Genomic DNA, 60,701 nt, shown 5'->3' on the forward strand with positions numbered 1-60,701 from the left:
GGCCCCACAGGGGAGCCTCCCACAATGTGCTTACTTTCCCCTTATTTGCCCAGATTGAGATTTTTTTAACACCATTGAAGGAAGGGAGAGGCTCTTGGTCTACCATAGGCTCTACTGGAAGGTCTCAATGCAGCCACAAATGGACCCCAAATTTGGCCATAGTGTATGATATTAGACAGTAAAAGATTTTTAGAGAGGGTCATAGAAGCATTTCAATAATATACATCCATGTACCCTAAATTATTAGAAGCCAAGACAGCAATCACTCTAGCTTTTACCAGAAGACCATAAGAGATGCCAAAAACAAATAGCCTGAGAAAAAGAAGGCAAGGAGGCCCTAAAGATCAAAAGCGCCCCCTCCGTAAGCCCAGGGTAAACTTAAAGTCAAAGGAAAAGCCACTAGCTTTTTGTTGATAATTAATAAGTTTCAACATTTTGTCTTCTAAAGGCTGAAGATAAAGTTTCTTCATCTGTATAAATGACTTTCTTGTGACAACAGAAGTAATCAAAAATCCAGGACCTCTTAGAGACCTTGACAAGTTTGGACTATTAATCCTCCACTAAAATGGATTTACCCTGTCAGCTACAGGTTAGCTCCCTAGAACTGGGGATACATATTCAAAATTCGGGCCCTCTATTAGCCAATGGCTAATGTGTCACCAACTGGCAGAAGCTGGAACCTGCCCTGTTTATACATCAGTACAGAAACAACCTCCTGGTTAATGAAGATGCCAGAATGACTCCTTACCAGCCTCTTTTCTTGAGCGCCCCAGGATAACTTTTCAGCTAGCCTATTGCCTGATCCTTACCACAGTGGTTGGGCCTCTGCATGACTGCTCAGATGGATGCAGTGATGGCATTGTTCACCAATGGCAACAGCCTCATTCAAGATAAACAGAGGTATGCTGGAACAGCAGTTGTCTCAGACACCAAGATCATATGGAAAGAGCCATTCCTGGCAGGAATTTCAGCCCAGAAGTTTGAACTAGCAACTCTGACCAATGCTTTAGAGTTGAGAAAAGACAAGAGACCCAGACGGCCAGGGTGCCTTTGCTACTGCTCATTTCTGTAGGCCTATTTATAAGAAAGAGGCCTACTCACCAACCCAGGAAGGATTATCAAAAATATAGAGGATATCCTCTTCATACTAAGGCTTCTATAGGAGCCTAAAAAGCTGGCCATCATTCACTGTCAATGACTAGATTCCAACCAGTGGGAAAGAAGTCAGCCCAGTGGATGGCCCTAGAATTTGGACTTCTCATGTCCTTGATTTCACTAGACCCAGGAGATCCCACACACTCTGACCAGTCAGAAGATGTGATCTAGGCCAAAACTGGCCCATGTCTCAGTGTCATAATTAATGATAGAGGATGCCAATTTGAAACCAGTTGACATTGTTAAGAACTATGAGGCCTGTCAATTAACTAATGTGGTTGACAATGAGAAAGACCCTGATACTCAATATCATATCACCAAGCCAAGAGTCTATCAGGGAATGGACTCTACAGAAATAAAACCAAATAAATCTGGGTACAAACATTTGCTGATATTTATAGATATCTTACCAGGATAGATTGAGACTTTCCCAATTAACATGAAACTATACAGATGGTAACAAAGAAATTCTTCCAAGATATATATTTTTTAAGTTTATAGGGTCAGATAATGGACCTACATTTGTGTCCTAGGTAAGTTAGAGATTAGCTAATATTCTGGGGATTGACTGGAAATTTCATGTGCTTATAGACACCAGAAATCAGGCCAGGTAGAGAAGATAAATAGAACCCCAAAGGAGACACTAACTAAATTAACCTTAAAGACTGATGGTGACTGGGTGACAATTCTCCCCTTCATCCTTATAGAGTATAGAACTTCCTGTACCTGATAGGGCTTCCCCCTTTTGAAGTTATGTTTAGTTCACTTACTGACAGAAATTATTACAAAAACAGATGATTGCTAATTGTAACACAATTTAAAGTGTGTCCAATGGGTACATAAATGTGTTTGGCTTAACCTTTATGCTTCCCATAAAACATGACCACCTCTAGAGTTCCACCAACTTTACCCAGAGATTGTACCTTGGTCAAGAGACACTGCCAGAGCTTCCCTAAAAGGGTCCCTGTGCTACAGAGTTGGAGCACGGATTCACCAAGCATCTGTTTGCACTTGAAGAAGACCCTGGCCAGCAGGAGGAGAATTCAGCCTCAAAACTCTTTCCTATCTCCCACAGATGGGCCCCTACCCATGCCCCAGGGACACCAAAAAAGACATAACCCTATTACTGATTTCATGAAGCTTCAGAAAGTTCCATGATTGAGATTTCTAGTCACAAGAGAAAGGGGGATGAGAGGCCAAATATTTTAAGTTCAGACTCCATTTTAGAGAACCTGACCTAAGTTTGAACTCAGGTAAACTTATGTTACCTGGCTAGTTTCCAAGTTGCCCTCAACAAAACCTGAGTCTAGCTTCCATCTCTAGGCTAATTCCCAACAAGAACAGAGTTTTCAGGTTACACCCTCAACAAGGCCAGTGTCTCCAGTTCATTCCCCCCAAAATCCTGAACCCCAGGTTATAAGCCCACACTTTGCCTAACAACCACTACTGCAGAGTGAAACAGAAGGTTTATGTGTGATATGACTCCAAGTACCAGCCAATTATGTTAAAGGCCACAGTAGCTTTTCAATTAGATGCTTGCACATGTACTCCCTGTTTACTGCTTACTATTACAGTCTTGCCTCAATAGACATTAGGCCCTCAACCACCACTAAAACAGTTCTGCATGATGGAAGTTAGTTGGGGGTGAAGGAGGGGCCAAACTAGATTGAATAGAATAATGGCCCAGCTGTGAGTTTTATCAGATCAGCTCCTGTGTGTACATTGGGGGACCACTAACATTTCCCTGGCAAAACAGTACAAGCACTGAATATCAGAGCTGTGACACTCAGGATTGTGGGAGAGCAAGAACCCATGACAGGGCCTGTCACTCATTAAAGCCAGCCAGAGCTTTCTGCTATCCTACAGGGTTCTCAAGCACAAAATCCACAACAATCTGTGCCGAGATATTTCACCAATCAAGATTTAGGGTTAAAGGATTCCTAAAAGAACATGTCTTTGTTATACAGCTGTCCTGCTCCATGGGTTGGAGTATTGAACTGTAGCATGGGACTCCAGAATGGGACTTTCTAACCTTCATATCTTAACTTGCCAACCAGGATGTCAGTTACCCACATACATGTACGTGTGTCCATCTGCCAAGTAAGATGTTAGTTGCCAGGAAGGTCCTGGGAACTTACACTAAACTGAGCCACTACTCAAAATGGAAATCTTATCCCAAATATTTTTTATATCAGTATGAGTGCTTCTCTTATGTTGGGGTCCATCCCAGGGCAAGCTTACAAAGGAAAGTACTATAAATTTTATACATAAGTGCATGAAGTGCTGTTGGGTGGTTGGTTTGGGTTCTAGTTTATTGTGGGTAACTATACAAAACAGATCTACTGACTTCTATCATGATCCATTTCTATTGGCACAGTACATAACAGAATATGTAATTGATTTTGGGATTAGAAATTTTACTAGTGGGAGCAGGAACATATGAGAAAGTTTCCTTATACTTGGCAGACAGGAAACAGTTACCTAGGCCTTAAATTCCATCTAGGCCTTCATATTTTACCTGGGTGTGAGGAATGTGTTGGTGTGTTGGCAGAGGACTTTACATGTAGACTTGGGAGCACTAGAACTTGTAGTGCTTTCTCTCCTTACACCTGTGGTCCCATTGTTGCATTCAGGCTTGGTAGGAAGTACCATTGATCACTGAGCCATCTCACAGCCTACTAAGATCTCTTAAAGTTTTTGGTTTTTTTTTTTTTAGAAAACATTTAATTTTCATTTTTTGTTTTTACACTTTTGAGACAGGCATTCTGTTTAACAGGACTGGCTGTCCCAGATCTCACTTGGTAGACCAGGCTAGCTCAAACTCAGAGGTCCACCTACCTCTGCCTCGCAAATGCTGGAATTAAAGGCCTGTAGTAGCACCTCCCAGCTAAATTAGATTTTTGTGTTGTTTGTTTTGGTTTGGTTTTTGAGAGTGTATTTCTCTATTTTAGAGTTCCCCCGTCTCACATTTCCTTCTGTAGATCGGTCTGGGCTCTTAAAGGTCCACCTACTTCTGTCTGTAGGGAGCTGGGATTAGAATTATGTGCCAGCCCAGCCAGCTCTAGTTAAATTCTAAAACAGATGCTTACTCCATAGGCTTCACTAGTTAATAAATATCTACTTACATAAGGCTAGTCTCAAACTCATCGAACCCAGGCTACCTTTGCCTCCAGATTTGAGAGATTAAAGGGGTTTGCCACTGTTCTACTTACAGATTTATTTTATTAATGACTTGTTCTCTTTGTTTTGGTGTTTTCCCTGAATATATGAATGTGCACCACATGTATGCCAAGAAAGTGCCCAAGAAGGTCAGAAGTAGGCTTCAGATTTCAAAAAACTGGAGTCACATCATCAAGTAGGTGCTGGGAATAGAAGATTAACAGGTGCTCATTATTGGGCAGCTAACTCCACAGCACCGATCCCACACCTGATTTCATCTTGAGCAAGCGTGCTGGCCTGATCCTTCCTGGCACATTATCTGTTTTCTGTCTGCTAAGGGTAGCATCTCTCTCAGACCTACCGTTTTCTGACTGTGTTTGGCTCTGTTAAGAAGTGGGCCCAATTATAAGGCTCAGACTATCCTTCTCTTAACAATATGGCTGAGGATGGCCTTGAATTGATCCTCTTGCTTCCAACTTTTGAATTGTGATGTTCTAGGCATGGCCATATTGTTTGCTGCATGCGGTGCTGGAGAGAGGACTTCCTGTATGCTGGATAACTCTTTACAAACTGAATACACACCCAGAATCCTGGGACAATGTTAATGGAATCAAGCCTTGCCCCGTCCTCTAACTTTTGTGCAGGTATTACTGAAGTTTACTGCAAAAGCATCTAATTCAGTCCTTGAGCTCCAGAACATATTCCTGACTATTAGAAAATTGTTTTTCTCAAATCAAGTGACAGTAATATCTATGAATTATTTTATGTCTATTATCAGCAACAGACTAAACTCTGTTCTGAGGCAAATCAGACTGATTTAATCATATGAACAACATTCACCTAGGTACAGTGATTCAAAACAGTAATACTAGCAGGAAAAAGGATGCTGAGGCAGGAGGATTGCTAGAACTTAGATTTATAAAATCATAGCTTCAGAGCAAGACACAGACCTGTCATATCAAACTCAAAACTACATAATAATTAAGCAAATGAAGGAAAAATATCACAAATTAAGTGATGTGATGTTAATTAATAAGTGAAATGTTTGAGGGGCGGGGCAACATGGAGATATACTCACAATGAACTCTGAATCAATCCGTGTAATGGATGTTATGAATACAATTTAAAGGGTGAAGTTTAAAGATCTAATTCAATTCCAGTTTGTGTTTGGAGGCATGGCTGCAACAGGGAGGAGTAGGCAGAGAGTTTTATAAAGGCTTCAGTGGAGACATAGATAATATTCAGAGACCTGGAGCCTGGATAGCTGCCTGGTTCGTCTGAGACTCAGAGACCGATCTGCAGTGCTTACAATAGGCATGTCATGATTTTCCCTTCAGTCATGCAGTTTGAAGTAGAGAAATTTAGACTCCAGGATAGGATTCCAAATTTTAATTTCCATCTCTTTAGAAGAACACATTGAAGATGTTGGCTTTCATTCCAAATAAAGTTTTAGCCTCATCACCAATATATTTCTATGATAGCATGTATATTTCATTGGTGTTCTCCATATAATTTTTTGAGACAAGTATGCTCTATGTTGTTAACCATGTGAGTCTTGGTAAGGTAGAAATCAGATCATTATGACTAACATGTGCCCTCCTGTTTCCTTTCACTGAAGTAATTGTCTTTATTTGTTTTTGTGAGACCCTTACTCACATTGTAGACCATGCATCTTTGATCTCCTTCCATTCCCAATAGCTAGAATGAAACTTGCGTGTTACTCATGTGTCTTACCTTTGTCTTTGCATCATTTAAACAAAGTTTTCTTTTTTGGATATGATATGCTTTTGCGACCCAGGAATGCCTGAAAATTGTAGAAACCCATTGTCATCAACCTGCTTATGGGAATTCAATACTGATACTCAACACAGGATGTATTTGTTTGTTTTATTGTATGTTAGCTTGTTTGGTTTGGTTTTATTGATTTTGTTGGTTGGTTGCTTTGTTTTTTTCTTATTTTACGTTTTTTCTTTTTCTTTATTAATAAATTTAATATTCCTTAAATTCTTTATTTACAGTACAGTCCTTATCCCAATGCTGGTCTGAACTCTTATTGTTCCTCATCCCATAATTCCTCGCCATTTTTTTCCTTTTTTTATTGAATATTATATTAATTTCTCATTTTCGGGGATGTTTTCTTTAGTTACATTTCAAATTTTATCCATCCCCTTTCCCAGTTTTCCTCCCTCCAGGAAACACCCTATCATATCCTCCCTCCCCCTGCTTCTATGAGGGTGTTCCTCTACCCAGCCACCCACTCCCACCTCCTTGCCATTGATTCCCCAGAGGCCATCCTCTGCTACATATGCAGCTGGAGTTTTCTCACTTCCAGTTTTCACCTTCAAACCCCCTTCCATTCTCTTCCCCTTTACCTCTAAGAGGGTGTACCCTACCCACTCACTCCAGTCTCATCCCCACTAGCATCCCCCTTAACTGGGGAAACAAGCCTCCAAAGGACAAAGGGCTCCTCTCACATTGATGCAAGATAAAGCAATCCTTTGTTACATATGTATCATGAACCATAGACCAATTCATGTATACTCTTTGGCTGGTGACTTAGTCCCTGGGAAATCTGAGGAGTCCAGTCAGTTGATGTTGTTTGCTTCCTATGGGGTTACAATCCCTTTCAGCTCCTTTAGTCCTTCCAGATCTACTTCATTAGGGTCCCCAAGGTCAATCCATTAGCTGGATGTGAGTGTCTGCAATTGTCTTAGACAGATGCTGACATAGCCCCTCAGAGGACAGCCATATCTTGGCATCAGCAACAGTGTTGGGGTTTCCTGTCGGCTATTTGAATGGATCCCAAGATCCCAGTCTCTGGATGGCCTTTCTTTCAATCTATGCTCCATTTTTTTGTAACTATTTTTCATTTATACAGGAACAATTCAGGGTTAAATTTTTATGTTTAAATTTTTATGTTGTTTTTCGAGAGAGGGTTTTTTTTCCATTTTTTTAAATTAGGTATTTACTTCATTTACATTTCAAATACTATCCTAAAAGTCCTCTATACCCTCCCTCCACCCCTGTTCCCCTACCCACACACTCCCACTGCTTGGAACTGGTGTTTCCCCTGTACTGGGGCATATAAAGTTTTCAAGACCAAGAGGCCTCTCTTCCCAATGATGGCCAACTAGGCCATCTTCTGATACATATGCAGCTAGAGACAAAAGTTCTGGGGGCACTGGTTAGTTCATATTGTTGTTCCACCTATAGGATTGCAGACACCTTCAGCTCCTTGGATACTTCCTCTAGCTCCTCCATTGGTGGCCCTATGTTCCATCCAATAGCTGACTATGAGAATCCAATTCTGTGTTAGTCAGGCACTGGAATAGCCTCACAAGAGACAGCTATATCATGGTCCTTTCAGCAAAATCTTGCTGGCGTATGCAATAGTGTCTGCGTTTGGTGTCTGATTATGGGATGGACCCCCAGATGGGGCAGTAACTGGATGGTCCATCCTTTCATCTCAGCTCCATAACTCCTTCCATGGGTGTTTTGTTCCCAATTCTAAGAAGGGGCAAAGTATCCACACTTTGGTCGTTGTTCTTCTTGAGTTTCATGTGTTTCACAAATTGTGTCTTGGGTATTCTAAGTTTCTGGGCTAATATCCACTTACCACTGAGTACATATCACGTGAGTTATTTGTGATTGGGTTACCTCACTCAGGATGATGCCCTCCAGATCCATCCATTTGACTAGGAATTTCATAAATTTATTGTTTTTAATAGCTGAGAAGTACTCCGTTCTGTAAATATACTACATATTCTGTATCCATTCTTCTATTGAGGGACATCTGGGTTCTTTCCAGCTTCTGGCTATTATAAATAAAGCTGCTATGAACATAGTGGAGCATGTGTTCTTATTGCTAGTTGGAACATCTTCTGGATATATGCCCAGGAGGGGTATTACTGGATCCTCCGATAGTACTATGTCCAATTTTCTGAGGAACCACCAGACTGATTTCCAGAGTGATTGTACAAGTTTACAATCCCACCAACAATGGAGGAGTGTTCCTCTTTCTCCACATCCTTTCCAGCATCTACTGTCACATGAATTTTTTACCTTAGCCATTCTGACTGTTGTGACGTGGCATCTCAGGTTTGTTTTGATTTGCTATTCCCTGATGATTAAGGATGCTGAGCATTTTTTCAAGAGATGGGGTTTCTCTGTATAGCCCTGGCTGTCCTGGTACTCACTTTGTAGACTAGGCTGGCTTCGAACTCAGAAACCCACCTGCCTCTGCCTCTCAAGTGCTGGGATTAAAGGTGTGTGCCACCACTGCCCAGCTCAGGGTTAAAATTTCGAGATGGTTGACTGGCTGCTTCGCTCAACTGAGAGCCATGCCTATGCACTGTGGGTAGTCTCTTAAGGTTCTATCTCTCCTTTGTTCCTTATTTCAGCTAGGGACATGTTGGGATCAAAAAAATGGGGGGGGGGCGCAGGGGAAGGCCCTGGGAGGAGGGGGAAGGGAAAGGGGCCCATATCTGGCCAGAGTTCCTGTGCTCTGGGCAGGACGCAGGCACTGGAGGGCTGCTGGACACTTTCCACTTGGCCCTGGGTGAGCATAGCTTCTGTCCCAGTTAGCAGGGGATAGAGAAGGGGCAGCCCCTGATCTGAGAACCCCAAGGCCACACCCTGTAGCCCCAGGGTTAGGAGAGCGAGGAATAAGGGAAGAGGTTCCCAACACTGACCAAAGTGCACAGTGGATCTTGATGGAGCAGAGACTCTCTCTGGTTTAAGAGCTTTATTATAGAAATGCAGAGAGAAAGAGAGAAAGAGAGAGAGGGAGAGAGAGAGAGAGCAAGCAAGAGAGAGAGAGAGAGGAGAGAAAGAGGGAGAGAGAAGAGGAGAGAAGACAAAGAGAGGAGAGAGAGAGGGTGAGAATGAAGGGTAAGAAGTAATTTTCTTCCTTTTTCTCTAGAGCTTTTAGGTGTGTTATCAAGCTGCCATTGTTTGCTCTCTCTAGTTTCATTTCGGAGGCACTCAGAGCTATGAGTTTTCATCTCAGAAATGATTTTATTCTGTCCCATAATATGGGGTATGTAGTGGCTTCATTTTCATTAAACTCTAAAAATTCTTTAATTTCTTTCTTTATTCCTTCCTTGACAAATGTATCATTGAGAAGAGTGTTGTTCAGTTTCCATGTGAATGTTGGCTTTCTATTAATTATGTTGTTATTGAAGATCAGCCTTAGTCCATGGTGATCTGACAGGATGCATGGGACAATTTCAATGTTTTTGTATCTTTTGAGGCCTGTTTTGTGACCAATTATATGATCAATTTTGGAGAAGGTACCATGAGGTGCTGAGAAGAAAGTATATCCTTTTGTTTTAGGAAAAAAATGTGCTGTAGATATCTGTTAAATCCATTTGTTTCACCACTTCTGTTAGTTTCACTGTGTCCCTGTTTAGTTTCTGTTTCCACAATCTTTCCATTGATGAAAGTGGTGTGTTGAAGTCTCCCACTATTATTGATTGAGGTGCGATGTGTGCTTTGAGCTTTACTAAAGTGTGTTTAATGAATGTGGCTGCCCTTGCATTTGGAGCATAGATATTCAGAATTGAGAGTTCTCCTTGGAAGACTTTACATTTGATGAGTATGAAGTGTCCCTTCTTGTCTTTTTTGATAACTTTGGGTTGGAAATTGATTTTATTAAATATTAGAATGCCTATTCCAGATTGTTTCTTCAGACCATTTGCTTGGAAAATTGTTTTCTAGCCTTTTATTCTGAGGTAGTTTTTGTCTTTTTCCCTCAGATGGGTTTCCTGTAAGCAGCAAAATATTGGGTCCTTTTTGTGTAGCCAGTCTGTTAGTCTATGGTTTTTTTATTGGGGAATTGATTTCATTGATATTAAGATGTATTGAGGTAAAGTAATTGATGCTTCCTATTATTTTTGTTGTTAGAGTTGGAATTCTGTTCTTGTGTCTGTCTTTTTTAGGTTTGTTGAAGAATTACTTTCTTGCTTTATGTAGAGCGTGGTTTCTGTCCTTGTATTTTTTTTTTCTGTTATTATTTTTGAAGGGCTGGATTCGTGGAGAGATAATGTATGAATTTGGTTTTTTTCCTGGAATACTTTGATTTCTCCATCTATGATAATTGAGTGTTTGGCTGGGTATAGTAGCCTGGGCTGGCATTTGTGTTCTCTTAGTGTCTGTATAACATCTGTCCAGCATCTTCTGGCTTTCATAGTCTCTGGTGAAAAGTCTGGTGTAATTTTGTTAGGCCTGCCTTTATATGTTACTTGACCTTTTTCCCTTACTGCTTTTAATATTCTATGTTTATTTAGTGCATTTGTTGTTCTGATTATTATGTGTGGGGAGGAATTTCTTTTCTGGTCCAGTCTATTTGGAGGTCTGTAGACTTCTTTTATGTTCATGAGTGTGTCCTTTTTAGATTTGGGAAATTTTCTCCTATTATTTTCTTGAAGATATTTGCTGGCCCTTTAAGTTGAAAATCTTCATTCTCATCTACTCCTATTATCCGTAGGTTTGGTGTTCTCATTGTGTCCTGGATTTTCTGGATATTTCGATTTAGGATTCTTTTGCATTTTGCATTTTCTTTGGTTGTTGTGCCGATGTTCTCTATGGAATCTTCTGCACATAACATTCTCTCTTCCATCTCTTGTGTTCTGTTGCTGATGCTTGCATCCATCATTCCTGATTTCTTACATAGGGTTTCTATCTCCAGTGTTGCCTCATTTTGTGTTTTCTTTATTGTGTCTACTTCCCTTTTTAGGTCTAGTATGGTTTTGTTCATTTCCATCACCTGTTTGGATGTGTTTTCCTGCTTTTCTTCAAGGACTTCTACCAGTTTGGTTGTGTTTTCCTGTTTTTCTTTAAGGACTTGTAACTCTTTACCATATTCTCCTGTAGTACTTTAACTGAGCTATTAAAGTTCTTCTTGGTGTCCTCTACCATCATCATGAGATATGCTTTTAAATCCAGGTCTAGCTTTTAAGGTGTGTTGGGGTGCCCAGGGCTGGGCAAGTTTGGAGTGCTGCGTTCTGATGTTGGTGATTGGTCTTGGTTTCTGTTAGTAAGATTCTTAAGTTTGCCTTTCGTCATCTGGTATTCTCTGGACTTATTTGTTATAGTTGTCTCTCGTTAGAGCTTGTTGATCTCGTGATTCTGTTAGCCCTCATCAGCAGACCTGGGAGACTAGCTCTCTCCTGAGTTTCAGTAGTCAGAGCACTCTCTGCAGGCAATCTCTCCTTTTATAGGGAAGGTGCCCAGATATCTGGCGTTAGAACCTGCCTACTGGCAGAAGTTGTGTTCTACTCACCAGAGGTCCTAAGATCAAGTAGAGAGTCCTCTAGTGACCTTGGGGGTGTCCGCTGACTTCATGCCTAAGGTGACCAGGTCCTGGCGCCAAAAGGAAGGAACTTGTGACCCTGGTCAGGCTGCATTTTCTGTTTCCCTAATTAATGCTGTCTCAGGTCCAGCGTGATTAGATTGGAACAGAACTTGTGTTCCATTCACCAGGGGTCCGAAGATACTGTAGAGAGTCCTCTGGGGACCTTGGCGTTGTCTGCCAACTCTGCGCCCCCTTGAATATTTTTTATGCAGAGCACATCACTGAATTGGAGTTGAATTGGACCCTGTTAGAGTTGGCATATTTTGTTCACTACTTTGGGCAGCTGTGAAATCTTTGAAAAGTCTTCCTGGTATCCCTTCCTGGTATCACCTTTCCTATTTTCAATAGAACAAGAGTCAGAGAAGCCAAGTGTATCAATAAGTTTACTTCTCAGTTCTTCTCATTCAACTGTCTCCAGCAACTTTTCATGTTCTGCGTCCATTTTCTCATATCCCAGATGAATCAGGTCCTAGGGTAGGCCATAATGGAGAGCTGGTTCAGCTATCAGAGCAAGTCTGTCTGTCTTATCATAAGGATTAGTGGTACATGATGCCAGCCAGCCACTAGGAACAAACATTTAGAGACCCATAAGAATCAGAAAGTTATGTCTTGTTTCTATGTACACTGAGATAAACAAGGGAAATTTTACAAGGTAAATCAGTGTCTCAGATGAGAACTCCTGATGGAGAGAAGCGATTGGGTGTAAATAGTAGGTTAAAGCTAGTAAAAATTAGTTGTAATTGAAATCATTCCCACAGAATCATATGGAAAGGGAAGAGAAAGGGGACACGGTAGTGAGTAGTAAGGGAACTCATTGGCACATTGTGAACATGGGTTTTATGATCTGAACTATGAGAGTAGCCTTCTATATTTACCCAGTTTCCATGAGTGAAATATTTTGAGCCCAAGTAGCACTGAATGCATGGGATAGGAGGTAGAGCTTGGGCTGTAAATGAGAGCAAGCACGACTGCAGTGGGAATGAAAGTATGCAGATTCAGTGAACACACAGCAAATATTGGGATCCTGTCAAAAATTTCATGGGATGGAAATTTCTTCTGAGTGCTTTCTGGGCTTAAGGAATGAATTGATTTTTAGCTTGAGAGTGAGGACAGGAGATGAATTGTGGGGTTGAATGGACTGAACAGGTTCCAATAGAAAGTATCATAAATGATGTCCTTAATCATTTAGTCAAACTGAACTTGGGGCACCTGGTTCTTTCTACCACTCAGTATATCCATGCCAAACCTCTACAAGACCATTTGACTGAACTAACTCTCTGTGTCCTTTAACCCTAGGTTCCTTGTGACACCCTTGAAGACCCTCTCCATTAGTTACTCCCTAATTTCACAGAGAGACCTGGATTCCTGCTCCTGCTGTCAGATCCTCTTTCAGCTAAAACATCTGGGATTGAGAGGTGTGGTTTTACTGGATTTTGATCTTATGGCTCTGAGATGTCTCCTCATGAAAGTGGTAAGCACTCTTGAGACTCTGGATTTGCAAGGATGTAGGGTGAATGACTCCCAGGTCAATGCCCTCCTACCTGGATTCAAACAATGCACTCAGATCTCCAATGTCAACTTCTACAACAGTGATTTCTCCATGCCCATCCTGAAGGACCTTTCGCATCAACAGCCAACTGGACCAAGATGAATGTGAAACAATACACTGCCCCTCTGGAGTGCTATGATCTATGATGGGCTCAGGAGCTCATAGATACACTCAGGGCAAAAAGGCAGCCCAAGAACACTTCATTTGTTACAGATATATGCCATACATGTGGTGAGTGCTGTGTCTAACACCAGGTGTCCAGACGTTGTTGTTGTTGTTGTTGGCAGCAAATTGGGAAATATGAGTTCTGGATTTGAATAAACAATAGGCTTGATATACATCTTTCATCTGGGGACCTAGGAGCCCATGGCTTCTGACACTGCTCAGATGGTTGGAAACATAAGGATGTACAGTGACTGGTGTCTTGGAGACTGAGCTTGACATGGAGGAACAGTTGGAAGGGTGGAGGGAACAGGGGCCAATTGGAGTCAGAAACACAGTTTGGCATTGATACCTGGCTTCTCCCCGGACAAACTAACTAGATGCTTAGTTCTATACTTATAAACCTGGATGTTCTCTCTGTGTGGTCTTTGACTGTTACCAACCTCACTATCTGGTTCAGGGTCAGAAAGGTTAGATGGGCCCAGGAATGGAAAACACTGGTATTTCATGGGAAGAAAAAGTCTGTTTGAAATTGGAAATGTAGTGACAGACAAGTAGACCAATGGAACAGAATTGAAGACCCAGAGATGAATCCACACACCTATGGTCACTTGATCTTTGTCAAGGGAGCTAAAACCATCCAGTGGAAAAAAGACAGCCTTTTCAACAAATGGTACTGGCACAACTGGCAGTTATCACGTAGAAGAATGCGAATTGATCCATTTCTATCTCCTTGTACTAACGTCAAATATAAGTGGATTAAGGAACTCCACATAAAACCAGACACACTGAAACTTATAGAGGAGAGAGTAGGGAAAAGCCTCGAAGATATGGGTACAGGGGAAAAATTCCTGAATAGAACAACAATGGCTTGTGCTGTAAGATCAAGAATCGATAAATGGGACCTCATAAAATTGCAAAGCTTCTGCAAAGCAAAAGACACCGTCAATAAGACAAAAAGGCCACCAACAGATTGGGAAAGGATCTTTACCTATCCCAAATCGGATAGGGGACTAATATCCAATATATATAAAGAACTCAAGAAGGTGGACTCCAGAAAGTCAAATAACCCCATTAAAAATGGGGCTCAGAGCTGAACAAAGAATTCTCACCTGAGGAATATCGAATGGCAGAGAAGCACCTGAAAAAATGTTCAACATCCTTAATCATCAGGGAAATGCAAATCAAAACAACACTGAGATTCCACTTCACTCCAGTCAGAATGGCTAAGATCAAAAACTCAGGTGACAGCAGATGCTGGCGAGGATGTGGAGAAAGGGGAACACTCCTCCATTGTTGGTGGGATTGCAAGCTTGTACAACCACTCTGGAAATCAGTCTGGCAGTTCCTCAGAAAATTGGCCATAGTACTACAGGAGAATCACACAATAAGTCTCCTGGGCCTATATCCAGAAAATGTCCCAACCGGTAAGAAGAACACATGCTCCACTATGTTCATAGCAGCCTTATTTATAATAGCCAGAAGCTGGAAAGAAACCAGATGCCCCTCAACAGAGGAATGGATACAGAAAATGTGGTATATTTACACAATGGAATACTACTCAGCTATTAAAAAGAATGAATTTATGAAATTCCTAGGCAAATGGCTGGACCTGGAGGGTATCATCCTGAGTGAAGTAACCCAATCACAAAGGAACTCGCACAATATGTACTCACTGATAAGTGGATATTAGCCCAGAAACTTAGGATACCCAAGATATAAGATACAACTTGGCAAACACATGAAATTCAAGAAGAACAAAGACCAAAGTGTGGACCCTTTACCCTTTCTTAGAAATGGGAACAAAACACCCATGGAAGGAGTTACAGAGACAAAATTTGGAGCTGTGAGGAAAGGATGGACCTTCTAGTGATTGCCATATGCAGGGATCCATCCCATAATCAGCTTCCAAATGCTGACACCATTGCATACACTATCAAGATTTTGCTAAAAGGACCCAGATATAGCTCTCTTGTGAGACTATGCCGGGGCCTAGCAAACACAGTAGTGGATGATCACAGTCAGCTATTGGATGGGTCACACGGCCTCCAATGGAGGAGCTAGAGAAATTACCCAAGGAGCTAAAGGGAACTGCAACCCTATAGTTGGAACAACAATATGAACTAACCAGTACCCGGGAGCTCTTGTCTTTAGCTGCATATGTATCAAAAGATGGCCTAGTCTGCAAAGAGAGGCCCATTGGACTTTCAAACTTTATATGCCCCAGTACAAGGGAACGCCAGGTCCAAAAAGGGGGAGTGGGTGGGTAGGGGATTGGGGATGTGGGTATGGGGGACCTTTGGGATAGCATTGAAAATGTAAACGAGGAAAATACCTAATTTAAAAAAAAAGAGTATTGGTGTGGAAAGAACACACACACACACACACAAAAGAAATTGGAAATGTATAAAATGAAACTTTTCTTGACACTTATTTCCCTTGTACTTTGCCTGGGTTACGTGTACAACCCTCCTGGGTGGCTGATCAGTTATGTGCACAAAATATTTAAACAATTTGAGCAACATAGTCACACCTCCTATGAAGGAAGATTAAAAGGATCACAATTAATATCTAGTACATTCAGATTTCAAGGAACCTTGGACTCAACCGAGATGCCTAAAGGAAAGAAGACAACATAGGGCAAAGTAAACAGGATTTCCAGTCTGGCTTTGTAATCTTGATCTTTTTATCATGCTTTAATGAAGTGACTACTGGAACCTCTATATCCATCCATTATGCCACATGTCTCTAAAGCCTTATTCCAGTGGACTCCAAAACTCTATGACACACCCATATTTTATATAAAGGTATCCCATAATATGCAGGTCTCTCCACTACATAAAGCATGTACTTTACAAAACAAATGTACTTTAATTCTTCAGTTGTAATAAAAAAAAGAACAAAAGAAAAAAGACTCCCTCTGCCAAGTCATTATACCCATTTTCTGTATAGTAAACCCTCTGGAGTGAAGTTAAAATGTACACATTGATGCCAGGCCTTTCACAATCTTTGGAAGATGGATAAAGTTATCAGCTAAGGTGGGACCCATATGGACATTTAGGCTGGCCTAAGGTAAAGAGGAAGAAAAACCAAACAACAAATCTCTCTTACACTCCTTCTTTCTGTCTTCCCTTGCAACCTGTCTTCCTAGCTCAACAGTTCCCTGACCTTGTTCCTTAGGACTCACCTGAAATTTCCCCACAATTAACATGCATTTGTATTCTTAAAATAAACAATGCATAGATGGAGAGAGACTCTTCATAGGTGGAGAGCACAGGCTGCTTTTGCAGAGGAACAAAGTTCTGTTTCAGAGCTAATAATCAGGTATCTGTCCAATGGAACTCAGGCTTCAGGTGATAGGACCCTCTTTTCTGGCCTCTGTGAATGCCCCTTTCACATACACAAACCCACATAATATACATGTAGCTATACACCTAGTCAAAGAAGTTCTTAAATAAAAAAGGACTCAGTTTCACAAAGTAATAAAGAAAATGGCCCAATTAATTAAAACTTGGATGGTGATCATCAACAGTTGTGTGTCTCTGTGAAGAGAGCATGTGAACTTTCAGGTGTGTCCATTGAGCTCAGCTGGAGAGCAATAGGGTAGGGTGCTTTGGGCTCCAGAGTTTGAGCTCCTAAACTATGGATGAGTAGAGGAAATTAGGAATTTGTCAATGTACAACATTTATTTCTGTATGCATTTTATGTTTATTCCTGTTCTATTACTATGTAAGCTGGCATGACAGAAAAAGGCATCAGAACCCTGTATAGATGGTTATCAGCTACCAGGTAATTGTCTAGAATTGAACTCAGGTTGTCTGAAAGAGCAACCAAGACTCTTACTTACTGAGCCATCATCTCTCCAGGCCTATGTTTGACAAGGGAAAAAGCACTCACAGATACAGATTCACAAGGAAACAGGTATCTATGTTGCAGGAAAGCTTACCAGTTTGGCATTATATTTAATTAATTACATTTCAAATATTTGGTGACCTTGTGCGTGTTGATGGTGTGTTTGTTTGTTTGTTTGTTTTTAGATAATCACTGTGTAGATATATCAAAGTAATACCAATGTCCTAAGTCAATCCAAGAAATCTCTGGATGTGTTTTACTTTGTAAAGTGTTTTTCTATCCATTCACTGGATCTGTGAACACCATTAAACAGGATGTAATAATACATAACAGTTATCTCCACACCCTGTAGGTTGAGACTGCAGAGGAGAAATTCTATGTCATTCTATCTACTTATCTAAATAACTAATATCAAAATCCACAAAACTTCCTCCTGACATGGAGCTAGAATCCCTTAGCACTTTCCTTCCGGTCTCTCTTGACTTCATCTTATCCCTGCTCAGGAATGGAATAAAAGCTGTGACAAATAAGTAAATAAAATTCAAAAGAATAAAAAACCTGAACAATTTTTATAGTATAAATTTTAAGCATATACTGATAAGAGAGGAGAAAGAAACAATGTGAAGATGGGGGAGATAAGAAACTAAAATAAATATAACCCTACCTATTTGTATCTGTAGGATGATGTCTGACTGAACAACATTGTGTGTTTATAATTTACATATGCTAATTATCAGTTATAAGTACATACTAACTATAGCCACAAAGCTTCACAACAATCCTCACAACTTTATCTTATACCAAAATTTTTGCATATTTAATCACTATTTAGTTTAATTATAAGTAGACCATGAAAACATAGGTTGCTAACATATTTCAGGGAGAACACATTTCTATTCAGTTTGCAGTTGAAAAAGTTTAAATGTTAAACATGTCTAGCTCCCTATTTATCATTTCTGTTTATTTTCACTCATTCATTTATGCACTTTACCATTTGATCACATCCTGCCTTCCCTTTCCTCCCAGGCCTACCCTTCGACCCTTTCTCATCATTTCCTCCTCCCATTCTCCCAAGAGAAGGAAAGGTATTCACTATGCAACCCCATCAGCTACCACACCACCCTGGCAAACCAAGTTGCATCAGGAACAAATGCATCCTCTCCTACTGTGGCCAAATAAGATAGCCCCACTAGGTTCCCATAGATTCCATGGAAGGCAACAAAATTCAATAAGAGACAACCCCAGATCTAATTTTTAGGTGACACACATTAAGACCAAGCTTCACATCTGCTCCACATTTGTAGGGGCCCTAGGTCTGGACCATGCATGCTTTTTGGTTGGTGGCTCAATCTCTATGAATGCCCAATGGGTCCAGGTGACTTGGCTCTCTAGGTCTCCTTCTGGTATACTTGACCCCATCTGGCTCCCTCAATCCTTCCTCTGACTATATCAAAAGATTCCCTGAATTCTGCCTAATATTTGGCTGTGCATGTCCATCTGTTGCCATCACTTGCTGTATGAATCCTCACATGATGTTTATGATAGGCTTCTGTCCTGAAGTGCAACCAAGTATCATCAAGAGTGAACTAACCAGTACCCCTGAGCTCTTGACTCTAGCTGCATATGTATCAAAAGATGGCCTAGTCGGCCATCACTGGAAAGAGAGGCCCATTGGACACGCAGACTTTGTGTGCCCCGGTACAGGGGAACGCCAGGGCCAAAGGGGGGGAGTGGGTGGGTAGGGGAGTGGGGGTGGGTGCGTAAGGGGGTCTTTTGGTATAGCATTGGAAATGTAAATGAGCTAAATACCTAATAAAAAATGGAAAAAAAAAAAAAAGAGTGTCAGGGTTTGGCTCTCCTCTATGAGGTAGGTCTCAAGTTTGTCCACTCATTGGTTGGTTATTCCTTCAATCTCAGCTCCATCTTTATCCCTGTATATCTTGTAGGCAGGGACATTTTTGGATGGAAGGTTTTGTGGGTGGGTTGGTGTCCCCCTCCTTCCACTGGAAATCCTGCCTGGCTACAGGAAGTGGCCATTTCAGTCTCCTTATCCCTAGCTCCTGGGGTCTCACCCAGGGTCACTCCCATATCCTCCCAGGAGCCTGACCCACCCCAGGTCTCTGCCTTGTCCCTGATATTCCCCCACATGGATTGCTTTTAGCTATCCTTAAAGGCTCTTTTTCACTTTCTCTTCTACTAGATTCAGTGTGTCTTGATTTATGTTGAGATCCTTAATCCACTTGGACTTGAGCTTTGTACAAGGTGCAAATGCGGGACTATTTTCATTCTTCCACAAACAAACAGCCAGTTAGACCAGCATCATTTATTGAAGATGCTTTCTTTATTCCATTGTATATTTTTGGTGTTTTTGTCAAAGACCAAATGACCATAAGTGTGAGCTTTTATTTCTGGGTCTTCAATTCTATTCCATTGTTCAACATGTCTGTCTCTCTACCAATACTGTGCAGTTTTTATCACCATTGCTTTGTAGTAAAGCTTCATGTCAGGGATGGTGATTCCCCCAGCTGCTCTTCTATTGTTAAGAATTGTTTTCACTATTCTGGGATTTTTTTCCTTTCCAGAAGAATTGGAAAATTGCTCTTTCTATGTCTTTGAAGAATTGTGTTGGGATTTTGATGGGGATTACATTGAATCTATAGATTGCCTTTGGCAGAATGGCCATTTTTACTATGTTAATTCTATCAATCCATGAGCATAGGAGCCATGAGTCCCATGATGTGTACTCTTTAGTTGGTGGTTTAGTTCCTGGGAACTCTGGGGATAATGGTTAGTTCATAATGTTGTTCCTCCTATGGTGCTGCAAAACCTGTCAGCTCCTTGGATCCTTTCTGTAGGTCATTTATTGGGGATCCTGTGCTCAGCCAATGGTAGACTGTGAGTATCCACATCTGTATTTGTCAGACACTGGTAGAACAACTGCTCTGAGTGCAGCAGGTCCTCTAGGATAGATTGGGATATGGAGTTTTCACAGAGCAGACCAACTAGAAGTCTGCCACAGCAGCAAGGATCAGGTAGAAGGGGTGGAATGGATGGAAGAAAGGGGAGCGGTATTCGGGGGTGGGGGGTTGTTGATGGGTTCCAAGTCTACCAGGCTCCCAGCAGCAGCTCCAAGACTCTGAATGCAGTGGTTGCTCTAGGATGGACCAGGATATGGAGTCTACTCAGGAGCAGACCAACAAGAGTTTAACCCAGCAGCAAGTACCTTGCTAATTCTTTTTTTTCATTTTTCTTTTTTTTTTAATATTTTTGTTACATATTTTCCTCAATTACATTTCCAATGCTATCCCAAAAGTCCCCCATATCCTCCCTCCCACTTCCCTAACCACCCATTCCCATTTTTTGGCCCTGGCATTCCCCTGTACTGGGGCATATAAAGTTTCCATGTCCAATGTGGCTCTTTCCAGTGATGGCCGACTAGGCCATCCTTTGATACACATGCAGCTAGAGTCAAGAGCTCCTGGGTACTGGTTAGTTCATAATGTTGTTGTACCTACAGGGTTGCAGATCTCTTTAGCTATTTGGATACTTTCTCTAGTTCCTCCTTTGGGGGCCCTGTGCTCCATCCAATAGCTGACTGTGAGCATCCACTTATGTGTTTGCTAGGCCCCAGCCTAGTCTCACAAGAGAGAGCTATATCAGGGTCCTTGCAGCAAATGCTTGCTAGTGTATGCGATGGTGTCATCGTTTGGAGGCTAATTATGGGATGAATCCCTGGATATGGCAGTCTCTAGATGGTCTATCCTTTTGTCTCAGCTCCAAACTTTTTCTCTGTAACTCTTTCCATGGGTGATTGTTTCCATTTCTAAGAAGGGGCAAAGTGACCACATTTTGGTCTTCGTTCTTCTTCAGTTTCATGTGTTTTGCAAGTTGTATCTTATTTTTAAATTTGATATTTTCTTTATATACATTTCAAATGCTACCCCGAAAGTTCCCCCCACCCTGCTCCCCTACCCACCCACTCCTGCTTTTTGACCCTGGCATTTCCCTGTACTGGGGCATATAAAGTTTGCAATACCAAGGGGCCTCTCTTCCCAGTGATGGCCGACTAGGCTATCTTCTGCTACATATGCAGCTAGAGGTATGAGCTCTGGGGGTACTGGTTAGTTCATATTGTTGTTCCCACCTATAGGGTTGCAGACCCCTTCAGCTCCTTGGGTGCTTTCTCTAGCTTCTCCATTGGTGACCCTGTGTTCGATATTATAGATGAATGTGAGCATCCACTTCTGTATTTGCCACGCACTCATATGAGACAGCTATAACAGGGTCCCTTCAGCAAAAACTTTCTGGCATATGCAGTAGTGTCTGGGCTTGGTGGCTGACTATGGGATGGATCCCCAGGTGGGGTAGTCTCTGGATAGTCCATCCTTTCATCTTAGCTCCAAACTTTGTCTCTATAACTCCTTTCATGGGTATTTTGTTCCCTATTCTAAGGAGGAATGAATTATCCACAAATTGGTCTTCACTCTTCTTGATTTTCTTGTGTTTTGCAAATTGAATCTTGGGTGTTCTATGTTTCTAGGCTAATATCCATTTATAAGTGAGTGCATATCTAATGACTTCTTTTGTGATTGGGTTATCTCAGTAAGGATGATATCCTCCAGATACATCCATTTGTTCAAGAATTTCATAACTCCATTTTGTTAATAGCTGAGTAGTACTCAATTGGAACTTAGTGCTATGAATTTGCCTCTTAACACTGCTTTCATTGTATCCTTTAGGTTTCGGTATGTTCTGCCTTCATCTTCATTGAATTTTACAATGTCTTTAATATATTTCTTCTCTGACCCATTGAGTAATCATTGAGTAGAGGGTTGTTAGTTTCCAGGAATTTGTTGGCTTTCTGTTGTTTATACTGCTGTTGAAATCCAGTTTGATCCATTGTGGTCTGTTAAGAGACAGGTAATTATTTCAGTTTTCATGTATCTCTTAAGGTTTGCTTTGTAAGCAACTACATGGCCACTTTTGGACAAGGTTCCATGGGGTGCTGAGAAGGTATATTCTTTCTTGTTTGGGTGAAATGTTCTAAAGGTATCTGTTAAGTCCCGTTGATTCATAACTTCTGCTTGTTTCATTATTTCTGATTTTTGCTTAGGTTCTGCCTCGATAATCTGTCTTTTGGTTAAAGCAAGGTGTTGAAGTCTCTCACTACCAATGTATGATATTGGAAGTGTGATTTAAGCATTAGTAATCTTTTACGAATATGTGTTCCCTGGCATTTGTGGAACTATTCATAATTGAGACATCCTTATAGTGGATTTTTATATTTTTTGAATATGAAGTGTCCTTCCATAATGTACATTGAAAGTCAAAATATATTAGAATGGCTACACTGACTTGCTTCTTGGTCTTTTCGCTTAGAAAATCTTTTTCCTGCCCTTTACTTTAAGGTAATGTCTATCTTTGTTGTTGAATTCTGTTTCTTTTATGAAGCAAATTCAGGGTCTTGTTTTCACATCCATTCTGTTAGTTTGTGTCTTTGGACTGGAAAATTGAGCCCATTGATGTTGAGAGATATTGATGAGCAATAAGTGATGATTCCTGTTTTGATGTTGGTTATGAGTGTGTGTGCGTGCGTGTATGTGTGTGTGTGTGTGTGTGTGTGTGTGTGTGTGTGTGTGTTTCCAGTTTGGGTTTGCTACTATGGGATTATTTCATTTGTTGTGTGGAGTTAACTTACTTGAGTGGAGTTTTCCTTCTAGTATCTCCTATGGGGCTGTATTTGGGGATGGACATGGTTTAAATTTGTTTTGTCATGGACAATCTTGTTTTCTCCATATATAGTGATGTAAAGTTTTACCTGGGTATAGTAGTCTGGGCCATCCACCTGTGGTCCCTTAGAGTCTGCACCAGGACCTTCTGGATTTTAAACTCTCTTTTGAGAAGTTGGGTGTAATTCTAATAAGTATCCCTTTATATATTACTTGGCCTTTTCCCCTTGCAGCTTTTGATATAATTTCTGTTTGTTACATTTAGTGTCTTAATTATTATGTGGCAGGAGGATTTTTTTGGTCCAATCTATTTGGTGTTGTTTAAGCTTTTTGTATGTTTATAAGCAACTCTACCTTTAGGTTAGTAAATTTTTCTTTATTATTTTGTTGAAAATATTTTCTGTGTCTTTGGAGCTAAGAATCTTCTTCTTCTATTTCTATTGTTCTTAGGTTTGGTCTTTTTATAGTGTTCCAAATTTCCTGGATGTTGTAAGTCAGAACCTCCTTCGATTTAACATTTTATTTGACTGATGTATCAAATACTTCTACTCTATCTTTGACACATGAAATTTTCTTTTCTATGTCTTGTATTATGTTAAAGATGCTTGTGTCTGTGGTGTTTCTTCTCCTATCTAGGTTTGCCATCCCTAAGATTGCCTCTGTTTGTATTTTCTTCAGTGGTTTCTCTTCTATTTTCAAGTCTTGAACAGTTTTATGTGTTTCCTTCACCTGTTTGATTATATTTCTTGTGTTTCATTAAGGGATTTATTCATTTTTTTTTCTTTAAAGGTGTCTATCGTCTTCATAAAATTGAATTTAAGATCATTTTGTTCTGCTTCAGCTACATTAGGATATCTGGGATTTGGAGTTGCCATATTGCCTTGGCTGTTGTTGATTGTGTTCTTATGCTGACCTTTAGCTCTAGGGTTGTCTCTGGTGCCAGCAAGCCTCCTGAAAAGCAGGGCAGATTTGTGAGCAAGCAGGTGGACTGCAGGGTACAAGGTGAAATTTGCTCTGCTGTGTGTGGCCTAAGGAAACCTGGCAGGCAAGAGACCTTGGGCAGAGACTGACTAGAACATTCTAGATGCTGAGAGACCTGCAGAAATGCAGGCAGAGCCATGGACTGGAAAATGGAGCTCAGTGGACAGGGTACATCTAGGTGCCACAGTTGGATCTGACAGGCAGATGACTTGGAGGAGACTGGATTTTTTTTTCAGAGACTGTACTTTCGATGTGATCGAATTTGTAAAGGTTGTGAAGGTTTACTTATTCATGTTTTATATTTGTGATATTTATTAACCCGAGATCTTGGTGATCAACACCCGCCACCCAAAAGGGAAGGGTTATGTCTCACAAAGTGTTTTTGTGTCAAGCTTACCAGGGAAAGATGTGCTGGATAGTTTTATGTCAACTGACACATGTTAGAGTAATCTGAGAGGAAGGAACAACTGTTCGTAAAATGGCTTCATATGTATGGGCTGTGAGCAGGTCAATGGAGAATTTTCTTAGTGCTTGATGGGGATGTCCAGCTGACTTATGGTGGTGCTATTCCTGGTCTGGTGGTCCTAAAAGAAAGCAAACTACCAAGAACAAGGCAAGAAGTTGCCATGTCCTCTGCCTCAGCTCTTGCTTCTAGGTTCCTGTCATGTTTTTCTATCCTTGCTTGCTTTGATGATGGACTACAGTGTAGAAGGGTGAGCCAAATAAACCTTTTTACCCTCAGCTTGCCTTTGGCTATGACTTTTCACCACAGCAATAGAATCCCAAAAAATGTGTGGTGTATGTGTATGGGTGTGTGGTTGTGTGTGAGTGTGCATGTGTGTTTTAAATACTCTTACCACATGGTTCTAAGTAGCCTGGAACTTATTGTGTGGAACAGGCTAGAAAGAAAAATCTCCACATCTTTGCATCCTGAGTGCTGGGATGAAAGGCATATACTGCAATGTGTGGAGTACTCTTTGTTTGTTTGGTTTTGTTTTTAAATGTTTGGGTTTATTTAGGTGTTCTCCATATGCATGGCTGATCTGGAACTACTTACCTTCTGGCACTTCACCCATCCAACTACCCTAGTCTGAGATTAGAGGCCAGAGACAGGAAGACTGAAAGAATATGTTTAGTAACTTTATCAGATTGTAAGCCTTTAGTGATACTTGTTGGACACTGATTTGTGTTTGTGTGAGTTAAAGTTTACTTGTTTGTTCTATCTTGGAATTTTTCCCAGAACCAATCAGGATGGCAGTTCATGGCCCACCTCAATTCCTGGAGCTGATAAGGAAGAAGGCACTGAAGTATGAGACCTTGGTTGTCTCTGGAGAAATTGCTCATTGATCTTCTCCCAACACTGTTCAAGGAGGCTTTCACTGATAGATTCACTAAGGTTGTGAAGGCTATGGTGTCAGCATGGCCTTCCATCTTCTTTCCTGTGATGCCTTGATATACAGGCTCGAGAAGGCAATATTTCAGGTATGCTGGGTGGATTATATGTCCTATTTACACATGAATTTCAACTCAGGTAAGCATGGCCCATGTAACATCAAGTGGGGGACACTGTGGTTTGGGGATGTAATCGACTGGATCTTGCAGGATGGGAACAGAGGTAGATCAGAAGTTTCAATAGCAAGATTGCAGATGCCTTGACTGATGTTGTTCTCTGATGAGAAAATACTGTTCAGTGTACAGTGGACTAATAGTAAAGATGTAGGTACAGGGAAAGAGCCTTCCCTTGACTCTCCCACAGGTAGTAGTAGTACCAGTTAAAGGGTAACAGAATGGAGTAAACTCACAGGGCTATGGAGGCAGCTCAGAAAAAGTCATTAACACCATTAGGTTGTTAGTGGACACTCAGCACTAGGAGAAAAACCAAACACTGCCTAGACCAGATAGGAGAAAGGAGGAGCTGACTCCATGGAAAGTCGTCTCTTTTCCACTGACACTTCACCTGTTACCCATAGGAGGTGGAAACTTTGAGTACCCGATATGCAGAATGAGCATCATGATGTTTGGGATACATGGACTGGAATTGCTGGTGCTAGCTGCTCAGGAGAGACCAAGATCCAGAAGTAGGTAGAAGAGCCTGAGCAGGAAGTTGTACCAAATCCTACTGTGAAGGTGATAACTGCTGACTTCTGTTTTGGAAAACTTACAAATGAGTGATGCACATACTTCTTGGATTGAGCCTAGGAAAGAAAAGTTTGCTTGCAATCCTGAAGTAAAATGTTGACATCTTCATTTTTCAAAGGCCAGCTTTGACATCCGGGGCAAACTGAGGCTGTGCATAGAGTTGGTAGCTGATCACCCAGCTGACTTTTCTCTGAAGGAGCAAAGGTTGATTCTATGGGGTTGGCAAGAAGCAATCTGTTGCCAGCAAAATACTCAGTGTGACTGGCAAGAAGTGTTGATGGATCATACATAATTTCTCTCTCTCTCTCTCTCTCTCTCTCTCTCTCTCTCTCTCACACACACATAATTTACATGCATATTTTCTCTCTCTCTCTCTTTCTCACACACACACACACACACACACACAGTGGATGAAGTAAGCTTCAAAACCTTCAACTTTGTACATATACATACATACACATTTGATGGGTGGAGCAAAGCTCCAACACTCTTTTTTTTCCACAGCCTATATATCCCAGCTATATCTTCCAAACATTACAAAAATAACAGTGTACTTATAGTCTATGGTTTAAATGAAAGTTTACAATGAGTATACTAAGAGAAAATATGTTTCCCAACACCTTCACATGAGCCAATATTTTAAGTATTATGAATAAAATTATTATTCCCAAGAACCTAATTACATTTGTAACTAAGCAGCTTGAAATAGATCAGCAATGTGTAAGCAAACAAGGTAGTTTTTCTTTTTTTCTTTTTTCTTTTTTTTTGTTTGTTAAATGTCAATAATAAAATAAAAAATATTTACTTATATTTTTTCTTCCAAACAACTATTTTCACTTTAATTATAAATAACTGTGGAAGCATTTGTAGCTGATAGGAAAACTGTCCACAGCATTTCCGATAATGCCATTCCTAACTTATGGGAAACAGTCTCTTGTTCTTCAGTTCAATTTACTTTGGTTCTTTAAGGGAGTAGCTTATATAAACATTGTATTAGTGTAAGATTGAAGCTTTTCTGATGGGACTGAGACAAAGGTCTCTAGTGTTCTCTCTTCACATAGATATCATAAAAGCAATTTCATCCTCGATCTTGTCAATGTTTCTCTACTTTAAGAGTACAATTCTTTTGTACTAAGATATGATGATGATTTTTGGATGTCCTCAGTTTCTGTAGCTAAGTCTCCCTTTCCATTTCTTATTTTGTTCATTTGGATTCTTTCTCTATGGCCTTTAGTTAGTTTGGCTAAGGGTTTATCCACTTTATTGATTTTTCTCAGTCAGCTCTTGGTTTTGTTGATTCTTCATATCATGCATTTTGTTTCTTTTTTTGTTCTTGGATATTTTATTTGTTTACATTTCAAAGGTTTTTTTCCTTTCCAGGTCTCCCTTTTGGAACCCTCCTTTCCCATTCCCCCTGCCCCTGCCTCTATAAGGGTGCTTCTCTACCCACACAGAGCATGGGTGCTCTGGGTCAATATCTTAGAAATGATATGCCCTAATCCACTTTCCATACATATTTCTTTATTTTTGAGTCAGTCTGACGTAGACTAACCTAGCCTGCAGCCAATTATGAAGCTAAGGCTAGCTTGAATATTTACCCTGATGCTACCACCCCTGAATCCTGAGACAGGAACTGTGGACCACCAAACCAGCAGTGAGATCAGTTTCTGTGGAACTGCATTCTTTTTGTTTGTTTGTTTTTGTTTTTGTTTTGTTTTTCGAGACAGGGTTTCTCTGTATAGCCCTAGCTGTACTGGAACTTACTTTGTAGACCAGGCTGGCCTCAAACTCAGAAATCTGCCTGCCTCTGCCTCCCGAGTGCTGGGATTAAAGGCATGTGCCACCACGCCTGACATGGAACTGGATTCTTTTAAGGAGAAATTGGAGAGTAAAACGCACCTTTAATACTGCAAGTTACTGATTGAAATGAGAGGTCCAAATTCAAAGGCCATTGAAAACCTTGCTGGAGACTGGGCTTGATATATTGCCCTCTTGCCTTCACATGGAAAGAAGAGGGAGGAGTATCAGGAGTACACAGCTGTCTTACTGCAGAGGCAGCTCATACATGACAGCCTGTGTCAACAGCAACAAAGAGCCCAAAGAAGCTAGTAGAGAGACTGATTCCCTGGATGAAGTCACTGTCTGGTCTCTCAGACACTGAGTGCTCTACTAACCTGGTTCCATGTGTCCACACCTTGACCAAATGGGCAAGCACCCATCTCATGTCTACAGGCTGTCTCTAAGATAGGCATGTGGCCCAAGATGACACCAAATATTTTTCTTTCCTCATATAAAGACATTTCAGGCATTGGTTTTAAATGATGTTTACTGGTATGAGAAGATGAGGCAGGAGATTTGTAAATTTAACCCAACATGATCTGAAGAATCAATGGCCCCAGAAAAATATTTCTGAGGGATTGCAAACCCTCTTAGGTAGACAAAATTATCAGCCAGGATAGGCTACAAAGTAAAACCCTCTGGAAGTAAAGCATCTTACAGAAATGAACAACTGGATGAGTTGATCAAAATCAACCTGAGATGTACCTCAGTGGTTCTATGCTTGCTTGGCATGGATGATGTCTTGGGGCTCCATCTCACATATTGTGAAAATAATTTGAAATTTTCAAACTTGATGGTTCAGCTCAGTGACTAATTACCACCATAGCTCAAGTCTAGTTACTGGTCTTTCTCTTTCCACCATGGGTAAACTAAGGATATCACGAATTGCTATAGGTAAAGTACTTGGAGGTATAGAATAACAATGAATGAAAAGTTTATTTCACATACTGAAAATATTTGGAATTACCTTGAAATTTTCATTCTCAAATTTTTTATTCATTTGTTTGGTGTGTGTATGTGCATGTTAATGTATTTGTGTATTGTAGATTCTTTAGAGAGAAACTCATCATATAGGACTGTTGAGCAATAATAAGGGTCCCAAACACTGTCTTAAAAAGGACTGACAGTCAAATAGACAGATATTGTTCTAGGACAAACTACTAGTATTCTTTCACACTTCTAAGGTGCAGGCTTCAAACCAGAGAACAGAACAAACTGGGCTACTGGTCCCCAATTAAGCTCAATGAAAACACCTGAAACTTCACACATTCTCTTCACACTATGTTAGAGGGGAATACCATTGGAGGCACACAAAACTCTGGGAACTGCTACTGACCAATATCATTTTAATCAATTACTTCATTTTTCTGAAACCTGTGTGAAATGGTGTGACTTTCTCTAAGATGTTCTCAATTTTGTGTATATGCAGATTTATTGTACATATGGTGCTTGTAAATGCTAGGATCCACAGATGTCTGAAGAAATGGGATTAACACCTGAAGCCTGAGTTACTGCTGGAGGCATCTGATGATAGTTCTGAAATCAAATTCTTCCCTCTTCTAAAGCAACATGTACTATTAAAACATGGCTCATTGCCTTTTTGGGCTCATGAGCTTTTGTTTGTTGATTTGTTTGTTTTTCTGAAGAGCATGAAAGGAATTTTCTGTGAGCAAACTTCCAGCAGGTTCACAGGTTCCAAGCAACAAGGCCTGTGAAGTTGACAGGCAGACAGGGACACAGGGTGAGAGGAAGGAAGGAAAAAGGAGTGTGAGAGACACAGAGATTGGGTTTATAAATTTTTTTACCACCGGCCAACCTAGATATCCATATGTGAACCACCATAGCTGATAACTTTATCCACCTACCCCAGATTTTGAATCATGACATGCTAGCATCCATGTGTTCATTTTGACTCTCTCCAGAGGATATTTGCTCAAAATGCTTAAAGTTAGATATATTATTCTACTCAGACGTTCAGGAATAACATCTAAAAAAGCACCCATGTTCTATTTATTCAATTATATATTACAGTGAAGAACAAAAAGTTTACAAGTCCATGACAAAGGATCTAGTTAATCTGTCCCAGCAGAGTCCACTCAAAACATTCAAGTTGCCTTTGCCAGTCCACAAGTCTGCTCCCCATGTCAAGCTTAGCCTCCAAAATCCCAATTATTGTACATCCTTTCCTTTCCAAGTATCTGTACATTGCCTGAAGTCAGTCTCTGAGCACCCCAGATGAGAGATGTGTCTCAAGACTGTCATTTATTCACATGCAGAAGTTCTGAATCCATGTTCACCGCCAGCAAAAACAAAGTCTACCCCCCTGACCATAGACACAGGGCTCGCCACATTTGTGGCATATACGTGTAGCAAAAGAGAGGCTCTTGGGCTGCCTTATTGCCCTTAGTGTATCCATGAGTTCCTGACAAAGTTGGGCAAATCTTTCTACAGAGACATGTCCCAACTCATTATAACACTCCAGAGGGGCAGGGTACTGTTCCACATTCATCTTGTTCCAGTTGGCTGTTTGCTGTAAAAGGTCCTTCAGGATGGGCATGGAGAAGTCATTGTTGTACAAGTTGATCTTGGTGAGCTGAGAGCATCGTATGAAGGAAGGTAGGAGTGCATTGAGCTGAGAGTCCTTCAGCTTACATCCCTGCAAATTCAGAGTCTCAAGAGTTTTTGCCACTTTCTCTAAGAGACCTCTCAGAGGCATCACATCCAAAACCTGTAAGACCATGCCTTTCATCTCCAGATGTTTTAGCTGAAAGAGACTCTGACAGCAAGAGAAGGAATCCAAGTCTGACTGTGAAATTTGGTAGTGAGTGATGGAGAGGGACTCCAAGGGTGTCATCAAGCACCTAGGAATAAGTGAGACCAGATGGTTAATTCTGGCAAGTGGTGATGGAGAGCGTGGAATGCAGTTTACACAGTTGTAGAAGGGACCAGGTGACCCAAGGTCACCCACACTTAATCTGCTCGCTTCAGTCCCACACAGAAAACCAGTTTTGCCCATAAGACACGTAGAGGAAGTTCTGTGACAAAAGAGTCCTGACAGGATCTAGGGACATTACATGTGGGCTCATTTAAAGCTGCATTTCATCCAAGTTTCTGAACAGTCACTCTTGCTATCCCTTACAGTTCCACACAATCCCTCATATCCCTTGTACTCCACAGTACTGGGGCTCAAAACCATGGGAAAGTAGGGGAAGATATTAGGCTGTTCCCACAGATCTTAGCACAGAGCTAACCTCCTCACTTTGATGGTCTCCCCCAGCTCCTAACTACAACCTTAACTCTCTGTTCCCTTCTGATCATTTTTGTTTGTTTGTTTGTTTGTTTGATTATTTTGTTCCTTTTCTCTAGATAGGATTTCTCTGTATAGCCGGGCTGTCCTGGAACTCACTCTGTAGACCATGCTGGCCTCGAACTCAGAAATCCACCTGCCTCTGCCTCCCAAGTCCTAAGATTAAAGGCATGTGCCACCACTGGCCAGCACTTCTGATCATTTTGTTGGCTGTGATTCCAAGAAGAATTACAGTCTCTTCTGATCAGATCTGTGCTACTCCTTACCTCCCTTCAGTCTTTTGCTTCAGGAGTAATTATTTGAGACTTTGAATCAATACACATAACGGTCATATTCTAAAAGGTCACTAAAATTTTTTCCAGGTGGCTGACTGTCAGACATTGTACATGAATAATCCTTAAAACGGACAAAAAAAATTCTCTGCTAGGTAACCCAGATCTCCATCCTTGCTTACCTGAAGACCTGACTCATGTGGTCTGTGAGAAAGTGGACACCTTGCATGGAGAGATGCTGGAGACAATTGAATTTGGAGAAGATAGAAACGAACTCCTTGACACACTTATCTTCTCTGTCTCCTGTCCTATTGGCAGTCTTGAAGACATTCTTATAGAGGGGTGCCAGGAGAAGTTTGCGAAGATTTCTCATCTGCCCTAAGCAGGGAGCAAAACGGGCCAGATTAAACACATTCCACTCAGTGTTCAGTTCGAATTCCTCGATGTGCTCTGGATGAAAGACATTCAAAATCTCTAAGACAAAGTCCACGGGCATAGCCCAGATCTTCATGTTTATACAGCACAAATGTAGGGAGTCCTTTCTCTGCTGGGCCCACTTCAAGAAGTATGCTTGTGCTTCATCACGGCGGGGCCTGAGGCACAGGTCTGCTACCACCTTCAGCTGCTTCCTCCGTGCATATCTGCGAAGGACCTTCACTACTGTAGGCTTCTCATTCAAGGACTCTGAAGAACAGCTACCATCCTCTGCACCAGCCCATATGTCCCAGAAGGCATGGTGCACATTCCTCAGGTCCAGAACCTGAAGTTTTCCCCTGTCGGGAGTGAAACATGTCAAATGTCAGCAGACGTGACTACCCACAGTCAGCTTTGACTACCTGACTGTAAACTCAAGTCTCCCCCACTTTGGTAAGGTATAATTTCTTTAAAGAGAGTGCAATGTGCACACAAGCATGCTACAGAATCTTTCCCTGAGCTGCATGTGTAGACCTGACCACTTTCCTTCCACTAAGGTACTCTTTATTTCTTCTAATCCCATTAATAGTGGTTGTGGGAAAACCAGGGATAGGCTCATTCTAGAGGCTACTTAGAATAAGCTGTAATCCACTGACAACTGTCAGTTACAACTGTCCTTAGTCCAAGAAGACAATAGCTTCAAGGTTCCTGCACCACTGTCTGATGATCCCATCAGAAGCCATTCTCCCTGAACCCACAATCTCTACTGTGTACCCAAATGATCCGTTAAAGACAACTTGATTATTACGCACCTGGGGTGAGATTTTCTTGTCAGTTGCATGTCTATTCCATCTAGCACAGCCTGCAAGGTCTCCAAGTTAGGTGACTTCATCAAAGCCCCCACAGGGAGACAGGGAAAAGTCCAGGCTGCCACGATTGCCTTCATGAGCTTCTTAAGTCTGCCAGCAAAGGCCTCCTTGAACAGAGCTGGGAAGAGCAGAAAAGGCACCTCCTCCAGACAGGACAAGGCCAAAGCCTCATCTCTCAGCAGAGCCTTCAATGTCAGATTCTGGAGAGTGGACGGAGTCTGAACACTCATCCTCTTCGGTCTCCAGTCAGAAGGCTCCTTGGGAAGGATTCAGAAAAAAATATACTTTCAAGACAAAGTTTGTAAAACTTCCTCACCATTACATCAACCACTAATCTTCAGAGTTACTACTCTGACAGTGACAGAGAAATCAATTTACCTCTTCAACCTAAACTGGTGGTGGAAAGACAGACTCCCACAACCGGGGTCTTTCTAAAAACCAAATGAGCACATAATTTTCAAATCAAAATACTTTTTGTGTTACCCTTTCTCAAAAACATTCTTAAAAAAATATTCCAGGGGCTGGTGAGATGGCTCAGTGGGTAAGAGCACCCGACTGCTATTCCGAAGGTCCAGAGTTCAAATCCCAGCAACCACATGGTAGCTCACAACTGTCCGTAACAAGATCTGACTCCCTATTCTGGTGTGTCTGAAGACAGCTACAGTGTACTTACATAAAATAATAAAAAAAAAATTCGAAAATCAAACAAAACCAACCGACTGACCAACCAACCAAACAAACAAACATAAATCCTTGTGATGCAGATCAATATTAATTCCCAGTAAGCAGAATGACTTCAGTACATTTCTACAATTTTTAGGGTTTCCTGGGTCTGGTAAGCAGATCATGTACACAGAAGAAAGCTATGTGGAAAAGATGAAACGCAAAGCCTAAGACAATACATATGCATAACTCAAAAGTTTCACTCGAGCAATTGGGCATTGAAGAAAATCAAAGATACATGGTGTACAGGTCTACAGTGTGAGCCAGAGCCTGTCTCTCACTCTCACACACATACACACATACAAATTCAGTGAAGAAGAAACCTGAAGGAACAGTTTAGTCAGAATGAACTGCTTTCCAGCTTCCCAGGAGCCACATGGCCAGTTCTAAGAGAGTTTGAACAAGATACAGAATACTTGTCTCAAAAAATTATATGAAACACACTAATGAACTATGCAAGCTATAGAAATATATCAGTGATGCTACAGAAGTATGTCGGTGATGAGTCTAAAAATTCAATTGGAATGAAACCCAAGGTCTTCAACCTGTTCCTCTAAAGAACTCTAAACTTCTCTACATCAAACTGCATTACCCAAGGAAAAACCAGTACATACCAGTTGAGCACTGCAGATAGGTCTCCAAGTCCCAGCTGCACCAGGCAGTTATCAGGCTGCAGGTCTCTGAGTGTGTTCTCTGGATCAACTGGAGCCTTTATATACCTCTGTGCTAACCCCTCCCTATTTTAGCCACACCCTCCAACCAAAACTGGAATTGGATTTCCTGGTTTAATCTCCACCCTTCAAATTCCAGATCAAAGATCTAATCATTTCATCGGTTAAATCAGAAGGAATTGTATTCACATACTCTCCACTCTTCCTCATCCCCCCCCAAAGTTTCATGTATAAATATGAACATTCCACTTGTTAATTAACCATATAACATCAAGTTTTTTGATTTATTCTTTCATTTACTTAAGGTTTACTTAGTTTTCAATTTGTTCCAGGGATCTTGTCATGCTCAGAAGCCAAGGGTGTTTTAGAAGTCTAATTCTAGAAATTCTTCTGCCTCAGAATCCTTCTTATTGCTAGGATTACTGTTATGAATAAACACATCTGGTTGGATTTCATTCATGGGACCAGAGTCATTTTTAGTTTTCATCAGCTAAGGGTTTAATCTGTTATTGATCAGAGACATACCATAATTCAAAGGTATTCTTTTTAGCTGGATTTGGGACAGAATACAGAGTCAGAGTTAGGAATAGGTACTGGAGCTAAAGGGCTGGAGTGGATGCTCTGTCAGTAAACTGCAGCAGCAGCCACGCAAAAGGTAGGGTAGGAGCAAGGATTGATTCCATTACTATAGTGGCCAGGGTGTTGTGTGTGTACTCAGTTGGTAGGGAGCTACCCAGCATTCAAGGATTCCTCTCTAAAACTCTCTGTGCAACAGACAAGATGGGGCATGCTGGTAAGCTCAAAATTGGAAGTGGGAGGTAGGAGGCTCATTTGAATGTCATCTTCAGCCAAACTGTAAGCTGAAGTATAGTCTGATCCCTAAAAGACCTGCTTTCTAAATGGACAAAGGCAAACATGAACAAGAAGGTGTGAGGGAGATGGTGCCCTTGGCTGCTCAGGCAACTTAGATTATGACAAGTAGGATCAGCCTAACAACATTCCTCAGGGATGTGGGTCTTGGGTTGGAGACTTGGCTTAGAAAGAAGGAACACCTGTCAACCTTCTATTCCTATCATCTACATGGTGGCTTGAAATGATCTGTGACTCCAGTTCCAGCAGTTGTGAAACTGCCTTCTGATCTTCTAGGGGAGCAGCCATGAGAGGGCTGCCCATTCATAGTTGTAGGCAAAGCACCCCTACACATAGAACAAATCTTACTAAAACAATATATTTATACTGAGAATGGCAGCATACACATTGATTCCCTCCCCTCAGGAGTCAAAGTTTGACTGATTCAGGGAGTTCAGAGCTACCCTTATCTTAATAACTAAACCCCAACCAGTGAAATCTATGGAGTGAGGATCTTTCACAAAATTAAACCAGAGCTGGGCAGGGTGGCACAGGGCATAAATCCCAGCACTACAGTAAGAGGCAGGAGCATCTTTGATTTCGAGGCCAGACTGCTCCTCAGAGTGGCTTATGGGACATTTAGGGCTCTTAAACAAAGAGACCCTGTCTAAAAACAACAAAACAAACACACAAACAAGATGAAATTTCCCAGATGGTGCAGGTACAGACTTAAAACCCAGGATTAGGTAGGTAGATGCAGGAGAAGCTCTGAGGTCAAGGTTACTCTAGTATACAACTTGAGTTCAGAAAGAACCAGAGAAGGGTAAACTGACCAACCCTGTCAAAAATCAATCAAACAAACAAACAGACAGAGAGACAAAAACCAAACAAAAAAGTACCCAAAACACAAAATAAAATTCTTAAATTAACCTCAAGGGAGCTTAAGAGCCAGTGAGATGGCTCAGAGGGGAACGGCACTTGCTGTCAAGCCTGAGTTCAGTAGTGGTACCCACAGCTGTACTGACAGAGACCACTTCAGTTTACAATCCACCCACTCTACATGCACACTCCCTAGCTGATCCACCAATTCACAAATGAACTAAGACAGTCAGCATGTACAGAAGAGCAGGAGAGCTATCAAGGGTGGTGGTGCAAGTTTCAGTGAACTGATGAAGGATGACCCCCAAACTACATAATGTAATTCTGTGTCTCCCATTCAAATACCAACAATGGGAGCTGGGTGTTTGATTGGCAGCTCAGCCTCTTGTTCTGGCTTCATGAATTAAAATATCTGCAGTAAAACTCCTTGGGTCAAGAAAAAAAGGCTTTCTCCAAAATGCTAACGAGATCTCCTTGGAAAAGAAAGAAGAAATCCAAAGTAGAAAGAAAGATTTTCAGAGTAAAATGGGACCAAGAGAAAAGAGACTTTGAGCTGGATGGGGCTCATGACAAGGGAATTCCGGAGCCTAGGGGCATTGACCTTGCCGAGTTAATAGGCACTACAGTTTTTAATGAAAGAGCCACAGGTACCACTGTCTAGAGATAAAGACAATGACCCGCCTTTTCATTGGATATTTTCTTTATTTACATTTTCAAATATTAGCCCCTTTCCTGGTTTCCCCTGTGAAAAACATCCTTCCCCTATGCCCTCCCCCTCCCCCTGCTTACCAATCCACCCACTCCTGCTTCCTGGCCCTGCCATTTCCCCACACTGGGGCATACAGATAAGTGGATATTAGTCCAGAAGACCAGAAGCTCAGAATAGCCAAGATAAAATTAACAAACCACATGGAACTCAAGAAGAAGGAAGACCAAAGTGTGGATCTTTTATCTATCTTAAAGGGGGTGGACAAAAGGGGGGAACATGGAAGGAGATACAGACTCAAAGTGTGGAGTAGAGACTGAATAAACGACCATCTAGAGACTGGCTCACCTGGTGATCCATCCCATTTACAGTCACCAAACTCAGACACTGATGTGTACACACTTTTTCAGCATGCATAAACAATGTCACACCTCAGAGTTGGAATGGAGGCTTTGTATACATACCCAATGGTGGGCAAAAGCTTTCTTCAGGTCCAGGCTTTGTGCTCAATGGGAGACAATAGATCCCTGATCATATTATATTGCAATAACTTTTTTTCTAGAGATTTTCTGAAATTGACCTGTGTTCCTCTGAGCAGCTTGTCCAGGCTGTCCTTGGGGAATTTCATGCACAGTAGAATCTGTTGTTTGGGTAGTATTGTTGCACCAAGGTTCAAGGAGCCCTGTCCTGGTGAGGTTGACCTTCTGTTCCATGCTCATCAGAGTAGAAGAATGGAAAGTCTCAAAGTTTTTCTTGATCTGGTGTGTTTCTTGTTTGTTTGTGGGGGTTTTGGGGGGTATTTTTTACATCTGTCTTTGTTTGAGGGTTTCCTCTGGACCTGACTGTGGCTGAGATCCTGTTACTAAGCACTATTCTCTGTTTGGCCATGAAACTTCTAACCCCCTTGCTATTCAGGTGCCCAGAGCTTTTATTCTGGTAGCTTGGTGCTCTCTATCACCTATGCAGATATAGCAGATGCTTCAACAACCGTGCCTATAGTATTTAGCCATTCACATCTTCCTAGCACACACAATTCCTTTCTTTTTCACCTCTGAGCCACACCAGTAGGACCTGGGAAGGAACATTGTGAGGGTCACACCAACACCTGTTTGTTGCCCAAAGCTATGAGCAACCATTTTCTTCCTTGACTGACAATTGAATTTAACAGGCAAAATCCAGAGACTACAGACTCAAAATCCAAAGGAACTGATGATCTTGGCCTCTCCCATTGATTTTCCCCAGAAATGTGGCTGTCACAGGACAATGGTCACATCTAGCCTTGATCCTCAACCTTTGCATATCTTGAAAATCTCTACCAGATGTGCCTAGAGAGTAACCTCAGGGGTCATTCCAGAATCACTTCTTCCAGGGGGAGAGCATCAGTGACACTGGTTCCTATGAAAGTACAGAATATAGATCAGTTTCCTTCCAGTCCAGTGTACACAACGAAAAGGCTTGCTAGCTACAAGTCTTGGAACAACTTCTCTTGAGGCACTTTCCTCAAGATTGGGTCTCATTCAAGGAGCCACTGGCCTTCTCCATGTTGTGGGTTCTCTCATGATCAAGAGTTCTATAGCTCCCAATTTTCAAGCTTCCAAAACTGTACTACCTCACTTATCAAGTCTGGATACTGAGATCCTTTCCTGTAATGAACCCCCATGCTATTCGTTATGGCTGCCTAGGTGAAATAGTCCTCATCTATAACCCTGTCTACACGCAAATTAAAGAAGATACTATCTCTGCCTCTTTGTGTAGTATGAGCCTTCAACCTGTCTAGTTCCTATCTCAGTGGCATTATCTGTAGACAATGTGCTAAGCTGGCACTCCTTCATGTTAATCAGATATGGGATAAAGAGATGGTTCAGGAGTTAGGAGCATGGGGGACAAAAACACAGGAGCTGACACACAAAAGCTAGGATATGTACCTGAGGTATCTGTTAGAGAAGCCAGTGCTCTAACTACTCAGTCATATCTCCCTCCCCTTTTCTTTGCGTCTCCCTTACTGAAATATTTTTTTTTCATACAACGTGTTATGATTATGGTTTCAACTCCCCCAACTCCTCTGAGGTCATTCCCACATTATTTTCCATCTCAATCCACACCCTTTGTATCTCTCCTGAGAAGAGAAACAGGCACTTAAAGAATCCAGAATCATGTGTGGCAGAACACAAGTGTACTGCCAGGACAGGGGAGGAAGAGGCAGGACCACCTCCAGCCTGGCCTAGCAAGTGAGTTACAGAACAGTTTAACATACAATGAGACCCTGCTTGAAAAACAAACAGAGAAATGAACAAATAAACAAAAAGAGCAACAGAAAATCAAAAGAAAAGAAAAACACACAACTTGGAACAGGACAATATAAATAAGCCAACAGAAAAAGAGAGCCAACCCATCAAAAATATAAAGTAGAATCATCAACAACAACAGCAAAAAAAAATCCAAAAGAAATACAGAATACATTCAAAGACACAGAAATCCCAGAAAAACAGAAAGAATTTATAATCTAAAAGCAGAACAATATAAATAAACAAAAGTGTATAACACAACTTTCTAACACTCAGATCTGCTAAATTGTCTTTGAGTTTGTTTTGTTTCCCTCCTACAACTGGTTAATTAGTCTTCTTTTAAGAGTAGGATTTGCATTCAACAGAAAATTTCCATTTAACTCCAGGCAGTGGTGGTGCACATCTTTAATACCAGCATTTGGGAGGCAGAGGCAGGCGGATTTCTGAGTTCAAGGCCAGCCTGGTCTACAAAGTGAATTCCAGGATAGCCTGGCCTACACAGAAAAACCCTGACTCAAAAAACCAAAAAAAAAAAAAAAAAAAAAAAATTCCATTTAACAAGTTTAGTGTTTCATTTGCAAGACTTTACTTTATAGATTGGAGACAGCTTCTGGGTTCGGAATGGGAGCTTCTTTCAATACTGTCATGAGGTAGAATCTGTGCATGCCCTGTGCCCGCTGCTTCAAGCTCTCTAAATTCATATGTGCATCAGTTCTGCTGTGTTTTAGAAGGCCTTAAGGTATCTTCAGTAGAACGATGGCTACTATGAACATAGTCAAGCAAGTATCTTTGTGGCATTGTGGGTCCTCTTTGGCTTTCTGTCTGTGAGTGGTAAAGCTGGGTCTACAAGGTAGATTGAATCTCAATTATTTGAGAAACTGCCAGATTGATCTTACAAGTGGTTGTGCAAGTTTGCACTCTCTTCAACAATAGAGATGTGTTCCCCTTGTTCCATAACCTCCCCACATGAGCTGTGAAATGAGGTTGAGAGCTCTGATTCAATCACTGAAAAGGTTGCATGTTACAAATATGATTAAAAGGGTGGAGTTTAATCATTTACTCCAATTCCAGTTTGGGATTGGTGGGTGTGGCTACAAAAGGGAGTGGTGAGCAGAGAGGTATATAAAGGCTTCACTGGAGCCAGAGAACACATTCAGAGAACTGCAGCCTGAATAACCGTCTTGTTTGACCAGCACTCAGAGACCTGTCTACAGTGTTCAGAACTAGTAGGTAATGATATTCCCCTGGGTCATGCGGTTTGATGTAGAGACATTTAGACTCCAAGTTAGGACAAAACATGTTAATTTTTTCTTCTTAGAGGAATACATTGAACACCTGGGATTTAATTTCAAATGAAGTTTTAGCTTCATCACAAACGTATATGTTAACCAGGTGATTTCATTATTATGGTTGATTTTCTATTTTGTTTAAGTTGTCCTACAAATGGCCATGTGGCATTGGGTAGGGTGAAAAGCAATAACCTTTTGACTCATAAGACTCCTCAGTATTAACATTACTAGTGTGTTCCCTCACATTTCCATTCACTCAAATGTTTGTGCTTGTTTTTGTGAGTCACTGGCTCACCTGGAGACCAGGGGACCATGTGTCTTTGAACACCTTTAACTCACAATAGCTTGAGTTACACTTGGAGTGTCTTAATGTCTCACTCAATGTCTTACATTAGGCTTTGCTTTATATCGCTTTCACACAGCTTTGATTTTTTTGATATGGTCTGTATTTGGGACCTAGAAAACCCTGAAAATTATAGAAACCCATTGTCATCATCATGCTTAGTGGATCAATATTGATCCAAGACACAGGGTGTTGTGTGTGTGTGTGTGTGTGTGTGTGTGTGTGTTTACTGCTTCCATGATTGTTGTGTGTTGCATTTTTGTTTTGGGATTTTTTTTTCTTTTTTCTTTTTCCTTTTTTTTTGTTGATTATTTAATTACATTTGAATTGTTGTTCTTTTTCCCAGTCTTTTCTTTGGCAGCCCCTGACCATCATCTATCCACTTTGACTCTAAGACAATACTCCCTTACACACACACCCAGTCCCCAACAAGCCTCCACAGGACCAAGCATCTCCCTTCCCATGGATATCAGATAATTCAATCATCAGCTACATATTTATCCAGAGCCGTGGATGCACCCGTGTACAAACTTTGGGTGGTGGTTTCATCCGTCAGAGCTCTGAGGGGTCAAGTTAGTGGATATTGATGTTATTCCTATGGGGTTTTAATCTCTTTCATCTCTTCTGTTCTTCCCTAAGCCTTCCATTGTGTTCCCCTGGCTCAGTCCAATGGTTGCCTATAAGTGTCTGCAATTGTCTTACATGCTGGCACAGCCTCTCAGAGAACAGCTATACCAGGCTCTTATCTGTAAGCACATCTTGGCACCAACTATAGTGTCGGGGATTAGTGTCTGCTGATGGGATGGATCCCAGGGTAGGCAGTCTCTGGATGGTCTTTCCTTCAATCTCTGATTCATTTTTTGTCCAAGTTTTTCTTTAGATGGGAACAATTCTAAGTTAAAAATTTTGAGATGGGTGACTGGGCCCTTCCCTCACGTGGGGAACATGCCTATCCACTGAGGCTGGTCTCTTAAGGTTCTATCTCTCTTGTGCTGCACATGTTGTCTTGGGCCATCCACATTAAGTCCTGTGAGTCTTGTCAATTCAATATTACTTTCATTCTTTCTTTTTTTAAAGAGTGTGTCACATACAAAATTTATGATCCAAAACTTATATACCCATTTGGGTGATAGAGAGGCTGCCATGATGACAGTGTGGGCGACTGTCTTTCTATGATGTCTTAGGATGAAGAGATAAATTGATGTCTCTACCATTGCATGAGCAGTAACTCAGAAGCTTAATGGTTGATGTGATGGTGAGGAAGTTTTATAAATATTCTCTTAAACATATATGCATTTCTGACTCCTTCCCCAGGATCCTTCTGATTGGAGACCTTAAGAAGATGAATGTTCATACCCCACCCACACTCCAGAAGCTGGCAATTCAGACTCTGGTGAGAGAGGAGGCTCTAGGCATGTCTGATCTGGAGGAGATGGCCCATGGACTCTTCCCAGCACTTTTCAAGGAGGCCATTGATGGCAGACATATCAAGCTCATAAAGGCATTGGTTATAGCCTGGCCTTTCCACTGTCTCCCTGTGGGTGCATTGATGAGGACTACTGACGTGGAAACATTGCAGGCTGTGCTAGATGGAGTAGACATTCGTCGAACCATAGGGTTTCACCCCAGGTAAGCAATTTCCAAGTCCTGTAGAAGGGAGCAGAAGGAGTACACATTAGACATTGTCAGGGAGATTAGATCTGTCATAAATGGATCAGATGCTTCTGATGGCATCATCAGGCAGGGATACAGGGTTCTTGACAGCTACTGTTTACTTGTACTGAGCACAGTTCGATATGGATTAGCCTTGAATATGGACTAGAGTAAATGTGGCCTCACAGTGGAATGAGCCTATCCCTGACATTCCCACAAGAACTAATAATATAAGTAAGGAGAAGTAAAGTGTACCTTATTGAAAGAAAAGTATTCATGTGTACAGAAGCACAGGAAAGCTTCAGTAGCAAGCCTGAGTCCAACTTGGATATCAGGTCCTGAAAAAAAAATGTACACTTTAGCACAGAAGAGAGACGAGTTTAGATATATGTAGTAAAAGCTAATTCAGGGTCTGTCATCATTCTTATGTTTCACCTGCAGGAGGAAAAAGCTACAGTTTCTCGACCTGAGGAATGTGCACCATAGCTTCTGGAACATATGGACTGATTCAGAAGACAGTGACTATTCAGCAGAGATCTTGGATGAAAAGAAAGCCCTGCAGGTCCGTCCCAGATATGCACTGAGGCAGCGTCTGAAGGTCACAGTTGACCTGTGCATCAGGTCCTGCCTTGATGAAGCACAAATATGGTTCTTGAAGTGGGCCCAGGAGAGAAAGGGCTCCCTATATTTCTGCTGTACAAAGATGAAAATCTGGACTCTGCCAGTAAAAGCTCTCAGACATATCTTCCACGTTTTTGATCCAGAGCACATCATGGAGTTAGAACTAAATACTGAATGGACTCTGTTAGAGTTGACATGTTTTGCCCCCTATTTTGGGCAGATGAGAAATCTTCGCAAAGTCTTCCTGGCACCCCTCCACAAAATCGACTTCCATTTACCCAATAGAACAAGAGTCACCGAAGTCAAGTGTATCAACAAGTTTGCTTCTCAGTTCTCCAAATTCAACTGTCTGCAGCATCTTTTCATGTTCTGTGTCCATTTTCTCAGATCCCAGATGAATCAGGTCCTAGGGTAAGCCATGATGGAGAGCTGGTTCAGCTATCAGAGCAAATCTGTCTCTCTTTTCTTAAGGGTTATGGGGACATGATGCCAACCAGTCACTAGGAACAAATATTTAGAGACTCCAAAGACTGGAAGTTATGTCCTGTTTCCATGAATACTCAGTTATACAAGGGAAATTTTACAAGGTAAATCAGTGTCTCAAATGAGCACTCATGAAGTAGGAAAGTGATTTGAGGTAAAGAGTAGGTCAGATCTAGAAAGGATCAGTTGTATTTCTTCCTAGAATCATGGCCGCCCAATCAAATGGAAACTGAAGAGGAATGGAAGTGTGTAGTGAGAAGTCAGGGGACTCACAAGTACAGGGTAAACAGGAGCTATATGCTCAGATCTGTTAGAATAGCCTTCTATCATCACCCAGTTCCCATGGGTTAAATATTTTGAACACAGTAGTGCTGAATACATGGGGCAGGATGTAGAGCTTGGGCTGTAAATGAGAGCAACATGACTGCAGAGGGAATGATAGAATGCAGATTCAGTGAACACACAGCAAATATTGAGATCCTGTCAGAATTCTATTGGGATGGAATTTCTTCTGTGTGCTATCTGGGATTAGGGGATGAACTGGTTCTCAGGTTTAGAGTGAGGCCAGGAGATAAATTATGAGGTTGACATGACTGAGCATTTTCCAACAGGAAGCATCATAGATGATATCCTTAATGACTTAGTAAAACTAATCTTGGGGCACCTGATTCCTTCTACCACTCTGAATATCCCTGCCAAACCTCTCCAATGCCATTTGCCAGAATTAACCATCTGACTCCTTTACCTCTAGGTGCTTGATGACACCCTTGAAGACCCTCTCCATTACTTACTCCCTGGTTTCACAGAGAGATTTGGATTCCTTTGCCTGCTGTCAGAGCCTCTTTCAGCTAAAACATCTGGAATTGAGAGGTGTGGTCTTACTGGATTTGGATCTTATGCCTCTGAGGGGTCTCCTCATGAAAGTGGCAGGCATTCTTGAGACTCTGGATTTGCAGGGGTGTAGGATGAAGGACTCCCAGCTCAGTGTCCTCCTACCTGCATTCAAACAATGCTCTCAGATCTCCAATATCAACTTCTACAACAATGAATTCTCCATGCCCTTCCTGAAGGACCTTTTGCAGCACACAGCCAACTGGAGCAAGATGAATGTGGAACAATACCCTGCCCCTCTGGAGTGCTATGATGAATTTGCTCAAGTCTCTGTAGAAAGATTTGCCCAAGTTTGTCAGGATCTCATGGATACACTGAGAGCAATAAGGCAGCCCAAGAACAGCTCCTTTGCTACAGATATCTGCCACACATGTGGGGAGCGCTGGGTCTTTGACCAGGTGGCCAACCTTTGTCATTGCTGGCAGTAAAATGGGAACATTCTGGATTGGAATAAAAATAAGGTTTGGAACTCATATCTTATAAAAAAAATTGTATTTTCCATCTTCATTTGTAATAAAAAGAACAGAAAAAAAATCTCACTCAGCCTAGTCATTATACCCCTTTTCTGTAAACTATCAATAAAATAATTTGTTACTCTGTATTTATTGAAAACTTAGAACATGATTACTTTGTTTAAACATCATTGTTATTGTCTGAATTGAATAAAGCATCTAAATTAAAAGACTACAACAATCACCCTCTGGAAAGAAGTAAAAACGTACACATTGAGGCCAGGCATGTCACAATTCACAATCTTGGGAAAGTGGATAAAGTTATCAGCTATGGTGGGAAATATATGAACTTCTAGGCTGGCCTAAAGTACAGAGGAAGAAAAAAAATAAAGAACATAACTCTCTCAGACTCGTTCTTTCTGTCTTCCCTCACACCCTTTCTCCCTGTCTGAATGTCCAATTCCCTGACCTTGTTCCTTAAGACCAGTGAACTCACCTGATATTTTCCCACAATTAACATGCTTTCATATTCTTAAAACAAACAACATGTAGATTTAGAGAGACTCTTCACCGGTGAAGAGCACATGCTGCTTTTGCAGAAAACGAAAGTTCTGTTTCAGAGCTAATAACCAGGTGGCTGTCAAATGGAACTCAAGCTTCAGGTGCTAGGACCCTCCTTTCTGTCCTCTGTGGATCCCACCTTTCACATGCACAAATCCACATAATACACATGTAGCTATTCCACCAGCTGAAGAAGTCTTTAAATAAAAAAAGGACTCAATTTCACAAGGGAATAAAAAATGGCCCAATTAATTAAAATGGTGATGTTGTTCATTAGCACTTGTGTCTCTGTGAAGGGAGCATGTGGAGTTTTAGGCATATCCTTTGAGCTCCATTGGTGAGCAATATTGTAAGATGCTCTGAGCTCCAGAGTTTGAACTCTTTCACCATGGGTGAGTGAGAAGAAATTAGTAGCTTGTCACTCTGCAATATTTATTTCTGTATGGATTTAATGTATATTCCTCTTTTATTTGCATGTATCCTTGCATGATAGAAAAAGGCATCAGAACGTTGTATAGATGGTTGTCAGCTACCAGGTGCTTGTCTAGAGCTGAACTCCAGTTGTCTGAAAGACCAACCAGGACTCGTAGTTTTTGATCCATACAGGTCCATGTTTGAGAATGGTAAACACACTCACTGATAGAGAATCAAAAGGAATCAGGAATTTATTTTGCACAAAAGCTTACGACTTTGGCATTATCTTTAATTCATTACAATTCAAACATTTTGTGTACATGTGTGTGTTGCTGGTTTGCTTGATTGTTTCCTTTTTTTAGATAGTCACTATATAGATCAGCCAATGATATAGCAATATCCTGAGTCATTCTAAGAATGGTCAGGATGAGCTTCATTTCATATAATGTTTACCTAGCCATTCACAGGATCTATGAACCAAATTAACAGGGTGTGATAATATGTAACAATTATCTCAGCACCCTCTAGGTTGAGAATTCAGAGCAGGAATTCAGTAGCATTCTATCTACTTATCTAATACCTAATATAAAAAATCAAAAAACTTCCTCTTGATAGGGAGCTAGAGTCCCTGAGCACTTTCCTTTTGATGTCTCTTGACCTCATCTTATCCCTGATCAGGAAAGGAACAAAACCGTTCAAAATAATTAAATAAAAATCAAAATAATAAAAAAACCTGAACAATTTCTATAGTATAGTCTTTACGCATATCTTGATCAGAGAAGAGAAAGAAACAATGTACAGAGGGAGAGAAATAAGAACTAAATATAACCTTACCTATTTATGTCTTAGGGAAATGTCTGACTGAAACAACATTCTTTGTGTAATTGACATATACTAATTATCAGTTATAAGTACATACTAACTAAAGGCACCAAACTTCAATCCAATGTTCAGAACTTTGCCTTATATCAAAATAATTGCATATTTCATGACTATTTAGTGTAATTATAAGTGGTTCATGAGAATATATGTTGCTAACATGTTTCAGGAAAAACTTGTTTTTGTTCAGTTTGTGGTGGGCAAAGTTTAAATGCTAACATGTCTAGCTCCCTGTTTCTCATTTCTTTTTGTTTTCATTAATTCATTTATGTATTCACTTTATCACCTGATCACTTCCTGCCTGTCTTTTCCTCCCAGTTCTACCCTCTGACCTTTTCATCTCATTTCTTTCTGCCACTGTCCTCAGCAAAGGAGAGGCACACACTCCCCACCCCTACCAGGTTCCACACCACTTTGACACACCACGTTGCATCAGGACTAAATGCATCCTCACCCACTGAAGCCAGACAAGTCAGCCCATCAAGGGGAAAAGGTTCCAAAAGCAGAGAACAAAGTTCAAAAGGAGAAAACACCCAATCTGATTTTTAGGAGACCCACATTTAAGACCAAGCTTCACATCTGTTCCATATGAGTAGGAGGCCTAGGTCCAGACCATGCATGCTCTTTGATCGGTAGTTCAGTCTGTGTGAACTCCCAATGGGTCCACATGACTTAGTTATGTAGGTCTCCTTCTGGAATGCTTGACTCTGTTGTAAAGCTCTGATGACCCTTAGCTAATGGGGACCCTCGAGTGAAGAACTCATAAAAGGTGATGATTTCAAAGTCAAGAGAAATGTATTGTTCCAGTATGCTAGGATCGTCATGCACCTCAAGAAGAGGCCCCAAACCAACATGGCCCATTTGGCCAGTTTTTAAACAGTAACTAGGCACAGTATGAATTTTAAACTGATTGGTCTTTAGGAAATGAGGTGGCAAGGACTTCTCTTGTCCATAGGTGACAATGGACGCTGTGCCCATGGGGATTCCTGAGAAATGTAATCCAGGAAGGTAGGGGTGCTTACATGCTTCATGACCTCATCTGTCTTCCAGGAATGACTGGGTCCTTAAGCTCTGCTGTTTGGTCAAATTTGGTAAAAGCCCTGGGCTGATCTCTTCACCATCTGGCTCCCTCTATCCTCTGACTTTTCCACAAAACTCTGAGAATTCTGCCTAATTTTTGGCTGTGGGTATCCATCTGTTGCCATCAGGTGCTGGATGAAGCCACTCAGAAGACAGTTATGCAAGGCTTCTGTCCTTAAGTATAACCAAGTATCATTAAGAGTGTCAGAGTTTGGCTCTCTTCCATGGGGTAGATCTCAAGTTTGGTTAATCATTGGTTGTTTATTCCTTCAATCTCTGCTCTATCTTTATACCTGCATATCTTGTAGGCAGGGAAATTTTTGGATAGGAATTGGTGGATTGGTGTCCCCCTCCCTCCATTGGAAATCCTGCCTAGCTAGAGGTGGTAGTTACTTCATCTCTTTATACCCATCTGCTGGGCTCTCAGCCAAGGTCCCTCCCATATACTCCCAGCAGCCTGCTCCATCCCAGGTCTCTTGCTTTTCCCTGAAATGCCCCCACATGGATTTCTTTTCTATCTCCCAAATCTCTAAATCCCTTGGCCCTTCCCACCATACCTGATACCCCAAAATGTTTCTGTCCCTGTACCCTCACCTATACAGATCTCCCTAAGAAATCACCACTGATACCGATTTTATTTCCTCTTCTGAGTGAGATTCAATCACCTTACCTTTTGTCCTATTGTTACTTACTTTGTTCGAGAATTTGGATTGTAGCATGGTCATCTTATACTCTATAAGTAATAATGCATTAACAGTGACTACATAACATGCAATTCCTTCTGGGTCTGAGTTACCTCACTCAGAATGATCTTTTCCAGTTTCATCCATCTGCCTGAAAATCATATAATATTCCATATTTTTAATAGATGACCAGTATTCCATGGCATAAATGTACAAAATATTCCTTATCCATTCTATGGTAGAGGGACAGGTGGGTTGTTTCCACTTTCTGTCTATTATGAATAGAGGTGCTATGTAGTTGAGCAAGTATCCTTGTATTATGGGGAAACATGTTGTGAGTATTTACCCAGGAGTGATATAACTGGGTTTTGAGGTAGAACTATTTGTGAGAAATACCAAGATTGATTTACAAATGTAGTATAAAAGCTGACACACTCACCAGAATTTGAAGACTGTCTCCCTTACTCCACATTCTCACCAGCATGTACTGCTTCTTGAGTTTTTAGTCTTAACCATGCTGATCTTTATAGGATGGACTCTCAAAGTACTTTCAATCTGCATTTGACTAGGAAAGTAGAATATGTTGTGAATTGCTTCTTGACCATTAGAGATTCCTCTGTTGAAAATTCTCTGTTGACCTCTGTACCCTATTTTTAAATGGGGTATTTGGTTTGTAGATGTCTGGTTCCTTGAGATATTTATTTTATTTGGATATCAGCCCTCTGACAAATGAATAGACGATCAAGATGTCTGGTTTTTTTTTTTTTTTTCATTCTATAGGCTTCTGTTTTGACATACTAATTCTGTCCCTTGTCTTCCAGAGGATATTCCATTTAATGGGGTTCCTTTTATTAACTGTTGAACTGAGTGCCTGAGCCATGGGTGTTCATTTCAAGAAGTCATCACCTTTTCCAATCTGTTCAAGAGCCCTGACATTACTAATGATATTCTGCAGACAGGAGCCTAGCACAACTGTCCTTGGAGAGGAATCACACAGCCAGAAATAGAATCACATGCAGAGACCCCAGGCAAACGAAGTTCAGGGAATTTTGTAGGCGGTGGGGAGGATTGAAGGAGCCAGAGAAATCAAAGACAGCACAAGAAAAACCTACAGAATCAAGCTACCTAGCCACAGTTGGGATCATTGAGATTGAACTACCAACCAGAGAACTTTCATGAGACAGACCTAGGCCCCTTACACATATTTAACAGTTCTGAAGCTTGGCTTTCATATGGAACTGAAACGACAGGACAAGGGGTGATTACTGACTGTTGCCTAACTTTTGATCACTTTCCCTTATTTGGGTACCATTGTCTAGCCTTAATTGAAAAAGATGCACATTGATAAGCTAATATTTATCCATGGGAGGTCTCCCCTTTTCTGAGGAGAATGGGAGGCAAGGTGTGGAAGAGAATAGGGAGAGATTGAGAAGAGTGGAAGTGACTGAGGGTATGCTATGAACTGTAAACTAATCACACGATACTGCTGCTAGGCTTCTGTCCTTAAGCATAACAAAGTATCAATAAGAGTGTCAGAGTTGTGACAGACATGTAGACCAATAGAATAGAATTGAAGACCCAGAAATGAACCCACACACCTATGGTCACTTGATCTTCTACAAGGGAGCTAAAAGCATCCAGTGGAAAAAAGATAGCATTTTCAACAAATGGTGCTGGCACAACTGGTGGTTATCATGTAGAAGAATGTGAATTGATCCATTCCTATCTCCCTGTACTAAGGTCAAATCTAAGTGGATCAAGGAGCTCCACATAAAACCAGAGACACTGAAAGTTATAGAGGAGAAAGTGGGGAAAAGCCTCAAAGATATGGACACAGAGGAAAAATTACTGAATAGAACAGCAATGGCTTGTGCTGTAAGATTGAGAATTGGCAGATGTGACCTCATGAAACTACAAAGTTTCTTTTTTTGCGTTATAAATTTTTTTTCATTTATTTATTTATTTGTATATTTTTTGTTAAGTATTTTCCTCATTTACATTTCCAATGCTATACCAAAAGTCTCCCATAACCTACCCACCCACCCCCACTCCCCTATCCACCCACTCCCACGTTTTGGCCCTGGCGTTCCCTTGTACTGGGGCATATAAAGTTTGCAAGTCCAATGGGCCTCTCTTTCCAGTGATGGCCGACTAGATCATCTTTTGATACATGTGCAGCTAGAGTCAAGAGCTCTGGGGTACTGATTAGTTCATAATGTTTTTCTACCTATAGGGTTGCAGATCTTTTTAGCTCCTTGGGTACTTTCTCTAGCTCCTCCATTGGGGGCCCTGTGATCCATCCAATAGCTGACTGTGAGCTCATGTGTTTGCTAGGCCCCGGCATAGTCTCACATGTGACAGCTATATCTGGGTCATTTCAGCAAGATCTTGCTAGTATATGCAATGGTGTCAGCTTTTGGAAGCTGATTATGGGATGGAACCGTGGATATGGCAGGCTCTAGATGGTCCATCCTTTCGTCACAGCTCTAAACTTTGTCTCTGTAACTCCTTCCATGGGTGTATTGTTCCCAATTCTAAGAAGGGGCAAAGTGTCCACACTTTGGTCTTCGTTCTCTTGAGTTTCATGTGTCTAGCAAATTGTATCTTATATCTTGGGTATCCTAAGTTTCTGGGCTAATATCCTCTTATCAGTGAGTTAATATTGTGTATCAGTGAGTTAATATTGTGTGAGTTCCTTTGTTATTGGGTTGCCTCACTCAAGATGATGCCCTCCAGGTCCATCCATTTGCCTAGGAATTTCATAAATTCATTCTTTTTAATAGCTGAGTAGTACTCCATTGTGTAAACGTACCACATTTTCTGTATCCATTCCTCTGTTGAGGGACATCTGGGTTCTTTCCAGCTTCTGGCTATTATAAACAAGGCTGCTATGAACATAGTGAAGCATGTGTTCTTCTTACCGGTTGGGACATCTTCTGGATATATGCCCAGGAGAGGTATTGCAGGATCCTCTGGTAGTACTATATCCAGTTTTCTGAGGAACTGCCAGACTGATTTCCAGAGTGGTTTTACAAGCTTGAAAACACAACAACAATGGAGGAGTGTTCCTCTTTCTCCATATTCTTGCCAGCATCTGCTGTCACCTGATCCCACACACCTATGGTCACTTGATCTTTGACAAGGGAGCTAAAAGCATCCAGTGGAAAAAAGACAGCATTTTCAACAAATGGTGCTGGCACAACTGGCGGTTATCATGGAGAAGAATGTGAATTGATCCATTCCTATCTCCTGTACTAAGGTCAAATCTAAGTGGATTAAGGAACTCCACATAAAACCAGAGACACTGAAACTTATAGAGTAGAAAGTAGGGAAAAGCCTCAAAGATATGGGCACAGGGGAAATGTTCCGGAAAAAACAGCAACGGCTTGTGCCATAAGATCGAGAATCAATAAACGGGAACGCATAAAGTTGCAAAGCTTCTGCAAGGCAAAAGACACCATCAACAAGACAAAAAGACCATCAACAGATTGGCAAAGGATCTTTACCTATCCTAAATCAGATAGGGGACTAATATCCAATATATATATATAAAGAGTTCAAGAAGGTGGGCTCCAGAAAATCAAATAACCCCATTAAAAAATGGGGCTCAGAGCTGAACAAAGAATTCTCACCTGAGAAATACCGAATGGCAGAGAAGCACCTTAAAAAAATGTTCAACATCCTTAATCATCAGGGAAATGCAAATCAAAACAACCCTGAGATTCCACCTCAAACCAGTCAGAATGGCTGAGATCAAAAATTCATTTTCCATTCTTTACGCTGCCATTTTTTCCTATTGATGCTGTCTTTTGCCTTACAGAGGATATTCAGTTTCATGAAGCCCATTTATTGTTGATCTTAATGCATAAGCTATGGTTGTTCTGTGCAGTAATTAGTCAACTTTTACAATAACTTTGAGAGCCCTGACACCATTAATGATATTCTTCAACCAGTAGCATTTAGGAGTGGAGGATATCAAACTATTTACAGTACTAGTGTTTTGTTTTCCTCTAATCTAATTGTGGCTGTGCCCCTTTTCTTTTCTCTTGAAGTAAAAAGTATTTCATATGCAAGAGCCACCATGAGCTATAGCCTAAAAAGGAAGCTCCTGTTACTCGAAACTAGGGATCACTGAGCAAGAGTGAGGGAGAGTGACTGGCATTTCTTTCTTTTCCTTTCTTTCCTTTTCTTTTTTTGATATTATATTTATTAGATATTTTTTATTTACATTTCAAATGTTACCCCCTTTCCTAGTTTCTCCTCCAAAAATCCCCTATCTCCTACCCCTCCCCATGGTCAAGAGCCCACCCACTCCCATTGCTTGTCCTGGCAATCCCCTATATTGAGGCAGAGAGTCTTCCCAGGACCAAGGGTCTCTCCTCCCATTGATGACTGACTAGGCAATCCTCTGCTACAAATATAGCTAGAGCCTCAAGTTCCACCATGTGTTTTCTTTGGTTGGTGGTATAGCTCCAAGTAGCTCTAAGTGTACTGGTTAGTTCATATTGATGTTCCTTCTATGAGGCTTCAGTCCCCTTCAGCTCCCTGGCTATTTCTCTGGCTCATCCAGTGGGGACCTTGTGCTCCGTCCAATAGAAAACTATGAGCATTCACTTCTGTATTTGCCAGGCACTGGCAGAGCCTCGCAGGAGACAGCTATATCAGATTCCTTTCAGCAGACTCTTGTTGGCATCTGCCTAGTGTCTGGGTTTGGTGGTTGTTTATGGGGTAGATCCCCAAGTGGGACAGTCTCTGGTTGGTCATTCATTCAGACTCTGCTCTGAACTTTGTCTCTGTAACTTCCTCCATGAGTATTTTGTTCCCCATTCTAAGAAGGAATGAAGTATCCACATTTTGGTCTTCCTTCTTCTTGAGTTTCATGTGTTTTGCAAATTGTATTTTGGGTATTCTAAGGGACTGGCATTTTTTATGAATAATTTTCCTGAAGGACAAAACTTTGCTACCAGGAAAGGCAGAAGAACCAAAAGAAGAAAACAAATAGAATAAAATCATCCTGAGGCCCATTTAGTTATATTTCCATATCTCTATCTCTATCTCTATATCTATATCTCCATACATCATATATTTCCATATATTTTCCATATATATTCCATATAATTTATATATAGTTATATTTTCAAGTACAAATTAATCATGGTTGCAAGAGCTGGGGAGAGGGTGGTGGTGTATGGAAACTTCTCAGCCTAGCCCTTGGTGAGAACACACAACTACCCGAGGCACCATTTATACTCTGTGTCAGTGCTGCCCCCTACTGGAAACCAGGTTGATCTAGGCCACAGGATTGCTTCAGACATTCAAGGATCCTACTACCTGGACTCCCAGCCCATAAGGCTCATTCTTCAAAATCACATGTATTTTTTGAGAGAGAAAAATCACAATCCATTAATAACTGCATTCTATGGAATTGAGCAGAGCTTACAGACCAAAATCGTTATCTTACTTAAGGTTTCTATTGCTGTGATAAAATCATGACCAAAACAAATTGAGGAGGTTTATTTGGCTTCCCCTCAGAGAAGAGGAGTCCTCACACAAATGCACATTAGCTTACCAAGGTGCATCTTTTTTATTGAGGCTAAACAAGGTATTCCAGTTAGAGAAAAGGAACCAAAGGCAGGCAATAGTCAGAGGAGTCACTAGAGTATAACATCCCCCCCATCCCCCCCAACCTGAAGTTCACTGAATCAGACCTCCTCATCTTTGTTGTCACTAAAGAGATTATCTAGGGTGGATCCTGCCTCCATAGATCACTCTATTGTTCAGCCGCTGTCTGCTGCTACCTGCTGGGAGTTGGCCTAGATATTCAGGAGTCTACATCTGATCCTAAAGGTGGACACCTGCAGCTGGACTCCAAGGATGATTTGGTGGGAATGGGCTTCCCCTCTCCTTTATACAGCGTGTCCGCCATTAAAAATTTGAACCTTGATCAGAACACTGTCTTGGTTTCATCTCTCTCTCATCACCTAGTTTCCCTCTCTTTCAGTGCCTGCCTGTCATTCAGGTGTACCTGTCCTTGTGAGCTGCTGGAAGGCTCGCAACACTAGAGGACTTCAGATCTGGAACTAAAATAGGGCAGAAATCTGGAGGCAGAAGCTGATGCAGAGGCCTTGAAAGGTGCTGCTTACTGGCTTGCTACACTCAATGTTGCTGTTGTTCTTGGGGTCATCACATGATACTGGCAGCTCCAACACACTGGAGTCTTCTGCTGTGACATGATTGCACTTTTAGCAATAGGATCTCATAGGTTCTCTCATGGTCCAAACTTAATCTTCTCTCCATCACCCCTATATACATGTGCCTTCAACTGTCACTGAGGCTTTACCTTCACCAATGTCCTCTCCTGGCTTCTCACAGGGCCAAACTTCAGATGCTCTCCTTTACCCTTCATGACTTCTAAACCAGTATAGCCTTGATGACTCTTAAACAACAAAGACTGGCTGCCAGTGCAGGAGGTTTAGGATTTTATACCATGTCTGTGACCTACTACATGGTGATTCTAAGATTACCTAAGGTTTGAAATTTATGCCATGTACATGATGCCCCTTAGTGTGTTCATGAAGACTTCAGAAAAGAGGAGTGGTGACACTGGAAACATGCTGAATGCTAACACTTCCCTGGCAGAGTTTCATTTACTTGACACAGATGTGGCTAGTGTTATCTGGGAAGCAGTCTCTATTGAGAAAACGTCTTCCTCAGATTACATGTAGGCAATGGGTCTATGGGGGGGGCATTTTCTTGATTAATGACTGCTGGGGGTGGACCTAACTCCCTGTGGGTAGGGCCAACTGTATGCAAGTGACCTTGAGTTGTATAAGAACTTAGACAAAGAAAGACCCGTGGAACAAGTCCTCTCTAGAACTTTCTCCAGTATACCCCTCCAGGTTCCTGCTTGACTTCCTCCCCTGATGCCCCTCAGTTAAGGACTGGGACCTGAAGGCTGTAAGAGGAAAGAAATCCTGACTCCTCAAGTTGCTTTTGGTCAGAATGTTTTGTCACACAGCAGAAAACTGGTTAAGACAGCATGTCCCAAAGTTTTCATGTGGGTGATGGGAAATGATCCCAGTAGTCTGAAAGAGCAGACTCTTAACCATTGTGTGGTCTCTCCAAAACACCCCCATATTTTTAATTCAAACCCATCCCTAGTGGCAAATATCCCCCAGCAAGATCATAGCGACTGAGTATTCCCAAACAATGCCACCAACTTGAGAGCAGGTATTCAGATACCCCCATGACTAGAAACAGCATCATATACAAACCACCAGAGATTGTTCATTCACAAAACTCAGCATCAGCTTATAATTCATTTTCTTGGATGTAAATTATTACAAAAAGAAGGAGGGAATAAGGCACTCATTTGTTGAGTATAGTCTTTAATAAAATGTAGACTTTCCTAAGGTAACATTGTTTTTTCTAGTGACTTGTCTCCCTTTATCTTCAAGATTGTAAACAATACGAGGACCAGTAACTTCCTGTATGAGGGGACATCATTAGACCTGACAAATGTGAAGCAGATGAACAGGCTGAAGTCATCAATTCCTCATGTTCCTTTCTGAATCTGTCCCTCTGGTGTTCTCATTAGGCAATTACAAGTCATGTGACTCAGCACAGAATTATTCTCTTAGAGAATGATGACTGTGGTGATGAGACTCCTTGGACACTCTGAAAAGGCTTCAAGGGGTCTTAGGAGTCAGCATGCAGGCGTGCCAGCTGGGATGAGGAGCTGGGCCTTGGAAGAAGGGCTGGAAGAACTCAGTATGTTTCCCACCAGCTTAGCTGATAAGCCCAACTCACTTGTGTTGAATCTGAAATTGAGAACCACCTAACTTTCTGATTACAAATGTATCCCCTCCACACACATAAGAACCACCTGCACATGCCACTGTGAGACCATTAACTCCTGTAACACTGTTGTCAGACTGGCTTGTGAAAGTAAAGCTGGTTTCACAATTTAGTCAAGTTTTCCCTTTTTTGTGGTGTCCTGGTACTTCCTATAGGTTGATTTGTTTTGTGCCCAGTCACTGATGAAAGAAACATAAGTCCCCTTTTGTAGCCTTTGCCAGGTGGATTTCTGAGTTCGAGGCCAGCCTGGTCTACAAAGTGAGTTCCAGGACAGCCAGGGCTATACAGAGAAACCCTGACTTGGAAAACCAAAAAAAAAAAAAAAGACCTCTGACAGGACGTGTTGGTAAGTATGTAGATAGAATGGAGCACTAGTCACAGTTGCCTGTACTGCAAATTATACAAGAATTGTAAGAAAGTGTCTGGAGATGTCTCAGAATGAACTAAAACTAACAATAGTATCTGACCTTGCTTTTATATACCCTACTACAGAGGTACTTCACACCCCAATGTTTGCTGCTGCTCTGTTCACTAGAGCCCTGAATTACATTACAACTAGTAGTTCATCAACAGACAGAATAAAAATGAAAGGCTGATATATATGTAACGTGGATTACTATTCAGATCTAAAGAAGAACAAAGTTATAAAATATGCAGAAAAGGTATAGACATAAAATGATTAACAACAAGTGAGGTCACCCAATATCAGAAAGAAAATTGCATGTTCTCTCTCCTATGCAGTATCTTTCCATATATGTACATGAGTAGTCATTTGGTTACAGTAGAAACAGTCAGAAAGAGGACAAAAGGACTAAATACTAGAGGATCAGGGAGGACAGAAGTGCTGACTGACATGAGTTGTACATTGTAAAGAGCATATATATCACATGGTTTTCTCATTCAAATGTCATGGGATTTTCAGGCTTTGTGGTAGATAGGTGCACTAGAATATATTCCTTATTGAAATTATAGAATCAATTGTGAAGTTCCACAGATCAGAATACTGTTTTTAATGTGTAGAAGTTTATAAAAATATACAGACTTTGAGTCTGGTTGACTTTGATGTGAGATTTTATTGGCAAAGTTCTTATAATAAACACTATAAAATTTTATTTTTGAGATTATGATTACAACATCTCTCTCTTCCTTTTCCTCCTTTCGAACTCTCCAATATAACCCTCCCAACCAACACACACACACACACACACACACACACACACACACACACACAGACACACACACAAACACACACAGAAAGTTCCACCAGTTCATATTAAAAACAGTAACTTAAGAATAAGCCTCAATGATCCTCATTCTGGTTGGGGCCACCCCTGCCATTTTCCTTCTGAGCCCTGTGGAGTCCGCTAAGGGATCCAGAGTGCTCTCCATGATGCAGGACCTTGGGATCACCTTGGGATCATGGGTGAGTAGAATGCAACATCAGCTCCAGAGAATCACGGAGGGTCTTGTGCCAGTAGGAACAGGGACTGAGGAACCCCACCCGACCAGAGGCTGGGACCCATTCAGGTCAGGGGCAGCCCGGCCATCTTCTGCATAAACCGGGCCGAGGGCATATTGGGCAATGGAGGATGCTCCACACAGCAGGACCTCTAGCATACCCAGGACCTTATGATCACCTGAGAGCATGTGGGCAATAGAAGCAACAGAGCATCTTGGTCAGGGTCCCATTGGGCCTTGATCCTCAGCCAGGAGGCTGAGCTGAGGCCCAGATCCCTGGGCATATTCCTTGCCAGAGGAGAGTTGGCCTACATGGATGACTCTGACCCCAGATGTCAGGATGTGGATCAGAGCCCCACACTTCTGGACACCTGCCCTGCAAGAGGAGAGCTTGCCTGCAGAGAGTACTCTGAGGACTGGAACTCAGGTGAGAGTTGGAGAGTGCTGACAGAGACTAACAGAATAGCAGGAGGATCAAGCTCCAGCCAGAGACAGCTTGAACATTAACACCAGAAAATTCCATATGGTGAAAGGCAAACGTAAGAATCTTACTAACAGAAACCAAGAACAATGGGCATCATCAAAACCCAGTACACCAACCACAGCAAGTCCTGGATGCCCCAACACATCTGAAAAGCAAGATGCAGATTTAAACTCATATCTCATGATAGTGGTAGAAAATTTAAAAAGGGCTTTAATAACTCACTTAAAAAATACAGGAGAACATTGCTAAAGAGGTAGAAACCCTTAAACAGGAAACACAAAAATCCCTCAAGGAATTACAGGAGAACACTGCTAAACAGGTAGAAGTCCTAAAAGAACTACAGGCAAACACTGCTAAACAGGTAGAAGATTCACAAAAATCCCTTAAAGAAAAACAGGAAAACACAACCAAACACGGGATGGAATTGAACAAAACCACCCAAGATCTAAAAATGAAAGTAGAAACAATGAAGAAAAGCCAAAGGAAAACAACTCTGGAAATAGAAACGCTAGGAAAGAAATTAGGAACCATAGATGTGAGCATCAGCAACATAATACAAGAGATGGAAGAGAGAATCTCAGGTGGAGAAGATCCCATAGGGAACATGGATATAACAATCAAAGAAAATGCATAATGGAAACAGATCCTAACCCAAAACATTCAGGAAATCCAGGATACCATGAGAAGACCAAACTTGCTGATAATAGGAGTAGATGAGAAAGAAGATTTTCAACTTAAAGGGCCAGCAAATATCTTCAACAAAATTATGGAAGAAAACTCCCCATACCTAAAGAAAGAGATGCCCATGAACATACAAGAAGCCTACAGAACTCCAAATAGACTGGAGCAGAAAAGAAATTCCACCCAACACATAATAATCAGAACAACAAATGAACTAAATAAAGACAGAACTTTAAAATCAGTAACGGAAAAAAGGTTAAATAACATATAAAGGCAGGCCTATTAGAATTACTCCAGACTTCTCACCAGAGACTATAAAAGCCTGGACAGATGTTATACAGATCCTAAGAGAACAGAAATGCCAGCCCAGGCTACTACACCCAGCAAAATTCTCAATTACCATAGATGGAGAAACCAAAGTATTCCATGACAAAACCAGATTCCCACAGTACATTTAGATAAATCCAGCCCTTCAGAGGATAATAATGGGAAAACACCAACACAAGGATGGAAACTACAACCTAGAAAAAGCAAGAAAATAATCCTTCTACTAACCTAAAAGAAGACAGCAGCAAGAACAGAATCCCAACTCTACCAACAAAAATAACTGGAAGCAAAAATTTCTTTTCCTTAATATCTTTTAATATCAATGGACTCAATTCCCCAACAAAAAGACATAGAGTAACAGACTGGCTGCACAAATAGGACCCAATTTTTGCTGCTTAGAGGAAACCTACCTCAGGGACAAAGACAGACACTACCTCAGACTAAAAGGCTGCAAAACAATTTTCCAAGCAAATGGTCTGATGAAACAAGCTGGAGTAGCCATTCTAATAAAGAATAAAATTGACTTCCAACCCAAAGATATCAAAAAAGACAAGGAGGAGCACTTCATACACATCAAAGGTAAACTCTACCAAGATAAACTCTAAATTCTAAATATCAATGCTCCAAGTGCACGGGCAGCCATTCATTAAAGAAACTTTAGTAAAGCTCAAAGCACACATTGCACCTCACATAATAATAGTGGGAAACTTCAAAAACCCATCCCACCCACGGACAGATCCTGGAAATAGATACTAAACAGAGACACATGGACATTAACAGAAGTTACGAAACAAATGGATTTAACAGACATTTACAGAACATTTTATCCTAAAACAAAAGGATATACCTTCTTCTCAGCACCTTATGGTACTTCCTCCAAAACTGACCATATAATCAGTCACAAAACAGGCCTTAACATATACAAGCATATTAAAATTATCCCATGCATCCTATCAGATCACCATGGACTAAGGATGATCTCCAGTAACAGCATAAATAATAGAAAGCCAACATTCACATGGAAACTGAGCAAAACTCTACTCAATGATACCTTGGTCAAGGAAGGAATAAAGAAATAAATTAAAGACTTTTTAGACTTTAATGAAAATGAAGCCACAACATACCCAAACGTATGGGACACAATGAAAGGATTCCTAAGAGGAAAACTCATAGCCCTGAATGCCTCCAAAAAGGAACTAGAGAGACCATACTCTAGCAGTCTGACAGCACACCTAGAAACTCTAGAATGAAAGGAAGCAAATTCGCCCAAGAGGAGTAGACGGCAGGAAATAATCAAATTTAGGGCTCAAATCAACCAAGTGGAAACAAAAAGAACTATTCAAAGAATCGACCAAACCAGGACCTGGTTCTTTGAGAAAATCAACAAGATAGATAAACCCTTAGCCAGATTAACTAGAGGGTACAGGGATAGTATCCTACTTAACAAGATCAAAAATGAAGAGGAGACTTAAAAATAGATCCTGAGGAAATCCCAAAAATCATCAGATCCTACTACAAAAGGCTATACTCAACAAAACTGGAAAACCTGGATGAAATGGACTCCTTCCTAGACAGATATCAGGTACCAAAGTTAAATCAGGATCAGATTCACAATCTTAACAGTCCCATTTTTTTTCCTAAGGAAATAGAA

At 41.2% G+C, this 60,701-nt stretch overlaps 2 protein-coding genes across 2 annotated transcripts; one reads left to right on the forward strand and one right to left on the reverse strand.

Moving 5' to 3' along the window:
- The first annotated feature begins 25,436 nt into the window (after positions 1-25,436).
- Positions 25,437-44,602, forward strand: LOC620551 (PRAME family member 8-like). Its single transcript, XM_011251129.2, has 4 exons — positions 25,437-25,472; positions 41,841-42,155; positions 42,621-43,211; positions 44,035-44,602. Exons 2-4 carry the CDS (start codon positions 41,869-41,871, stop codon positions 44,600-44,602), a joined length of 1,446 nt encoding a protein of 481 aa, XP_011249431.2. The 5' UTR covers positions 25,437-25,472; positions 41,841-41,868.
- On the reverse strand, positions 30,148-34,179 carry LOC101055951 (PRAME family member 8-like). The gene is made up of 4 exons (XM_003945845.4): positions 34,119-34,179; positions 32,725-33,038; positions 31,681-32,271; positions 30,148-30,780 (listed from the first exon to the last, which is right to left on the reverse strand). Exons 2-4 carry the CDS (start codon positions 33,009-33,011, stop codon positions 30,213-30,215), a joined length of 1,446 nt encoding a protein of 481 aa, XP_003945894.1. The 5' UTR covers positions 33,012-33,038; positions 34,119-34,179; the 3' UTR covers positions 30,148-30,212.
- Positions 44,603-60,701: the final 16,099 nt, after the last annotated feature.

Source organism: Mus musculus (genome assembly GCF_000001635.26).
Source record: "Mus musculus strain C57BL/6J chromosome 5 unlocalized genomic contig, GRCm38.p6 C57BL/6J MMCHR5_RANDOM_CTG5".
Lineage (NCBI taxonomy): Eukaryota > Metazoa > Chordata > Mammalia > Rodentia > Muridae > Mus > Mus musculus.

Excerpts from the sequence above, each read along its gene's own strand:
- LOC620551 (XM_011251129.2), top strand. The coding sequence starts at position 41,869 with ATGAATGTTCATACCCCACCCACACTCCAGAAGCTGGCAATTCAGACT. Across the intron at positions 42,156-42,620 it reads ACCATAGGGTTTCACCCCAG|GAGGAAAAAGCTACAGTTTC; the intron begins GTAAGCAATTTC and ends TTTCACCTGCAG. Across the intron at positions 43,212-44,034 it reads CAGATGAATCAGGTCCTAGG|GTGCTTGATGACACCCTTGA; the intron begins GTAAGCCATGAT and ends CTTTACCTCTAG.
- LOC101055951 (XM_003945845.4), bottom strand. The coding sequence starts at position 33,011 with ATGAGTGTTCAGACTCCGTCCACTCTCCAGAATCTGACATTGAAGGCT. Across the intron at positions 32,272-32,724 it reads ACAAGAAAATCTCACCCCAG|GGGAAAACTTCAGGTTCTGG; the intron begins GTGCGTAATAAT and ends CACTCCCGACAG. Across the intron at positions 30,781-31,680 it reads CACATGAGTCAGGTCTTCAG|GTGCTTGATGACACCCTTGG; the intron begins GTAAGCAAGGAT and ends ACTTATTCCTAG.